This window comes from Falco biarmicus, chromosome 7 (assembly GCF_023638135.1).
Source record: "Falco biarmicus isolate bFalBia1 chromosome 7, bFalBia1.pri, whole genome shotgun sequence".
NCBI lineage: Eukaryota > Metazoa > Chordata > Aves > Falconiformes > Falconidae > Falco > Falco biarmicus.
This window is the reverse complement of record NC_079294.1, coordinates 58,704,029-58,776,117: the sequence shown is the minus strand read 5'-3', so window position 1 is coordinate 58,776,117 and position 72,089 is coordinate 58,704,029. Positions and strand designations below refer to the sequence as shown.

Sequence of the window (72,089 nt, the reverse complement as noted above, 5' to 3'; positions counted from 1 at the left end):
GGTATAGCTTGGCAAAGTCATACTTGTCTAATTACATTCACATGTGCTACACATACCAACAAAAATTTCATCAGCATAGACAAAGTCTTATTTATGCTGTTCAAATTTGCACTATTACTGCAAAAGAAAAAACACAGCAGACTCATAATCTGCCTAATTTAAGGAAGTCTTACCAGAAATGTGTGGTTGGAACTGCCATCTTCCCTACTTCTTGTCTCTGCAAATTACTTTGCAAAGGTCCTGTAAAAAGATCTACATTGTCAGACAACTGCTGCAGTGTCATGAGCCTTTTCTGCTTCTTAGAATACAAGTATGTGGCATCTACAAAATTTTACTGTCTGTGATATGCCATAGTGACACTTACTAAGTTAGTGTTCCCCAGAAGAATAATGATATTACAGAATAATAAACACTTAATTAAATTCATTTGTTTGAAGAAGTCTAAAATTATCCAAGAAATTGTACATAATCTTAATATAACAGTATGTGAGCGGTACTGTGGAAATCATGCACTCTATAATGATGTTTAGAGACTGCTCTTTTCTATTACTAGGACAATTTTCCAGAATTAATCTTGAAAGCACGTAACTCATATTCTATTCAATTAATGTGGTCTTTCATTTTGTATTGGCCGCATCCAATTTGTATTTGCATTTGTATTGCCCTTCACCCCTCTAAATTAAATACCATCCCAATAATTTCCATAAGCTTTTGATGTCATGAAAGTGAAATCAGTATTACTGGGTAAAACACAAAGAAAACACCTGAAACAAAGCAATAATAGTACTAAAAAGCTAGCATCACAATTTCTTTCTACAGTTAGAGTGATCACTCCTTATGGTAAGAGGGGCTAAGTCCTCCTGTCCTCACCTATGGCAGTATTCTCGCTGTGGTGAGCCTATCAGGTCTGTAGGTTCAAACACAGCAAGATTTAGCAGAGAGTAATTGTTTTCAAATAAGTAATTCTAATTAGCCTGCTCATCAGTAGTTCTACAACCTCACATGTGCAGGACATAAGGTCTACAGCTTACTTTTGGACAAACACTGTAGCTATTATTAAGAGTACAATCTATTTCCAGATTTCAGTTAGATAAAAGGTTACGTTTGTGCAGTTTATCATTAAAAAAGAAACAAAATTAAATCTAGTGTTACCTACCTATAGACAGACATCTTACTCTTTTCCTGCACAACACTTGGCATTTTTAATCAATGTGTACATAAATGAAAAGAAAAAAAGCAGATTATCATATTGTCCTTTGTAGTTCTCTTTCAAAATCTCCTGATGATAGTCCACAAGGAAATAATAAATTGCTTCTATCGTGGAAAGGTATGTATCTGGCTTTCCCTTCTGATGACGCCAAAAGCAAGTTTTCCTTGTCTTCAACTCGATTTGTAGCAACCCTGTCAAGAAAAAAAGATGACACAGATTATACAATGCGGATTGGTGGATGGGATGCCAAACAAGTCTTTAGTTATGTTTTCCGACTGTGCTGCTAGCCTGCTAGATGCCTGCATGCAAGTAATTTCTCTTCCTGTCCCTCCAATTTTCATCCATAAAATGGAGGCAATGACTTTATCCTCCTTTGTGGACCACTTTGAAAGTTGTGCTGTAAGTTCTAGGTTACAATCCTCATGTCTGCAATTAAAATTTACAGTTTATCCTTTCATTCCTACAGCCTCACAGCCCTCAGTAAACTGCAGGGTCTCTTCAGATGGGAAGAGTGAAAAAGCATGGCAGACCCAATACCTTTCAAGTGTAACACAGAATCCCTCACGCTGTTAGTTTTGCTGAACTGAGGAGTATTTGCTAAGAGCCAGACACTTTTCATTTATGCTTGTTGGGTAACTGAAATCTCACTGGGATTACTCAGGAGTAACTATGACAGAATCTGGTCATTAATTTTATTAGAAACGAAAAGCATTCCCACTTGAGATGAAAGAAATACATTTGGTATCTGTATGGCACATGAAAATCTTTTATCTACTGTAGTCTGTTACTTTTATCATTCAGATGAATTTTAAACACATATCTTGTTAAGGAACATTTTTATGTTCCTTAAGATGCACAAACTATTCAAAATTAAAACCACCTTAATGTGTAATCAGTTCGTAAACAGGGTGGACAGCTGGATTATAAAGAAATGCGTACACACCTGTCAATAATACCAGGATCAGGTTGTAAAATTACCTTTTCTAAATGTTAAAATTGAATATTGTGTGTCATGGGATGGTTTAGTACAAGTAATAGTATAAATAACAACATGGTTTAAGAGTTGCTTGGAAGTTATTAACAAAGACGTTTCAGTAAGGTCCAAATTCAGGAGTGCAAACTGGCCTATAGCCTAGCAGTTGTGATTCTATACTTCTTACCTTGAAAGTATGTTTAATTCTTTCTAGTGTAATTGCAAGATTTGTTTTGCAGTTAGTAATGCATGATACCTTGCATAGTAAAAGAAATCTCTTAATGCGTTTTTTAAAAAACCTGAATGATTCCATCACTGAGTTCAAATGTTGTTGGTATTTCAGAACCAAAAATTCAAATAACGTAGTCTAATTATTACCTCTGTTAATCATATACACATACATTCAAAATAGTAATAGGAAACTGCATTATGATTTTTCCCTCAAGATGTTTCAACTCTTGAATTTTCAGCCCTAACCAAAGTGAAAACTTTCATTAAATTCAGTGATGCTTCCACCTTAACAGCAGTGAACTAAATTTAGGGGATGATTCCTCCAATGTAAACTCCCACCTATTTGTGGTTTGAATACAAACAAAAGTTCAGTGAAGGCAAGACCCCTGATACTACTGAGCTTACCTCAAATGCTGGATCAGTTAATTTCAAACATAGAATTTTAGGAGGGTTTTTTTAAATAAAAAAATTAGAGGCTGTTAAGGGTTACAGTTTACTGAGCATGTTTCTGTCACCTGTACTGTATCTGTATCTATACAGCCAAAGGCAATGTTTTACTACAAGTACTGATTGTTCATATGAAAGCTTACAATACCAAGGAAATCAACATGTTTGTGGCTAAAAAGCATCCACATACTTTAAGCTCACTAGAAATAAATGTTTCTGTGAATCTGAAATCAAGTGAAAGGGAAATACAGCTATCTTTACATCTCCTTAGGTAATGTAACCAAGTTTCCCTTACAGAAGTTATTCTCCCGTATATGTGTCTTAGAGCAGACACCACCTTTCAGAGAGTTCTCCCACCCTTCCTTAAGCCTCCATTTTTTCCTGATATGCTACATCCTATTATCACAGCAGTCTCTGTGCTCCCTCCGCTATAACAATCGAATGCTCAGGCCTGTAGGATCCTATATTAATCATAGCTGGTCACTGATCTTACATCTAAGAGAGGTTCGAAGTTTTTACCAACATGATGTATGTAAGTGGTAAAGTTTACACACATGCTGATGCCTGTCATTTACTCTGAGCTTTCTACCACCTCTTCATCCCTACAGTTTGTATAGTGAACTGGAAGATCCACTACTTCAAGAAATACTAGTGCGGAAAATTTTAAGCAATGAGTAATTATGGTTTGCACTTATGGTAGCTAGTAAGAGTCTAAGCTCTTACTAAAGTGCCTATTGTTATTTCAATTATAATGTTAATTTCCTAAAGAGGCAGCAGCTTGAAAATTCTATTTCGGGCAGGAATTCTGCTCCTTTCCTAATCTTTTAGATTCTCAAGGTTTATAAGTAACTTAAGGATTTAGGCTGAGGAAGAAGGCATTTACTTTGGATTCACCTTACCTCTGCTATGGCCTTTGCATCACACCCTCGAGTGTGATTTTGAGACATGATGATGAAAATATGAGAGGATGACAAGAGATTTGTCAGAAAAATGAGGATGGGGGGAATTTGCCTCAGAGAATGTCAACTTACTGCTCTCAAATATCCTAGCTGAGCATAGGCAAAGGCTACCATTTTCTTGTGGGAAATTCTTGCAGAAATGAAAGTAAGCAGAGAAACTTTAAAAAACCAAAAGCAACACAAAAAAATCCAACTAAGGCAGATGTATGATTCAGCCTTGTAGGAGAGAATGTATAAGCTAATAAAATAAGACATTTGGCTAATACAAAGCGGATAGTGGATCAAACAGCAAAAAATACCAAAGCAATGTTTCTTTAGCAACCATGTTGATGTTGCCAATAAGCTTCATCACTCATATGACAGAGTAATCATTAACATTAGATGCAACTGTTTCCCTTCTGATCTAGTGATGACTTTTAATGAAGTAATTAATCCTTAACATTACCAACTTTCAAGTATTTCCTGTCTTTTAACACAATTGATTTAGTTTTGCTTTCTGAAGATGTATTACACCACTTTTCCAAGATATAGAAGTACTTTTTGTCCAAGTTTGCCAGGCTTTTTTTTTTTTTTTTAAGATTGATGTACACATTCACTTTCTCTTGTAGAACAATTAGCTAGATTTACTTGATACAAATGCAGGCTTATAAAATACAACACTTTTCTTTACATTTTCTTGGCTTCGTTAACGTTTCCATCCACTATTTATTGTAACTTAAATCTTTCTGAGTATGGCAGTTACTGTTTATTTGGAATTATGAACACTCAGTTTTGAACTTTAATATATGAGCAATAGTTTGTTGGATGATGACTTCATTTGCAGTTGAACTGAAAAAATGACAATAGTTCTCTACTTCTCATGTGTGTACAACATAAAAATTTCATCAGTTTATGCCTAAGGGAAGTCTGTCCCATTCATTTGGGAAGTCAAAACTGCAATCTGTAAAAGGACTATTAATGCAACTTTCATCTTTTATGACAGGCTCTAAGGAAAGCAATGCATGCACAGGTTGTGCACGTTTATTCCTGCGGCATGAAGGGTAAAATTCTCCCCTGGGTGTGGGTAAGAGAGGCTGACTTGTGTGACGCTAGTCACACCTTACAGCAATCCTGAAAGGTGCTCAAGGAAGACGGAGGACTGGAATACTCAGAATACTCAGCTGGAACAGAGCCGAACTTCTGGAAAGGAGGGAAGAGTCCACCAGACCAGCATTCACATGGGGTAACTGGAAACCATTCTTTAAGAGCTCCGAAGTAACACCAATCATGAATTTTTGACTGATGTACTGCATAAGATTCCACGGAAATCTTCAGTTCCTGTGGCTGCCTGTTACGTTCCTGAAATTCATCCTTTTAAAATAAGTTCCAAATACTTTAGAGTTAACTTGCAATGTGCTATTACTATAATCTTTACAGTAATACTTTAATTTATTTGATAGAGTATGTTTTGTGTTAATCTAAATACTTAGCAATGGGATTTTAATTAGCCAATGTATTATACGAACATATGGGATTCTTTAATAAACTGACTAGACAGCAGGGCAACATTTATCTTGCCTGTAAGAAGTCTGTGAAATTCCTTGTAGGGTCCAGTGCAAAGCAGTCACTAGTAGTTATATATATAATGTATAAATCTGATAGCCTGCCCCCCAGCTAAGTGCACCTTTTTCACTAAGGAAAGTATTTTCAAACTCTTATTTATCTCAAAACAAATGGAATGCGATTGCTAAATTGTTTTATCTTTCGTGGGTTTATTTAGAATACTTAAATGTAAACTTCTTATAACGAACCTAAGACAACAAACCTTTGCAGAATTACAAGGTTTTGCTTTCAGAGGTGGGAGGGTGTAGAAGGGAAGCACACAATCCCCTTTCTCTGGAAAGTAGGTCATCAAAATGACCGTGAAAAAAAAAGAGCTTTACTGGAAAAAGAAACCAAGCCATGACATACTTGTGCTGTTATCTGCTAGATCCCTCATTCACCTTCTAGTGGCCTGTCTACCACCAGCGTGTACAAAAATGCTCCCCTGGGTCTCCTGAAAAACTGCAAAGGAAATCTTTCTGGCTTCTCTCCGAGGTCATTCAAACTACCCTTCCATTGTCTTCACATGACAGCTTCCATTCTGTGAGACTGAGGAAATTTTTTCCAAAAAACAAGTGGGAGAAATAAATGTAAATGCTTTCTTTAGTATTAATTTAGAATATTATTAAGTATTCTTATTATATTGAAGAACAAATTATATGACATGAAAAGTAATGGAGTCTTTGGTTCAAGTTTTCTACAGCACTGAAGTAGCTGACAATGCTACTGTTGAATCTTTCATTTATTCTCAGATATAGGGTTAAGAATAAACATATATTATGCTCAGGTCTGTTATATAAACATATATATTTCCCCTAATAATTCCTGTAGCAATAACATCAACTTTTTTCTTTTTACCTTGAAGTCGTTCATCAGTTATTATTTTATTAGTTTGATTCCAGGTACTGTCAATAAATATTATTTTCTTCAGTTTAGTGCCTTCAGTCTTGTTGCTTGAAATGCATTCATTTAGATTTTTTTCTTCTGTAGGTTCTATTTTTGCTTGTTTAAGAAATGGCTCTCTGGAACAGTCATCGTCATTATCACAAACACCTTTCTTAGTGTACTTTTGGAGATGGAAAGCAATGTCTTTCACTGAAACTGAATTGGGGCCAGGAAATATAAGTGCTATCTAAATGAAGAAAAGAAAGAACTGTGAGTGTAAACAAAGTCTAATAAAACACCAGGAATCTCTTCATTAAAGGTATTTTCTATCCCCACCCATAAACATTTAAGTCAGGACAAGATGAAAAAGTATCTCTTAAAATAACGAATGAAGATACTTATTAGAGATCTTATTAATTAAATGTTGCCTCCATGCCTCTACTACCAACTCTAATGCTTCTGTGAAGAAGTTTTTTCAGTCAAGACAACAGCGTCAGTGCCTGAGAAAGTTCAAATTTTCACTTGTCATTGCAGTATATGGGACAGGAAGGCCATAAAGAATAGTTTCTAATTTCATTCACAAATATTGTATCAGAATAAATAATCTCTTCTGCATCTATTACATGTCTCATAAATATCTTACGTGAAAAAGACCAGTGATGGCCCTACTCAGAATTTTTTCAGTAGCTTAGTGCAGCATTCCCAATCTGTGACTCGGAAAGCCTGGACCATACAAAGTCACTGCAACCTCTTCTTGCTTTTGCCCACCTTCCCTGCGGCTCTTTCTGCTTTTTTTCAGCTTCCTGCCTCTTTGCCACCTATGCTTTCCTTCATGGCTCATTCCCTGAATAACGTCTCTATGACATATTTGTATTACCCTCTACTTCATGTGATCCAAGTGTTAACTATTACATCAAATGTGGAAATATTAGATTTCAGATTAATCACACCATTTAAATGTTTAGAGCTCAGTTTTTTCAGGCTGTGTGCTGACTAGCTATTGACAGACAATAGCTCCATTTTAGTAGGTTTCCTCTATAATAGCGAATGTTAAAAATGTTAAGGAATTTTAAATACTGCAGCTACTGACTATGAGGAGCACAACACCTAACTGCTGTTTAACTTGCTGTATCATGTATTTTGGTAAAATATTTCTTATAGTACACAATAAATCAAATTATCCATTCTCTAAGGGGGTGAACATAGGAAATTCATGTGGTTAGATAGTGCTACAGTTTTTCTAAGCTCTGGAGGACAGTCCAGAACCACTGTGTGTGTATTTGTAGGCCCAAGCTTTATGCGAGTGCAAGATGGAGTAAAGTGGATTAATAGAACAGCGCTTCCCTCCTGCTTCCTCCCAGCAGAGTTCGTTATGACTGCAGGAGGAAGTGCAGAAGATACATCTGCATCTCCCCATCTCCCCAGCACACAGCCCATCTAGCTATACAGAATTTCTTACTTCATGTCTTTTTTCTTCATATTCTGGAATGCAAGGGTATTTATAAATTGTAACATCATCAGGTGCCAGAAGCTTAGCATGCACAGCAGTGCTTTTGCCATCTGTTTCATTTGGGTGTTTAATAATGTCAATCTTCAAAGGTAACTACAGTAAGACAGAAAGAAAAAAAAAGAAATAAGCAATACTTATAATCTTATTTCCAGGTACAAAAATTTACGCAAAATCTGGGAGGAATCCCTATACCATGTAATTAAGAGATATTTGACAATTTTTAAAAATGTTTTTATTTTAATAGGTTTAGAACTAAACTAGAGACAAGTGACAAGAAGCACCTGTTACATTCTCTCAGTTCATGTAAATACCCAAGTATGCGATGAATGCAATTTGGAATGCTGCAGCAGCAGCGTGGTAAAACCTCTAGAAATAGCATCAATAAGGTAAATAAGATGTGATATTAATTTAAGCAATATAATGGTCCTAAATATGAATACTTATGTTCACCTTATTGCAAAAATGGCCATTTCAATGAAAATACACCTAAATCTCCTAGGTCTAATTTCCAAAGTACTTCTAGAGTATTTTCACGATGCTTTCAAACTACAGAGTGTCTCCAAATGCATCTTAGTTCTCAGGTAGGTGATTTTGCAAAATGTATCAGTCCTCTTTGATGGTTTCTCCAAGTATTTTAGCTGAAAGGCATTATACTTTTTCGTATTTGTATTTTGAGGGTGCTCATCTGAATTATACAAGCATGACATTTAGGAATGTCTTTTAGCTCACGTTTTATGTAAAAATCACTCTTGGTTATGGGAAAATCATATTTTTTGTTTGCAATATACTCTGTTCTGGCCAGAGTTCTTAGAAACTGAAGAATAAAGGTAACACCTTTTTTTCTGTAAAGAAACATTTAAGAACTAAGTGCACGACAAGCTGGCTGACTTCAGCTTATGTTCTCATCTGGTAGATACATAAATGTTTATGGGAGGACTGGAACACTGTCAATGTTTGTAAATGTAATCCCTCAAATAAGAACAATAATTTTATTTAAGTGTAGTTTATTCACACTTATACCTGCGTTAAAGATAAGCACCCATAAAGAATGAATAAGAAAAGAAATGGTCACAGACAGACTATCTGTCTCCAGAAACTAAAAGGTACAAGAATATTATTTAAAAATCTATAAGAAATATTAACCTTCACAGTTGGAATTTCTTTGGTAGGGACAGTTTCAACAGGAACAAAGCATGTGTAACAATAAAACATCCTTGAACTGCTGCATCGGGGGCATTTTGATCTCCCACTCTTTTTTGCCTTTTCCAGTACTTCTTGCGATGCTAACTGTAATTGTTGAAGTGGGTTATCTTGAAGCGATGATGGAGTCTGCAGTTCTAGACTTTCCAAACATTCAGTATTTCTTCTTTGTCCCTGACAGTTTTCTTCATTTAAAAGCGCAGATGAATTTAAAGACATGGTTAGCTGAAACAGACAATATGTTGTAACTGTTAAATAAAAAATCCAATATACTATGAATTAATTCACTGGAAACGATTCTGTATGATCCTGTTTAGCAAAAAATACTCATCAAGGAAGGCAATTCCTATAAGAGAAAGAATAATAAAATCATCTGATTCAGTTGTTATTGCACCAAGAACTCCAAAAGGATTTCAGGAGAGCATGAGATAAATGGCTAGAAAGAATGGAGATCTGTATCCTTAATGCACATATATAGCTATTCATCATTTTACTAAGTTATCCCACTCACTTAACTCATGCAGAATTATATTTATTGGTAGGATCAGTGTCTAAAAGATTGTGAAAACACTGGTAGACACTGTTTACCTGGATGAGCAGTCCCATTAGTCTTTTGAATGACCATTGACAATGAATTAAATGTCTACAGGACAGAAATCAGTAAGAGAAAAGTTAATTGTACAAATTTAGATCTCTATCCTGAAATGTATTTGTGTGGGGGCAAACCAGCCTACCTGAATGCAACCTCTGTTGACAGAACTTTGTGAAACAGAAGAAATCTTCCAGGAGCAAGGCCTGAGGCTGAAAAATTAAGTCTCAAGAGCTAAAGCACAGCATTGGTGTTCCATATACCAGAGAGCAAGTGCTGACCCAGCCTGGACTCATTCTGCAAGTTTGTATTTATTCAGTAACATTGATGGATTTTTTTCAGGCTTTCTTCAGGACAGATGTCTCACCCTCTAGCATAAAATTTTCACTGTGTAGTCTGAGTAATGTCAAAAAACTGACTGTACGCCCACACCCGATCCAGACAGAATTAATATTGCTGTGTGCAGAGATTCATAGTCACAGTTTTAGTGAAACCCTTCAGACTAGATCACTCGGGGTCCTCTCTAGTCTTCAAAAGAGCCCACAGCCAGGAGCCTGCAGTAGTTATAAACTGCCCTTTGCACTCTGTGCTGCATGACTTAAAACTAAAAAAGTAGTTCTCAGTATTTAATTTCAGCTAATTTAGGTTTACTTTTCATGTCAGGGATCACACTTGTGAAATGATGTAACAAAACAGTCATGCTTAACAAAAACAAACAAACAAGAATTCCTGAGATGTGATCCAAAATTAAGTGTTTAAATAAAGCCAAGTGTAATTTAATTGAAAAATAACGAAAACAAAACACTTGGCTAACTTTCCAACAAAAATTTAAAATTAATCCCAGAAAAACGAGTTGTTATTTTCTGGTAAAATTAAATACTCATGCATGCTGTGATACCCTCCCCCGCCAACAAGCTCCAACTTTTGAAAGGTCAGGGATGTCCATTCAAATGAACACAAAATCTAATACGCATACAAATTTCATAGTGCAATTGGCTTTTAAATATCTCAGCCATGAAGCAAATATACAGACTAACCCATACCATTATCAAGTTTCCTCATGAAGCGAAGAGGGCGAGAGGCCCTGTAATTTGACATGCATTCCCAGCCTGCAAACTGATTCTTTTCAGTGTGATGCCTTACGGCACTGCGGGGTTCAGCTGTGACACCCCCAAGCACGTTCATTATTGACACTGCCAAGAGACACGCTGCTCTAAGGGCACAGGAAAACCTTTGTGGTCTCAAAATAATTGTCGTTTGCCAAGTTACAGCACTATACGTACCGTATGATTTTTTAGAAAGACAGCAATAGAGTTTACACAACTTGTAAGAGCTGAATCTTGATTCAGTCATACGATTTTGAGACTGTAACAACTCCATCCACACGACCCTGATAACCGCTGCTGCCGGAGGCTGCCCCTACGCTCCGGCTGCGGTTCCAGGACAGCCTCCGCCTCTCTCAGGACTGGGGGTTTGTGCACGGTTCGTGCGGTGCCCAAGGCACGCTCACCCCCGGCGCTGCCGTGCGCCCACCCTGCCCCCCGGCCCGCCAGGCAGCCTGTCACCCAGGCGGCGCGGCCTCGGCCTGCGGAGTACCGGCCCCGGGGCGCAGCGGCCGCCCCGCACGGCGAGCGCGGCCCGGCAAGGTGCGGGGAGCTGCCGGGGCACAGGCCTTTGCGCCTGGGATGCTCCGCGGGAGCTGCCGAGGCGTGACCGGCCCCGGCCCCTATCACGGCAGGACACCGAGGCCTCCGAGGGCGGAGCGCGGCCCCCTCCCGCGGGCGGCCCTGCCGGCGGCCGGGGCCCACCCGCCACGGGGAGAGCTGTCGCACCGCCCCCAGGCCCCGCCGCCCCCGCCAGCACCCCACGGGCCGGGGGCTGCCGGCCGCGCGCGGCCCCCGCCGCTCCCTCCCCCAAACGCTGCGGCCTCCGTGCCCTGGCGGCGGGCGGGCAGCTCCGCACCGCGCCGTTCCTCACCCGCTCCCTCGGCTCCAGCCCCTCGGCGGGCCGCCACTCGCCGAACAGGGCCGCCCGCCTCTTCTGCGGCCCCCACAGGCCCCGGAACGAAAGTGTCGGGCTCGGCCGGCGCGGGAAGGCGGGGGCCGGAAGAGCGCGCGCGGCACGGTGCCCTGCGGCGGGAGCGCTCCGGGCGGCCCTGAGGGGCGGCGCGCGCGGGCGGCCGGGCGGGCGGGTGGCGGTTGCTGCCTGCAGCCCCGCGCGGGTGACTGACAGAGGGACTGACACCGACTGACTGACACCGACTGACATTGACTGACACAACTGGCTGACTGACTCTGACTGACTGACCGACTGACATTGACTGACTGACTCTGACCTCGACTGACTGACTGACACCGACTGACTGACACCGACTGACACCGACTGACTGACACTGACTAACACCGACTGACCAACACTGACTGACTGACTGATACTGACAGACTGACACTGACTGACTGACTCTGACCTCGACTGACTGACTGACACCGACTGACTGACACCGACTGACACCGACTGACTGACACTGACTGACACCGACTGACCAACACTGACTGACTGACTGATACTGACAGACTGACACTGACTGACTGACTCTTAACACCGACTGACTGACTGACTGACACCGACTGACACTGACTGACTGACACCGACTGACACCGACTGACTGACACCGACTGACCCACTGACTGACCCCAACTGACTGACTTGACACCGACTGACTGACACCGACTGACTGACCGACACTCACTGACTGACTGACCCTGACTGACTCACTGATACCAACTGACTGACTGACTGACCGACACTGACTGACTCACTGATACCGACTGACTGACTGACACCGACTGACTGATGGACACTGACAGTGCGGCCTGAGGGCCCTTGGCCGGCACAGTGGCCCCCACTTTGCCAGAGGACGAGGGCTCGAGGGCTCGGAGCAGCTGGAGGCAGGGTGGTTCCTGAGGGTTTGTCTCTGCCGTTGGATTTGGTGTTTATCTGAGGACCTCCCACCCCAAACCAGCTTTTCCATGTTTTGTGTCGCATAAGCCTGAGCAGAAACCCCATACCCTTTCCAGCAGGTTTCTGCCCCGGCCCCAGGTTTTCCCAGCCCGTGTGAAACACGCCCCGCACTTTACTCTCCTTGACGCCTTTCCACCATGGGCGGTGGTACTGCTCTGCAGGGTCTGTCTTCTTGGTGGAAGCACCTGGAAACCACTCTGGTAGAAGGCTGAAGGCTTTGTTTCACTCCCTTGTTAGCTCCAGGCAAGCTATATCACTTAGATTTTTATTACCTGTATTATTTTTTTCCTCACCTAGTAGCATATTTGCATATTTACAGTTGACACCAAGGTCTGGAAGAAGTGTTGCTGTATTCCTTTCTTGTTTTTGCATCTCTCTCGAAATAGGGCATGGGATCTTTTCTGTGGAATTCCTTGGCCTGGTTGAGGATGGTGCCCTACGGTAGCATTTACCCAATATTCAGTGTTCACTAACTGCATTTTTAGTTTGAAGTGACTAAACTAAAACAGTAATTTTGGTATAGAGAATATTTCTCTCAACTCAGCGAAATAAAGTCTGTGGTATATTAGTTGTAATAGCCTTAGGGGGAAAAGTTGACACTGTAGGCAGATCTTATGCCAAACTTTGATCTCAGTTACACCCCAAAACCATCACTAACTTCAGTGGTATTACATTCAGTGGCAGAGGAGTTCTACCAGCGTTCTGCTGTTATTTTGTTTTGTTTTGACTTGATCCATTTTTCATGCTAGCAGTGTATGTAATACATTGCAGTAGTAGGAAAAAATAGCTCCATTTCACCATCCATATTTTTTTGCCTCCTTACTCTGTGACAGTACGTCTTGATCTGCAGTAGCTAATTATGTCAAAATAACAAAATGCTTATTGGACACAACCACCTTCATAATAGTTTCAAAAGTTCTTTCTTGCCAAACTTAATTATAGTAGGCTTTACTAAGTGTACCATCTCTTACTTTGTTTGAATGATTTCTCTGGGTGCTTTATCCAGAACTTGTTTGGGAGCAAACGGAGCCTGCTCATTATTTAAAAGCACACTCTGAAATCTGAATTACTCCTTTGTATACTTTTGTTCTATACAGTTATTTGCACAAAAGATGTGTTATTAGTGATTTTTAGGAATGGTTGCTGTATAATTTTTATTTGGGGTTCTTAATTTCACAATTTACTAAAAAGATGTTGTTTTCAAACGGTATTTCTCTCACTTGGTTTCTGCTCAGATGTAACAGTGTAAATTTTGAGGTTTTAATTATACTATTATATGGAACTCAGAAGATACTGGTTGATTGATTTCAATAGAACTTTTGCTAATCCGCAACCCTCACATTTCTTCCAGCTTCTAAACAAAAACTGAATATGTAAGAAAAGAACAAATTTGCCAGGTGACCAGACAGCCACTTTTTCTTCAGTATGTATCTTAGGAGTACATAAATAGTATAAATATTTTATATGGAGGTACTGAGAAGAAAATGGAAGTTCTGCCTTTATGTTTAAATGTCCTTGCATCTCACACATTTTTAGTGTGTTTCTTGACATCTAAGAATGTGTAATGTTCTGTTTATTGGAAGAAATTACAATGAACATGCTCTATAAGTGCTGTAGTGATAACTTTGTCAGTTTTAGTTATCTAAACTTCAAATATTTGCTAATATATGTTATCTTGGGGGTTTTTAAGGCCTTCTGGTGAGAACAATTCTTACTGTATGTCATCAGAAAATGCAAAAGCCTCCTTCTACCTCGGAAGAATTCTTACGGTCTCAAGATTTGGTGAGTCTAACTGCTTATTATTTTAACTACCCATGTGTATGGTGAAGTGAACATGCAAGAGTCAGGTCCTGAGCAAAGCCATGTGAATGTAAATATTGAGAATTGAGTTTGAGCATAGATTGTATTTCCAAGACCCTCAGGCACTGGAAACTAAGAGGTTTGTAGAAATGGCAAACCTTTAACAGAGCAGCCTCTCAGTTGTTAACTTCCTTTTTTCTTAAAGCTAAACCATGGAGGAAAATTTTTGTCTGCTGTGCGGCAATTTTCTATTGTTGGAAGCATGCTCGAGTGATGACACTGAACCAAGAGTTGTTAAAAATATTTGATCAGTCCACAGCATATCTAATATAACAAAGTCTTGAATCCTGAGGCAAAAAGTTCTGATGAATACAAAAAGGAGAATAGCTAGTTTTGCTTTTTAATGAGCTTCCTTTTTTTTCTTGTACTGATAAGACTGCTAGGAAAATCTTTGAATATGCCTTTGTATTTTGTTAAAGAATTTAATATAATGTGGTCACCAGTGATTCGTGAAGATTACATTCTTTCTGGAGGAAACAGAGCATTCCTTTTGAGCTGCCTATGTTATTTGCAAGTATTGATTCACTTAAACCTTTTAAATACAGAGCTATGAGAAAAATTGCTCTTTTGCTTTGAACCAGAACTTTTTCTCTCACAGGAACAAAGAAACAAAAAGTGTTTAAAAGTGTTTTGATGGGCAGCCCATTTAATTATAAAATAAAACGTATATTTGTAAGAGAAGCAATCTGACATAAGAAAAGGAAACATTTTAATTTGGGATAATATCAAAATAAAATATTAATATATTTTAATTTTCTAACTGGTTTTACTCACATTTTCCATTTTTACCTTGAAATGAACATATGTGTATTAATCATTTGCATTTAATTTTTTTTTTTTTAAAGAAATAATTTGTCTTTCTGCCCTGCTATTGAGATAGAACATGCCATGGTTTTTCAGCTGTACTAGAGCATTTGAAACCACTGATTACTCTGTATTAACACTTACTAAATTATTTCAGGAAAGTAACCAATTTGATGATTAACTTCAAATGACTACTGTTGGTTTCAACAATTTGCTTAAATAATTAAGCATCTAGTTTAAATTCTTTGCTAGAGCAAGGAACAGAATTTCTTCCTGTGCTTCCAAGGCTGTTCTCAACAGATGGAAGGCGTTACTGTCCTTTCCAAGAACTTAAATTGCACATGATTTTATTTGTCTCTTTAGAAGCATAATAACCCTTTTTTTCTGGAGCTATCTCCTTCTCTAACTAAAAAGTTATAGTCTTTTTAATTACTCTGTGTACGCTACGATGGGCCTCCCTGGACTATTTCTGTTTTTCTGACTTTTTCAGATGATGTAATCATCTCTGAATGCAGTGCATGGATGGGAGAGGAGGAAATCACAGTCTATGTTAGCAGTGTTGCCAAAATTAGATTCTTAGAAGGTATATGTAAAATGCGTTTATACTGGTATTACAATTACAAATGAAGTTCACAGATTAGCTAATTTAATCTTTGCATTTATATAATTTTCAGAAATAACTATTTTTACTGTGTAGTGATTACAGAAGGAATGGTCAAGTTGTATCTCTCTCAATGAGCCTTATTCTTTGGTGGTTAAGTTGCAAAAAGATTATTCCTTCAGTGCTTTATGTAGATATCTGTGTGAACATGTTCCATTGAACATCAGTCCACTCTCTGATTTGGAGAAGAGAAGAAACACATGTATCACTGAACTAGGGAAACATGCTGAAAAAGTATTTTCATTACAACGTGGACCAGCATATCTAGAGGAACATCTTACTGCCCTCCAACAGAGTAACCCACATTGTCCCAGATAAGTATTTACAGCTTTTCCTCAGTTTGCAAGTGTGAAGTGTCACGTTTATAATTAAAAAAATTCTAATAGGCTCAAATCCCAGGGGTTCTGCCTGGGCTTTAGGAATATCTTGTTTCAGGCCCAAACAAAGTGAAGGCAAAAGTCTATGAAAACATGTTGTTCTCCAGAGATCTTGATGTTATGAAGGAACGATGAGACATAGAAAGACCAAAATGGTGATTTTTAAGTCTTCTGATTATTCCAGCAATGCAGTAGGACTAGATAGTGTCTTAAGGCTTGTGCACATACACATTTAGATGTAGAACTAGATATATGAAAAGTTTTTTAATCAATAAAATCATCAATATGGCCTCTATTTCTAGCTAAACCTTGCTGTTCCTTTTTAAGACATTGCTTCTGAGCAAACAGGTGCAAAGGAAGTTCTGACTCTGGCAAGTAAGATGGGGAAAGCAAAGGTATATTACATACTTTTAATTCTTTTTATGGATTAGGCAACAAAGACCAAATTTTCAAGTTATTTCCTTGGAGCCAGAATTATACCTATTGGATTGCACCTACCTCTGTATGTTTATTGGGGGTGGGGGGTGGAATGACACCCCAAACTTGAAAAAGTCCTTTTTTTCCTTTATATCTCCAAAGATATTTTGTAGTCACCTAAAGTCTGAATTTTAGACCGTTGCTCCTTATCTGAATTATATTCACAGTTCATAGTATGAATTGTCTTAGCTGAAAGCATTGTTTATATCATTGTATGAAAAAGCATTGATTATGAATTAAGTATTTAAACATTTTTCAGATTGCCAAATACTTTACTGAGGAGTCAAAGGGTAGAAATGTAGAGATGAAGTAGTTTATGCTACATGTAAAAAAGTACACAGCATTCTGTCTTATGAATATACTTTGAATTGGAAGCCAAAGAAATGCCCCTGATACCAAACCAAGAGAAAGAAAAGTTTTGAGAATCACTCATTCAGGAGTCAGTCAGTTTTTCTAAGACTACACAAATTTATATATATTGGGTAATGAAAAATTCCAAATACAGTGTAAATATGATTGGTTTTATTAATCTTGCATATTATGATCAAATCCTTGAAGCTTAGTGTCTGGGACTTTCCAATGTGCTAGATGAAAGACTTGAAGGAGAACAAATGTGCCTGTGGTAGTTTGGAATGTCTCAGTCCTGGTATTTCTTGGATGTTGGTTAGACTTCAGACATAAGCAGGCATGAGCAGGTTCTGTAATTGAAATATTAATGTGAATACTGACAAAACTGGACCCTAAATTATTAACAACCCATTGAGTTAATATGTGAAGTGATTCAAAATTTTTAAATAAGGTCATGTTGTATTTGTAATTTAGCTTATTAAAGGTCAATTAAAGTTTCTATTGAAGGAAATACTGAGATATGTAAAAATAACAAATCCTTTGTTAGATTTTTCTGAGACATCTTGGAAATTTGGCATGGGTTTAGTCATCTTCTGATAGAAAATAAATTTTTGAAAAAGAAGAAACTCACAAGAAACAAACCTTATATTTTTATATATAAAATAATAAACTTTATTATTGAAGTCATGTAATGTACTTTGACAGACTCTTAAGGGCAATAAAAGAAAGCAACTGCTAAGGAAGTATTTTTATAAAATGGGGGTACCAGCAAGTGAACAACTCTATTGTAGAATATTTTTTAAATTTTACTTTAAAAAAAAATTGGTTGTGTGATTAGATTAGTATTTTCTTGTTGGAGCAGCTGTTTAACACAAGGGGAACATAATAATTAACTTTAGTTGCTAAATGTTTTTTTTTTCTTTTTAGGTCTGTAACTACCCTCATTCAAGGTAAACAGCTTTCAGAATTATGAAGACATTTGGAAGCTCCACAACTTTGTGACTTACAAGAGTACAGCATTTCCAAGTACTTATTTTTTCTTCCAGTATCCTAAACAGAACCTGCTGATAAAGACTATTGAAAATATTTAGACTCATTTGTCTTTGCTTTCCATTTTCATACTCCTTTTAGTATCACCATTAGCATTTATTGAAGGTACAAAATTGAGAAATGCAGTAGTCATTTATTATTAAGAGCCATTATTGTTGAAGGACTCTTCTTGCTGCCCTGCCCTTATGTCCCAGTGTTGATCACTAATTAAAGTTCTGAAATCAATAATCTTAAACTAATATTAAGCATGAAAAAAATTTCAAAAGTAAGGTAAACCCAGAATTAGAATGTAGAATATGCAATTTTATTGCAGTCCCCTTTGGCATGTATGTTACACATCATCTTCAATTACATGGTACTTTTTTTTAAATGGATCATTGAGTATACGGATCTGACAGTGCTGAGGGAGTGATTTAAGATTATGCAGTGAGATGATTGTCTGTAACACCTACATCAGATTTGCTGCAGGAATTGTGGGCTTGATAAAGTAGGAGGTTGCAGCAAGTATGTAATACACTTGAATGCTATTATGGAAATGAATTTCAAATTAATTTCTTCTGGGGGTGATCATTCATTTTTCCCCACAGCTGGTAAGCATGAACCTCAAGGTTGTGAAACTGATCTTGTAGCAGCAGTGTCAGCAGCAGTATGTACATGCACAAGTACATACTCATGCCTCTCACTTGAGGGCATAAAAATTGAAAACATTCTTTATTTCTTTCATTTGAGTAAAAGCAGGGAAATGGAGCCCTTACAGTGTCCAGCTGCTTCTGTGTGCACCATTAATTAATGCTTGTTAACAGCTTTTTTTTGTCAGCCAAGGCAAGATTTATTTGATGATATGCTAATTCCCACAGTGTGCATGCCCCCATCTTCTACGTGAGTGATGTGGGGTAATAATTATAAGCAAAGATAAAGCTTTTGCACCTGCCCCTCGACTGAATTAGTCACAAAAGTTGTAAGTGAAAATTTTCAACACTAACATTTCTTATTCACTTCAGTGGAAGTTAGCTATGGCTTTAAATAGCTTTTTTAATTAGATGGTTTGAAATACTTTCATTACTTCACTAGCAGACATTTGTGAATTCAGTATTTTAAACAGGTGAAAAAACCAGGGCTGATTTAGAGCTATGTCTCTCCTGTGTTTGTGATTTGCTGCAGGTGGTGATCCCTGTCTGGTGGCCAGTTAGTTGACTGGTAGGTCAGGGTAGCTTTCTCCTTGGGAAAGTCCATTTGGGGCAGAGTCAGAATTCATGGCACTGTGAAGGGCCAAGATACAGTACATTTGATTTTTTTTTATAACTTCCACTTGAAGTGTATGTGTAAGCTTTCATCAATATTTATCTTTAAAATCTAAATGCTTAATGTAGTCAGATACAGATTATATAAGTATACATAATTAGAGTATAAATTAGACCATAATGAAAAAAGTAGTTTATTTTACAAACAAATTTGAATTCTCACTATAGAAAAGTTTTAAAAAGTTGGTAAGTAACTATCCAAAATTACTTCCTTTATGCTGTAGGATCAGTAGGATTGCATTGGTACAGAAATATATACAAACCAGGGGAACAAATTCCTAATAGTCATGTGATCATAGTTATCACCAACATAAAACAATAATTAATTTGTTGTTGGTGTCAGACACTCTGAAATCCTGACTTTTGATCCATTTTGCATATTAAGTTGTTGTTATTAATAAAATAAAAATTAAAAAAATTAAAAAATTATGCCTTTTTCAAATTAACATATTAAATAGTATTATGCAGACAGAATTTCACAGTCTATGTTAAAATATTTACTAACTGATAAGACTGAAGAATGTTTGTAAATGTTCTGAAACATGCAGTATGTGACATAATAAATTTTGACTGCTTCAGATTTATAAATGAAGGAAACCTTTTCCTTTCATTTCATTCAAATCCTGTCATTTGTCCAAGTCCAAATACTGTCAAGCTGATAAAAACAAGTTGTGTGTAGTGAAGGATAGATTTAAAATTCAGATTGTTGAGCAGCCTTGATAAACTCTGTGTCTAAACAGTGACCTGTTGATAGTACTTGCTGCAAAACACACCTGTGCACAAATGCAACATTTTTGAGAAAAAGTGTTTAAATAGCAACAGAAGCATGCTTGTTGAAGTTGACAGTGAAACATTGTTATACAGAAGTAATCACTATTCCTACAAAACATAAAATGTCACAACTTTTTCTGCATAAAACCTAATGGCTTGGCACTCAAAGACTGCCTGTAGACCTTACTGCTTGCACTAGATTAAAAGTCTTAGGTGATCTTACAATGTACAGCTATTCCCATTAGAGGTGTTTGTAATACGTCGCCAGAACCTGATGTAGCTTTCTGAAATGCCACGTCTCTGTTTAAAACAAACAGGCTTGGAGGACTGCTTTTAAGATTTTGTTTATTTGTGCTTAAATATGTGCAACTGTACCCAGATAAGCAAGATGCAAGGAATATGGAAATCCTATTGGTACTTCTGCAGGCAGTTCTGGCACAGTTCAGAATCCATGCTTGCCTCCTAATTTAAAAGGAAATAAGTTAACCCAGAGTCTTCATCTGCTTTGTTGTAGTGGTTACAGTATTTCTGCTCGTACATATTTTTAGTTATGTAATAAATTTAATGCAACAAGTGACTTGCTGTCTTACTGATTTTGTATACCTTAATTTTTGTGTTTTAAACTTTAGATATTTAGACGTTTTGCCTTAGGTTTACTGAAAATTTAGAAAAACAGTAAAAAGATGAGAGTTGCAAGTATCCAGCTAATACAGATCAGGCCCTGTATTTTGACAACATAATATTTATGTACCCAAAGAAGCTGCTTTTTTCTCAGTAAAACTAAGCATTTCCCCTGCAAGTTTTTTTCCCTTCAGTATTTCCACAAACTGAAGGGATTTCCTATTTGCCTGTGGATTGTGTTCCAAATTAAAATCCTTGTCCTATTTGCCGTTGTCTAGTTTTAAATCCCTGCATTCAGTCTAATTAATATTTTATTGTTGTTTTGACAGAAAAACGTTCTCAAAGTTTGGAGAAGTTTGTTTCTCTCTAAATCATCTATTGCAGTGTTTCAGGATTCTTTTTTATGGTGGTTTCTCCCAACATCTAATGTATAATTTTAAACAAATAAGCTGCACATTCTGCAAGTACAAAAATGCAAGTGTTTTACTGATTAAGCTCAAATTCTTCAAGTGTGGGCCCAAGACTAACTTTTCACGTAACTTAAAGAGCAGTAGTTGAACATATGAAGAACTAATTTAGTTAGCAGGTTTATACCTTTGGATTAAGTTGACTGTTTATTTTACTTTGCTTACTTTGTGTAATGGTGCTAGGATTTATAAAAGATATGACTCTGGAATATTTAGGTTAAGAACATAAATCAAAAGTGTATGGATTTTGTTACCGCAGGTGATCACTATGTTCTTTATTAAGAAGAGAAGGAAAATATTCATGTGGCAGGAGACTGATTATGTACACTGGCTTTGATTCAGTACAGCACTTAGATTTCATCTTAATTGTTGGCTGATAGACTTAACATATGCTTTAAATAATGTGTGTTCTTAAGTGCTCTTCTGAATCAGGAACTACTGCAATATACTAAAAAAAATAATCTGTTAATACATTTAGAAGAACAACATATTGGAGTAAGAGTTGGAACTAATTTAAGAATACGTGTTTCAGTGGTATTCCTTTGTCTTGTCAATGCCTCACATCATAGGACAGATAAACATGAGCATTAGTGATGTCATGCATCAGCATATTAGCACACAACTATATCTGAATTTATGCTGATAACTTTTTCCTGACTTTTTTTCCCCTTTGAATCCTAACCAAGAAGGTCAAGACCGCTTGTTTGACAGAATTGCAGATTTCGTGGGACTTTTTCTTCTTGTTTCCAGGGATGCTACAAATGCTTCTTTTCCAGGTAACAGTACAATTAGTATTTTCAGTGATATATGGGTAGATACTGTATTTCAGCTCATAAAAGTACTAACATGTCATAGAAACCAATTTACACGTATCCAGATTGGCAGCATTTGGCTCCAAAAGAGAGCTGGAAGTACATGCATCTAAGTGCCACAGACAGAACAATCAGAAATGGTGAGGAAAAGCTAGAAATTGTCATGGGCGGTCAGAAGTCAATTTTCTTGGGTCATATAATGTGTGAGTATTGAAATTTAATGATAATATTAACAGATGTGAGGTTTATTAATGTCTTGGTTTTCATTAAATACAATGATTATTAACCAATAACACTGTTCTGCATCCTAATTCTAATGCTAAGTGACTTGTTCAAAGTATGTAATTTGTTGAAATCAGTATCCTTCAGTTCAGGCTTATCTGGGAACTTTGACTTAAACATTGATCAAGCAAATTTTTAGAAGTGAATTCCCTATTGTTGATACAGTTGCCGGAGTTTCACACAAATAATAAAAGGTTGTACTATATTATTTTTTTTTAGCAGAATGGCTTTGTAATTGCTACAGTTAACTTGAATATTTTTACATTAACTAAAAAAATTGTAATATGAAATCTCTCTTTGTAGCCTTTTTAGATACAGTGTTATTCTTATTTTGGCACTTAGATCCTGATTGTTTGTCACAAGTAATTTATGTTGCTTTCTATGAAGCATTTTCTGAATGTATTAAACGTTGTGATGATGATGATTTTAAGAATGGATTGGTAGTGGAATTTTTCAGTGGTTATCAGGTACTGGTAGTTTTTTTCCTTCTTCCTGAGGCATATTTTGTCCAGACTACCAGGTCTGCATTTCAGTGAGAATCCATTGCTTTTTATCCTAGGAATTATATACATACATAGAAAATAGGAATACTATTGTCAAAGCTGGCTTTCTCTGCTCAGTAATAATAATAATGATACCTTAATTCTGATTGTTGGCATATAAATATGGATAAATTGTTTAAAACACTAGCCTGGAAAGGAGACAAAGAATCTGAGCTGACTGTCCATGGAATTGTATCTCTTTAAGGAAAAATAAAACTGAATCAGACATCTCAGAGTGGTTTTGGCAAAAGCTGAAGTATGTAACCTGCTTTAATTGTTAAACTATGCATTATAAATCTGTCCTGACAAACCTGTTTTGTATCCCATAGCTGATACAGTGGAAGCATACTGCTTTCTAATTATTTATATGTGTAGCAAGATTAGCTGGACTGGACCTCCCAATATTCAATAATGATAAAGTCTTACTGCAAATATGAGACATTTCTGACAACCTGCTTGTGTTTCTATCTTTCTGTCATGATACATGCTAGGTCCAGGTTTGGAACTCTTCCTGTGCAAGATGACTGAGGATGAAGCTAGATTGACATTTTTCAGTTGAATTTTTAAAAATATTTTTCCCCATTAAATTAGAGTTCTAATGTCACTTGGTGTTTAAAAGCTTATAGACCTCAGAGTTTGAGTGGATGGGAACTGGTAATGTCTTTAAAGCTGGTATCAGGATGATGCTGAAAAGAAAGTATTGTATTTTTAAAGTTCTGTATAGGTTCTAATCCAGTCCAGTCATTGCCTTATTGCAGTGACGCTGTTCTATAGTAGCTTTTTTAGCTGTAAAAGTACTTAACTGTTGCAGAATTAGCCAGAAAGGATATAGTCATACCCAGAGACATAACTTATAATTGAACTAATGAATGCAGATTTCATTTCACTTTCTTTGTGCTACTGTGGAGGAGAAGTATTCTGGAAGAATCTATGGTAAGCACAGAAATGCAATCAGGAAGGAAGCCTTAAAATTCAAGCCCTAGGCAAAACTACTAATTCCTGGAAAAGCTGCTGAACATAGTGAGGACTTTTTTTTGTTTAAAACAGACTAGGAGGTGTTCCCCAGTACCTATTTGTAGGTGGCCTTGAAGGTATCTCTCTATAAAAAATGGTCATTTTGTACAAATATTCTTACAGGATTCAGACTACCTGTCCTAGAATTTTCTACTGGAAGAACTATTATATTACCATTAAATATCTGCATGTTTTAACAGTAAAAGTTTATGATTTTTAGATTGTATATGTCATTTAATATCCATTCCAATACTTAGATTTAGAGTGGATTTCTATCCTCAGTGCTCATTTAAGATTTCATGACAATGTGGATTTCATTATCTTGTATGTTGAAGCCAATTGACAAATGCAATAGAAATATTTTTTTGAAGGAGATGTAAAATACGGAAATATTTTCTCAAAACCTTTCTCTATGTTGGTCACTGTTAGGCAGCATTTTCTTTCTAGTTACAGACAGAGAAAATTGTACGTAGAAAAAGATCACTCTGAAAAATTTAATTTAGAGAAGGTTTACATATTTCAAAGTTACATATGCACCAAACTCCAAACGGGCCTTTAACTTGGAAAAGCTCAGTAAACCCACAGTATACTCTGTACTGTGTAACCACTATAAATAGATCATGGATAGAATTAACTGAAATTTAGTCAAACCAGAAAAAAAAAATCCCAGGAAACTAGGAGACCACTGCTACGGCATAAATTCTGTATCGGCATGAAACTTACGGTGTGGGAGCTGTGCAAAATTCTACTGGAATGAATATTGAAAACCACTGAATAAAGTAAATTATGTATTGCTGCCAGAATAATTCACAACCTCAACAAAACATATGCAAATGTATTAAATTACCAGAATTGGAACAACCACAAAGTAAGGATATTCACCCATGTGCAAAACCAAGCAGAAGCAGAAGGGAGATAGCAAAAACTGTCTTGGTTGTCTTTAAGTATATGAATGTAATTATTTCAGCTAGCAGGCCTGGATCCCAAGCCTAAAGTTGACCAAGGCATAAAAATTTGCACATTGGAGACCGGAAATAAACTAATTTTAATCTTATCTGAGAATATTCATAGGATGATCTTCAAAATTAACATAAACATTTTTGTAAATTTTTTTTATTATTATTTTCAGGTCTAAACTCAAGGAAAAGTGCATGGAAGGAATGGACTTTTGAAAATTTTAAGGCTGTCGCAGTATAGTAAAGATGCTACTGCTGACAAACAAACTAGTGCATCTGCCAGTTCTACAGCAGCAAGTAAGTCTTGTAAATATTTTTAAACACATAATGCACATTACTTTATGCATTTTGGAATGAAACTTATAGTACATTGCAAAATCTAATTGTCAATAAATTATTATTAATATTTTCCGTTTGTTTTGCACAAAATCAAAAAGTCAAAATGTTATAGCCATTCAAAATGAATTGTGGATTTTTATCAATGCTAAATGTATATCCTCTCAATATACTGATACTTCCATTTGATTAAATCATATTACAAGGTATTTAAAGAGGCTGCTGATACTCCATCTAGTAGAATCTGGTGGGATTGATTTGTCAATTCTTCTCATTCTAACTACAGCTGTAGGTACCAATCTTCTCTTACTGCTTTTTATCTTCCTTCTGCCCCAGCCATAACCAACAACTTTTCCCATGTTTGCCTTTTTTCCCCCATCCTTTTTACCATGGGCTCATATGCTTTTTCTGAATTGAGATCATTCCCCAGTCACCAAGGTAGGAAAACCTTATTTTTGTTGCAAAATAATTGAGAGGAAGATATCTGGGAGAAAACTCAGAAATGTGCATCATGGGTGGCATATAAGGCAGTGAAGTCTGTGATTCTTTGATTTTCCATTTTCTAGTGTATGTAAAATAGGGATATTTGTTGCCAGTCTTAAAGTAGGCTGAAGAATGATTTTAGAAGTTTGTTAGTAATGGAATCTACCTGAATGGGAAAAGATATCTCTGCAAATTTTCAAGGGTGCTCACCCCTCTCTGTTAATAACAGTCTTCACGCTCCCCAGCCCCTACTATTTTCAGTGATATCACTGACATGTTTTCTCTACAGTTACGTTAAATGCTTAGGAAAAGGTTGTCCCTTGTATCTGTTAACGTTAAGGAGGAAGGTTTGGAACATGCTGTACTCAGGAAATCCTGAATTAGTGAAGTATTGCAGACATGTCAGAGGAAGGGAAGTGTTCTGGCATGTGCCATGATTCCCACAAAGCTTTCTCTTGTAATGTAGATGTGAGAGAACTGCGTGGGTTTTTCCCAGTGGAACAGGCTATCTAAGCAAAGAGGCGAGTTGCTGTTGAGGCCTAGCTGAAAGATTTGGTCTCTGCAAATGAATACAGCTTTGCATAATATTTGTATGGGTTGGCTATGCACATCTGTGGCTTATATAAAGTGAACTGTCTTACTGTCCTTAGGTATTGCCTGTTAGCTTTCCTGAATAATTATCCTGTCTTACTTCAGTATTTCAAGTAGAATTACAAAAATGAAATGTGGTTTCTTTAAAGTTGAAAGTCAGTGTTACTCTCATCAAGTTACAGTCTTGAAAGGAAATTCTTGTTTACAGAGTCCATTTTTTGCGTGTTGCTCAGTTTGCAGTACAGTTTTTAGAAACGGAAATGTATGTTTTTGAACGGAGGAACATTTGGGTTTAAAAAATAATATGCTTTTACAAAACCTAAAACCAGTGGAAACTTTGCATAATTTTTATAAATTCCAATGGTTTTGTTCTGGTATAATCATATTTCCTTTTGGATCTTGGTCATTGTAGTACATTACTAGTATATGAAAACAAGAGCATGAAACCGAGTAGAAAGTGATTATTTGTGAAGCAGGTTCAGTAAATCATGTCAGCTGTTGATTATAACAACACTTCTGACCTAAGGGAGTCTGTTTTAATGAGTGGTTTCTGCAGTCACTGAAGCTATTGTTATCTTGATGTTTCTTTCCAAGAGATAATGAATTGTTTTTTCCTATGACAATAGAATAAAAAGGAGAAGCCTTGCTATTTTAGTTCTTCCTGTTAGTACCTTATTCTATGATCTACCTCATTGCTTTAGGCTTGCAGGATGCTCACACTTCTGTTCAGTAATCACTTGTTCTCTTTCATGACCACTGAGAAGTTAGTTGTTTGTCCAGATATACCTTGGTGCGTAGTTTTCAGTGAAATCAATAGGAATAGGATGTATAGGCAAGTTAGCTGTCATATTGACATGTCCTGTCTTACACAAGAATTGAGTGTACATGGTTTCCAAATGTTCTCTTTCCTCTAAACATCTCTTCCAGTGCTCCTGTATTGTGCAATAGTATCATAGTAACTCATATAGACATAAACAGACTAAACTTGTTAGGTAGCTTGAACAGAGATAACAATCTAACTAGGACAGTGTGGTGTCCTGGGTAGCAATGGAAGTCACCATGAGTGTGGGTAGAAACGCTATGTCTCCTCTGCTGACCTGTGCCCTGTTGTGATTAGTCTGGTAATTTAGAGCTAGTGTGAGTATATGTTTAATATTTTACAGCATGTATCAGACTCAAACTTCTTTCTCTTACTTATGGAATAGGACATTGAAAGTGGCTTGCTTGAAGTTATGTAAGAAATCTGTAGCAGAACCAGGTTTCAAAGGCCAGTAGGTGAACCATAAAAACTCAACTGGCAGTAGCTGATGTCTTGATTCTTGTCCATCAAAACTGGTGCTGTCCAAGGTAACAGTAAATTGTGTTTATGCTTAGACAGCCAGTTGTAATTGTAAAGGGGATCAGTCCTGAATTCTGATTAAAATTATACTACCTAACATCATTATTATAAGAACATCTATAGTGGTAATAAAGATATTGCTAAAGTAGTTGGAAGAATAGGGGGGTGATTCTTCCCCTCTACTCAGCACTGGTGATGCCACAGCTGGAGTACTGGGTTCAGTTCTGGGCTCCATAGTTCAAGAGAGATATGGACATACCGGAGACAGTATATTGAAGGGCCACGATGATAATTAAGGGATTGGTCCATCTTTCCCATGAGGAAAGCCTGAGGGAGCTGGGGCTGTTTAGCCAGGAGAAGAGAAGAGTCAGAGAGGAATTTACTGATGTATATAAATACCCGAAGGGAGGGTGCAAAGAAGACTGAGCCAGGCTCTTTCCAGTGGTGCCCAGTGACTGGACAAGAGGCAATGGGCACCAGCTGAAAGACAGGTTCCATCTGAACATCAGGAAACACTTTTTTACTGTGAGGGTTACTGAGCACTGGCACAGGTTGTGCAGAGAGGTTGTGGAGTCTCTCTCCTCAGAGATATTAAGTTTGGACATGGTCTTGGGCAACTGGCTCCAGACAGCCCTGCTTGAGCGGGAGGCTTGGACCAGATGACCTCCACAGATCCCTTCCAACCTCAACCGTTCTGTGATGCTGTGAATAAAGCGAGATACAGTTTCTTTTAAATTAAGGTGGGACAATGTAACATCTTTGGCTGGGGTTCTTCCCTTCAGGGAGGGGGATATAGGCTAGAAGTAGTGCCTTTGCTGCTGTATAAACCCAGAAATATATAAATAAGACATTACATAAGGATTTGCATGAGTTGTTCAGTTAACGTCACACCATAGGTATGTCAATCTGTTGTTGGCACATGGTCAGAAAACAGGTGCAAACCAATGAAGACTGGTCTGTAGAATGAGCTGTTTTCAGTGTCTGCCTTGCAAAGCTAGAAAAAGACTGGTTTGTATTTTAGTCTTAATAAATTCTGAACATCCAGATGACACAAATGTTTCCTAATTTCACAGACTGTATTAGCTCCAGAAAGAGCTTAGTCTGCAGAGGACTGAGCTTAAAACTGACCAGCGTAACTGCTCAAACATAGGGAAGCTGTTGATATATGTAAAGTGAACTTGTTAATGAGTTTCTCAAAGCCGTCTGGGTACTAAGTAAGGCAGATACCTACTTTCCTCATGTAGGAAGCACACTAGACGTCTGCTTCCTATTAAAATCTCTTGAACTTTGGCAGCCTACTTAACCTGACACCTTCAAGTTCTCACTAGGTACCAATATCCACCTTTTAGGTACCTGGTATCCTTTAAGATCTGTACTTCATTGAAGAATTGTCAGTGTTCAGGTCATCAACTGTCTTTGCTAAAACACTATTTTATGTATGATCTTAAAAGTAAGGTTTCCTGTTTGGTATTGGACTTCAGTCTGAAAACACTGTAACATTTGTGTGGCAAGTTTATCCATCTTCATTCTAATTCCTCTGCCCTTCTGGTTAGCACTGAAGAAATAGAATTTATTCTCATGAGGAAGTAATTTCCTCTGATTTGAGTTCTTTTTTTCCCCCTCTGTGTTAAGAGTCAACCTTTTCAAGTGTCAGGCCTCTAAATAAAAGAGCTTTCTTAATGAAACAACCAATCCTAGTAAGCTAGGACCAGCTTTCCAAACAGAATTGAAGAAAATTTTTTTTACGTCTGGAATGCAAGCAGTTATGGAATTACAGTGTCTGGAATGCTCAAGATTTACAAGCTAGCTTTCCTCAGCCAGGTATTGTGACAGTATCTGCAGAGCTCAAGTTTTAGCACTTGGTAATTTTAATAGTATATGAATTTTTTTTTGCAAATTTTTATAAAATTTTGCAATTGTATTTGTGTAAGACTGACTTTAAATGTATGGTGTTAGAAAACTTTTTTAGAAATTTTGCTGTATGAATATCATTAAAGTTAATATAAATGTCACGTTGAAAACCTTGAATATGTTCCCATCAGAGTTTCTGCTTTAAGGACAGTCCTAGTCTTCAAAATTATTCTACTAACAGCACAGAGTAGTTAGCTTTTTTTCCTGCCAATAAATTTAACTTCTCCCATTTTAAGCAAACATGTGATTTAAGTAACTGTTACCTTTAAAAATCATCCAGTGATGTAAACAGTTGAAGTTACTTTTTGTTGTTATTAAATGTTAGTCTAAAAAAAGTGTATTAGTTCTATGTATGGATCTCAACACTGATGACAGCTGGTTCCCTAATGTGGGGAAAATCATCTAACCTGTCACTTGCATTTTATATATGGGTTAAATATGATGAAATTATTATGGTTTTTTAAAAGTTAGTATTGAGTTAGATTGCACAGGCTTATGAAATATTTAGACTACTCGGATACTGATGGTTGAGTACAGTGAAATACTGTTGTTCTCTTATTACTTTATTGATTTAACATTAACTTACATTTTGCTTCAGCTCATTCAAAAAGAATTTACATCTTTTCCTCAAAAAGTAATTTAAAACACAGACAAGTGTATTTTAATAATTACTTGATTAATCATTTAGTAATCTGATTATTACAGATGCTATACACAGTAGTGTTTCAAAGTACTTGAAACAGAACTAAAAGTGAGACCATACTGTACCATATAATGTCTTTTAAAGGTCATGGAAATTGTCCAGTTGTCAGTTTTTATTGTGTTATGGCATGTATTTACACCATTTTGCATACCTTTAGTGACATACAAGTTATAGATAAACTGTGAGGCAAATGTGTAATTATCCCCCTAACCTGGAGAATGTGTTTTGTGTAATTGTTTCAAGAGGTTGAACTGCACTCTAAATGGCTGTTTGGAGAAAAATAACTTTTGTATGGAATTGTAGACTCATTTGGGTTGGAAGAGTGCTGCAGGTCTCTTGTCCAATCCTCTGCTCAAAGTAGGGCCTACACGGATTTTAGACTAATTTGCATAGGGCTTTGTCCAGTCAGGTCTTGAAAACGGCTGAGAACGGAGATTCTGCAGTCTTTTATAAGATTCCCCAGATGAGATAACTCATTTCTGTGTCACAGAGTATTTATCAGCACTAATACAAAGGAAAAGTAAGTAAGTAAGTAGAACCTTGTTAATTAAATTTAAAGAGCCTGCGTAATGGAGCAGTTTCTGGGAAATGTGCATGGTTATTGAAGGTGGCTAAACAGAATGGCTATTTAAACCCAGGAACTTATATTTCAGTTCTAAACCACAGTCTATTTACACTTTGTAGTATCTGTGGTAAACAAAGAAAAAAGCTAGATGGAAGCCAATGCATCTGAAGGAAAACCAAAGAAATTACAATTGAGAGTGGCTTTTATAGCCCACTTTGGGTTTTCTTCAGCCTTCAGCATTATAAAGGTTAGTAATGAGCCATATCCAGAGAGGTATATCTCTTTCTTTTCATATGAACATATTTTCCTCCCACATGATATATTGCATGATTGTTATTAAGATCAGATTGTGGTGTAATTGATGTCAAAGGCTTTTGTGAGGATTTCTGACATCTATTTGAGTAATACCTGTTGAAATCTAATAGATTCTTTTTTTATATCCTTATCGGTTAATAGTTTGCTACTGTAGTTCATCACTGTAAATTTTTTTATTATTATTCTCCATTTTAGCACTAAACTGATTTTTTTAGAGACACCTGAAAAGAAATACATTTTATTTCAGAAGAGATTTTCTAAGTTGAAAATTGCTCAGCTGGGTTGATCTGATCTTGCTTTTCTGTTCACCTTTCCCATTATGTACTGGAATAGACCTTTAAGTCTGACTATTAAAATTCCAGAAGAAATGACAGAGAAAGCATAAAAGAAAGGCAAAATACTGATTTATCTCAAATACAGCTCCTCCACTAAGTCAACGTAAGGAAGGTATTGCAACATGTGGCTGTGCCACTGAAGGATTCTATCATTTGCACTCAGGTGTCTTTTTGTGAACCATTCACTCATCACAGGATGCATTTCAGATATGACAGCTGTAAAACATAAAGTAGCTGTGGCTTACCTGATAATGGTGGTAATATAGTGATCAGTTAGATAAAAGCACATAGCAGTAAGGGCTAATTGCCATTTGGGTTCAGGAATTGTTTGATTGTATTCCTATATTCTTAAATTACATAATCAAAAGATCTTTAGAAGAGGTTGTCTGTATCTGGATTTAATTTTAAGCTTTTTTTGCATATATATTCATATATTAATGTGCATATTCACAATTTAATTCAAACTTCAGTAAAGGTTTTAAGCCCAAACAGTCTTAATGGGATTTTGTTCTTTTAATTTTTATTTCAAATCTTCGACTAACCTAGTTTAGACCTAGAAACCTTTGCGAGTATGTTAATGTTGATCATGAGTGTGAACTTTGTTTCAGTGTCTGTATATTCACAGAAAGTCATGCAGACAGTTATCAGCAAAAACGTTTCTTTGATAGTACAGTCTATTGTGTTCAGTGAAGGAGTAATAGATAAGGTAGCAAAAGCTCAGTGAAGGGTTACTGGTATACCTGTATTTACAATTTTTTCTGCATAGACCCCTTTATATCTACACTTTGATGTTTGATAATAGCAAGTCAAAATAAAGGATTTCCAAATTGTATTTGTTAAACACGTATTTTTTTAAAAAAGGAATACTTATTAAAGAGACTTGTGGCCATTTTCTGTGAGTACTGTTAAAAAGAAGGTGTCATGTAGGAGGAAATGGTTGACTCTAGACATTTGTAATGAAAAGTAGAGCATTTAAGACCATTAGTAATTAACTTATCTCCATCTCAGCCATCTAGCAGCTGTGGTAGCTAATTCTCGGGGGCTCTTTGTTTAAGCACAATTATCCCAGTACTGAGAAAACTTGTAGGCAAACTGAACAGAATGAAATGATATCATGCATTAGTCGTGCAGGGCTTAGTTGAACACTTTGATAGATAGAAAATTAATATGTCTTTTCTTCATCAGGTCACATTGATTTTAGCTGAAGTTTCAAACTAGTCATATAGGCTTTTACATATTTCTGTATCTGTGAGTATAGGTTCTACCATCTAAGGATTAGTTCCAGTACCTGCTAGAACCGTTACCTTCTTTTACCTGGTGTAACTCTGTGCATGCTGGTAATGTAATTAGCAAGAGTATGTGGCAAAGATTTTTTACATTTTTGCATTGTTTCTTTTGAGATGTCCATTGTGGGATTTGCTGCAGGCTGTCATTTTTGTCTGCCATCCAATGTATGTTGGCAAAAGGGTTGTGTACTAGTCTTTGTGTCTGGTCACAGAAAAAAATTCATGCATCTCAGCCAGACCATTTTGTTATTCCTTTAGAATTAAAAGCATATGAAACAGATGCAGCTTAATAAGTATTTTTTTTTATAAATAACATTTAAATAACTTAGAACAATAAAGTTCAAATACAACTTAAAATAAAGTTTAATGCTGTAAGAACAGAAAAAGCATGTATAAGGATGGAGAAACAATATTGAAAGCTGTATGCCCTAACAGGAATTATACAAAAGATAGGATATGTTACATAAAAACCCTTAGTATGTCTGGATTTTGCTTCATCGTTATATAAAATGTTAATTTGTGAAAAGTGAGATGAAGTACATTATTTATTCCTATTCTTATTTTACATACACTATTTGAAACATCTTTTAGAGCAGCATTTGGTATTTGTTTCATTAATAGATAGGAACATTTTGTGTTAGAGTAAACTTAATTTTTCCAAACTAACTCTTTTATCTGAATACAACAATAAACATTTACAAGATTATACTTTTTTTCTGATCATATAGTTTACGTATAGGATATCAGTTTCTTGGGGGAAGTATTTAAAATACTGCTCAGCCTCCACATTTACTAATGACTTGATAATCTGACAACTCATTCCAGCAGCCTTAAAGTCTGACATATTTTACACAACATTATCATCTGCTTATTATTATTATAGCAGCCATATTTAAGAAGCAGATAGGATTTTTTAAATAAAATATTATCAGATAATCAAGTAATGACTTATTCTTCAGGGTAAATTAATTTAAGAAACTACCCAGTTACAATGACTAAGATAATGATTGTACAACTCTTTAGAATTTTTTACAACTTTTAGTTAGTAAATCTGGTTTTGTGTATATTTTCAAATTTTTTCATGTAGTCTCTTAAAAATAAACATAAATGCGCAAGTCCAGCTTGTTCAGTTTCTCAGTAGTATTCCAGCCTCTCTTGATATCTTGTCAAACAGTCGTCTTAAAAATAATCTTCCTGCTGGAACTAGTTCTTTATAGATCATTCGTGATTAGGATATTGCCAGAGGAAGAAAGTGGGATGCTCTATGTTCTTTCTTTGTTTTTTTACCTTTCATGGGGACCCCTTTGTGGTTTAATGTAACAAACATCTCCTTTCCTTTGTGTGTCCATTTTGCAGAAGCATATGTATTATAATGGTTTTCTTCAATCAGTTCTATGAAGTTGCAGTCCTCATTGCATACTTTCTGTTGAGAGTAAATAATAAAATAGACTAAATTAAGTACAAGTGTTTTTTCAAATACTTAGATGAGGGAAGATGAGAGAAGAATATGCATTATAAACCCCCCATATTATTAATCTCTGAAATAAATAAACCAGACTTCTGAAATGTGAGTATTGAATATTTGAGCTTTGTCTATTCCCCCTTAGTATTCCACATTTTTAGAAAGTACATAAGTTCTAATCACTGAATTTATTAAATGGACACGAAAGTCTAGTATGGCATGTATGGAATAAGTACAGGATACATTTTAGTTTGTTAGGAATCTATTTTATAAAAACTATACAGATGCTCCATCTAAAAACACATATCTTTAAGATTGTACATGATACACACAAGAGAAGTTTGCATCCATACCTTTCCATAGAGCCTTCCTGACTTGTTCATTGCCAGAAAATATTCACTTTCCACTCCTTTGATTGCCACTATTCCAACTGCCACTGTTCGGATTTCTAAAATACCTGCAAAGGCACAGAGTAAGGGTTGTAAAATGGTTGGGTTTTCTCCAGTCAACTTAAAAGGTTTAGTTGAATAAATATTCTGTAATACTTCTGAGTTTATGGAAAATCTGCAGCAATCGTTCTTAGAAAACAGAAAAAATATGTATTCATGTGAAGAAAGGGCTAGACTTCAACAGTCATCTCTATGTGATCAATGTCTGCACACCGCCACTTAAAAATTGTATGGTGGTAATTTTTAAGTATATACTGAAGCTGTGATGTTAATATAAGTATTTTTTCTATTTCAAAGAATCAGCATATCTTAGAATTTACCAGGCTCAGGGTTTCATTTGGAAGAATTATGTACATAGCCATCAAGATTCACAGAATTTGTGTAAAGCCTTTATTTTGAAGACTTGTGTAGCAGTATCATCTCCTTGAAAGAGTGTAAACCTTAGAACTTGTGAGTGATAGAAAACAGACCACAGTGTCTTAAATAAGATAAAGTATTTGCTTGACCCTGGTGTGCTTTTATGACTGATCGGAGCTGCAAAGATGTGTGTACTCGAAAATCATTAAAAGCTGCACTGAGAACTTATCTATTCAAAAACAGAAAACTTGTAGCATTGTTTTCTATAAAATTATTTTCTTCTTGCTGAATTGTATCTGCAATAGCTTTTAATACACTATGATACAGTTAAGTTACCTGCAACATAAAAAATATTCTTATGTTAAAAAAACCAACATACTGAACAAAGGCAAGAGGATGATGCAAGTTATTAAGGAACACCAGGTTGGTTTCAAGCTGAAGTAGTAGTATTGTTGTTTTAAGCAATAGGTTACAGTTATATTTCTGAGTTTGAGCTGTTTTCTTCCGTATTGAGTCACCTACATAACTGTGTACGGCAGCATCTGTATTGTGACTCGTTCTCCTAAACGGGGTCTTTCAAAGGCAGCCAACTCTAGGCAAATGTCAATAGCTAGGCAGAGGGGAGACAAGTGAAGGTGGGGGACAGAGGCTTGTGTTAGATTGTCACCGGGAAGATGACCTTCCTCTTGATGAACAAAACAGTTCCTGTTTTCCTCTTTCAAGTTCGTATTGACTCTTCACAGCCACCACACATCATAATATTTTTTCACTAATTAGGTTTATTTGAAAAAGGCATTACACATCTATGATATTTTTTCTTCCCTATACTTTTTTTATATCCTGATGTCCTTTACTTTCTCTACTGTTCTGTTTTTCTTTCCTCCTTGATGTTACTGGCTAGATTTACCAGTGAATCTGTTACCTCTTCTCATGGTGTGTGTCCTGCTGGGCATTAATCTCTGAACATATACTTCGTACTTCTCTGTAATGCTAAGCCAGTTTTAAGTAAAGCTTTTAGAATTCTTTGACAAGTTTCATGCTGCTACAGGCCTAGCAACTCTTCTTGCAAAGGGTAATTTCTAACCGAAACTTAGAAAAATTGTATTAACTTTCATTTAAATTTCACTTTAGAAAAACCACAGTGACGCTGAAAAACAGATGAACATCTGCATCTAGCCAAACAAAGAACATAGCAGTGGAAGGGATCTCTGGGTCATCAAGTCCAGTGCTCTGCTAGCCTGGGAATTGCATCAGATAATTCTCTTTTTATAAACTTTGCCAATACTAAATTGGAGTTGTTATTTCTTTGCCCCCAGTGTTTCCGCCGAAGGCTGTTCCAGAGTTTGATTTATTTTAATGGCTAGAGAGTCTGTAATAATTTGCAATCTGCATTTTTTCAGCGACAGCTTATATCCAATTGTTCTTTTGCCTGTGCTGGCCATTAACTTAAGCAGAAGGTTTTTTGTAAATCTGTGTTTGAGCTTTCTATTTATACAGAATTAAAAAAAGGAAAGGTTCAAAATTACTTTTTAAAACAATAGGAATTAAGATTTCCTTGAGTAAGCTGATGTTGGCTGAAGTTACAGTAGTAAGAAATACTACTACTTTTAAAAAGGAAATGCCAAAAGGTTTTGTCCAAGGCAATAGTACTATTAGAAATTTTGAATTATTTTTTAGCCTGTTTTTTTTCTGAGGTAGATGGTGACATTCATACTAACTTAATTATGTGGAAACTTTTCACTATCCATATAGAATTTGTATATAGGACAGAAATGGGGGATGCAAATATATTTTATAAGCCTCCTGTATAACAAATCTGAATGACAAAATTAAATGTTATCAAAGTTATATTCTACTTATAATTTACAAGGGCACTACATGTAATAGATTTATTGTATTCAGGTCTTTACATGGTTTTTCATCTTTGTTAAAATGCCATTGTGTATAAAAAGCAATTCATTTTAATTAAAGACAGACAATTTGAGATTAATAACTTGTTATGCATATTCAGTTCTGTTTGTATATTATAATGTGCTTTTTACAATTTTAAGCAGTTATGTACTCCCGAAATTAGGGCTAGCTCTCACATAAATAATATTTGACACCCTGACTCGAGGTGATGTGAAATTAAAAGAATATTGTAGGTCTTTGAATAACACTTTTCTAGAGATGCTCTGTCTGTGCCTTTCTCCTTAAAGTTTAGAGGGAAAACCACATGAACTCCCTCCCCAACAGCTATGAAAAATGTTGTAGTAATAGCAGTGTCAAAGAGAAAGAAAAAAGACCAACAGAAAGTTTGGTGGAAAGAGTGCTTGTGTATTCTTGATTCTTTGCTCAGAACATGTCTATCTCAGAATTAAATGGCCTGTCATAAACTGCATGTGCTTTTTTCTCTGTTACCAGTTCTAGATCATGCCTCATCTGTTCTGATGTGTCTTAATGTATTCCCAAAGCAGAAACAAAACATGAATTTTCCCCTTTTCAGCAAAGCATTTATGTGATTTAGGTCTCTGAGGCGGCATCTCACATGCACTTTTTTATTTGGTGTGCAAGTGATTCATCAGTGAGTTCCTCTCTCTGTTTTAAGGTGTACGACACAAGTTTCTTAAGAAGACAACATACTGTAAGCTTCTGTTTCTTCTGCAGGCTGTGCCTCATTAATACTTCTGTTCATTTCAGAAATGTAGTATTGCTGCAATTCATCAATTTTTTCTTTAAATTAAGTAAATTATATAGGAAATGGAAACACAATTTTAGCAAACTGGGAAAAGACTCCACTGTGTAGTTAACCGCGGTAGCTGATTTTAGCAGAGAATTTGATTTATGATCTTTCCGTATATAGTCTTTTGTATGCAACTCACTTCTTAATTACACAATACCGTGTACATACATGAATTTGAAATTTCTTTCTTTATGTACAGAAACTATGGAAAGAGACTGTTAAGGTTCAGAAGTTGTACATTGGAAGTTTATTAGTTTATCAGTGTCAGCATTGCAGTTGTATCACATGCTTAAATTCACTATCCAATATCAGAAGTCTCTCACAGAGCAGGAAGAATGATTTTTGAGTAATACTCAATACAGACAGATTTCAGTCCTTTATCTGTTTTACAAGGTGCTTCTGAACATAGAAGATTTCTGAGTTGAATAGCTTTTTCCTGCACATCTATTAGGTGCTGCATAATTCTCAAAGCACAAGTTCTTGGACAAACTAGTTAATGGAATCTTTAACACTTATAATGTCACTGTGAAAACATTTTAAGTACTTTACTGGGTTTTAATACTCCACTTGATATATAAGCACTCAGCACAAACTCTGAGGCTAAAGACACATGTAGATTATGGAAATCACTGTCTCTTCTAGTCATCATTTTATATCTTATATTTAAATAGAAAAATTAACTTTTATATTGCATCACAATTATAGCACAAAAGCAAGAAATTCCAAAAGGATATACCAAATAATAAAATAATAAATCCATAAAATACAGAAAGTAAGTTGTATTTTTCCCTCTTTGTTTCATTTCCTTTCAGTATCTCTATTAAGTCAAGATATCACACTATATTGCACTATATGCCATGCTATTCATATTGGTCTGTCTGTATTTTGTATGTGTTCCTGGTACTCAATCTCTGTAAAAGCAATTTCATAATGGTAAATAGACAGTAGGATGTGGTGTTGCAGTTGGGAACGTAATCCATCAGTAGGTGTCAAGAGGTAATAAAACTGTTCAACCAGAATTTTGGCCAACTGCAGGTATTTCCTGTTTCTTTTGTGCTTTCTGTAACGATCTGCTACTGGCAATTCTTGCCAACAGGATGCTGGGCTAAATTACATTTGGATCTGAGCTGATACGGTTTTCCTTATGCTCTTAGTGTATCTGGTATGGTATACAGTTGTGACTGTTCCATTCAGCCAAGTCTGTGAATGTGATCTTTTTAGTTTGTTGGTTTTTTTAAAAAAAACAACTCTTCTTTTTTCTCTTTTCTTTCATTTTGGAATTCTGCATCATTGCAATGTCTTTAATAATACTAGCCAGGAGCAACATTTGGTGTACTGGAAAGTAATGCAATAATCTCATTTTTCTACAAATGAAGGAAGGGCTTTGTGTCTGAGTAATTGATGATATGAAAACCAACAACAAAACAGTAATGTAGTCTAAAGATTAGCTTTATAAGGATGATAAGATGACTTAAGCAAAACTCATGAAAACTGGAAGAGTGTCTTTTCGGGTATACAATTTTTGACTGCCCTTAAGACATGAACTGAATTAAAATGTGCTAGTTTCATTGCTTCTCTACTGTGAACCTAAGTGTGGCTGAGTTTCAGTGTTCCTGCTAAGTTTTGTTAGCTGGTTCACTGGAAAGAGGTAAATCTCTATATCCATAGAAAAATGGTAATAGAAGTAAACCTACTATGTTGAATTGTGGTTTTAGGTCATTTTATACATAAAAGCAAAAATTCTGTCCTCATTAAAGTGAATAGTAAGATTTCAGCTAACTCAGTAAAGCCAAGCTTTTATCCCTAAGGTAGTTCCTTCAGTGAGGCAGGAGAGGCGTAGTAAGCTAATACCTTTCCAGAAAAAAACACACACAGAAATACAGACAAATGCTGAACAGGCACAGGTGTGAGATTTGTCTGTGCCAGTTTCTAAGTGTTACTTTAAGTAGCACCAGATACTTCAGAGAAATTATAAAGAACTAAAATCTACAGTCAGAAAGTCCTTGTGTAATATTAGCAGGTCCATTCTTATGTGCTTCCTTTTGAAGTAAAACGTTCTAATCCTTTCAATCTCTATTAATGAAAAGGCAAAAGTTACCCAGCTAGGATGGGATAGAGAAGATTGTTATATGTAGATTTTTTCATTTAAATACTCTTTCAATACTTTAATAACCAAAATAACTTTAAAGACATGCTTAAACTGATAAGATGCTGCCAATGAGAAGTTCAGGCAGCCAAACTTCAACGAGGTCTTAAACATCCTTTGTTTAAAAATGAAAATGTAAACTCTGTTTTTCAGTTACTTTATCTAATGCATCCACATAAAATTTCAGAAGAGGGACTTGAATATACCACAAAGTAACTGGGAACAAAATCAGATTAAAGCCAGAAAGAGAAAAAAAAAAAAACCCTGAAAATGGGCATACAAAATTGAAAACAACTGTAATTTCTATAAAATCAACATGAAATTCGAAACAATTTTATATGGTTGCATGGTCAGTGTATCAAATGTAGCTTAAAATTCCTGTAGTGAATGAAGTTTCCTACAGAGCTGAAATTCTGTCTGGTGTACGTAAAAGACAACTGAGAGGGGCTATAGTTTCTCTTTAGAAGATGACAACTATGTCTTTTTAACCACTTGGTGCAAATAACAGACAGTTGATATAAAGTCCAGTAGAAAAAATACAAAGAAGCAAAACAACCCTTTAACTTGACACAACAGTTCTAGTGGATGTAATATATTTCAGCTTTTGGAGACAATTTACATTATAAAAGAGGTAAGTTTCCTAGCATTCTGGTCTGAATGACGATCGCTCAGTACTTTACAAGTAGACACTTTTATGTCTGGACTTACTCCATGACTATGACCTGGAAAACAGGACAGTACCTCAGCTGGAAATTTACATAGAAAAAATTGTCATTTAGCCAACTTGAATAGTCTTTTGTGAGATAATTCTTTCCTCACAAGTGGTATTTGATAATTTTGTTTTTAATCACTGATGTTAAGTATCCTTTTTCTGATTTAATTAATATTTTCACATTAGTATTATCTGTTAAACTTTTCTTTTGCTTCTACAACACAATAATACCGTCATTTTGTTTTAAAATATCTTTGCTTTTATTGCTACACAATCTGTTTACAGTATAATCTATTTTAATATATTATTATTACATTATAATAAATTTTTAATATTAGTTTAATATAATGCAAACTAATTTCTAATTCTGCACAGCCATAGCTGAAAAGGCAGAGGGTTTTTTCTGTTTGCCTATAATATCTTCACATAACAATATCCTGTCTATAGCAAGGTAGTGAGAGTCTTGTGATTCAGCAAAATCAGGGCATTTTGTCTTTAATCATTTTGCAGCCAAGAGGCTGAAAGAGCAATTGTAATCCTTGCTCCTGAGAGGAAAGCAGTAAGTGCAGCTCATTACTGAAGATCCAGCAGGTGGTAACAACCTGTCCAGTATGTCTTTGGAAGAGAAGAGAGAGCTAAACCCCTGAGTTAGGTATTTTCACATGCTAGGGAACTGCCCTAATATGTCAGGTGATAGGGCTGCTAAGGAAGACTTCGTAAGAGATTTTCAAGTACACGTTGTGTTCAGTCCCTCATCAGCTGGCTCTTTCTCCAAACATTTCACATGTTGCCCATGTCCCCCCAATATCTGTCACGTAATGTTTCTGGTCACATAATGTTTCTGGTCACTGCTCCTTGATTTGTTAGTATCAGAGTTTCTGTAGACATCAATTCAAAGGCACATTTTGGCATCCATTACATTTTTCAGCAAGGCCAGCAGCAATTTCATCCCAGTATTTTTCGGTTCTTTCAGGTATGTTATGAGAAAATGTCTAAGGGTAACATAGAAATTGCTAAGAAGACTTCTGTAGTCTTCTAAATGCTGGAGAGAAGGGAAAAAGAAGAAAAGCAAAAGTGTGGGTTTTAAGGAAAGAAGAACAAAAGCAAATGTCCAGAAGCTAGCTGTTATTTTACATTCTTATTTCCTTTAAAAATAATAGCTAACAGACAATATAACTAGTACTGATTTTTAAAATATGCTAATGTTTATTATGTTTATTATGTAAAATATGCTAATTAAATAAAATACCAAATGTTGTATGATATTTACAGCACTTTAATTCCTGAGGTCTCTCTGTGCACTGAAATTGAAAAAAAAGAGCCTGTTGCTGATTTTTAGGGGTAGGGAGGCTGGCACTGACAGTTAAGCACTTGTAAGGAGTAGATTTGTGAAACACCCTTTCTTAGGCAGGATTGTCTTAAGGTAAAGTATGTGGAATCTCAAATAGGGAAAGAGAGGGCAGAAAAAATTTGGATGGAGAGTAAGTCAAAACAAAATGAAACTTCTAAATTTCACTAACTTGTGTTTCTAATTGATTAAATTTGGAGCACATATTTATGAATTCAGGTGATCTGTGGCCAAGAAAAATGTCCTTGTTGTTGTTTATAAGACAGTAGTTTAATGGTATTCCATATAATTGGGGTTTTGTTCTGGGATTTAACAAGTTAATGTTTGTGCGTCTTAAAGCAAGAAAATATAAATCACAAAGGTCAATCCTACGGTAATATTGGAGAACTCATGGTGTTATCAGTGCATGTGTGCATTTGGTGAGCCAGCACAGCAAATACATTCATGAGCTGTCTTATTACACTGGAAATGCTTATCCAGAGGAGTCTATCAGTATTTGCTTTGTGAAAGGAAATGAATACTTTCATTGGATAGTTTTGTAAGTCATTGGTTTCAGGAAACATTACCCATTTCTCTCTCTTTTAAAAAATAGCGTGTATATGGTGAACTATTTGTTTGTGCTTGTTATTTTGATTCTTAATAATATTTTTTTAATGGATGCATCTTAAAATTCATTTTTAGGCAGAGCAATTTGTGTGGTCCTTCTCTCTCAAATATAAAATCTAATGGTAAAAAATCTACTGCCAATAAAGGTATTAATTTAAGAGATACTGTAATATGATTTAATTCTTTTTTTACCCTTCCTTGTTATTGAATTACAGTAGACAGAAAGTAGAATTTGCATTTGTATTTTGTACTGTCCTTAGCCAGAGTGAAAGTGTTTCCCAGATGGTACATCATAGAACTTATGTTCATAAGCTTTGTAAGCAGAAATACATATACAAGTCTATGTTACAATCGTTTTCAAAGTAAAAATGAGATTGTCTCCACCCCAGGAATTTTCTGTCTATGTATATGATTTTAATAAATAATCAGTTACAGTAACAGAAAACAAACTGGTACCTACATTCGCTATCACTTTCTTTTTTTAACTGTCATATATTTGCTTTTCTTTGCGATACCCAGAATTTGGATTTACGGCATAATCGTGTATAAAATACGTTGTTCTTTACAGCGTGGGCCAATATGAAAAGCTAAAAAAGCTTTTATTTAGATGCTTTGTGCTGTATTCATGCGTGCATTTGCTGTGCATGTGTAGACTATCTGAAGCACTGTAGATAGAATATGACTGTAAAAGTGATCTGCACATAAACAATGGATCTGTCAAGGATTTTCAGTAGAACAGTTGAAGCTACTGCTTCAGTGAGGTGCCAGACATCTGGATGTCATGGACAAATATTCAAAGCACTCAAAACTCCTGGTTTTGTCCCATGTGTAATTTCCAAGCAGGAAAAACTGTAGCTGTCTGAGGAAACATGAATAATGATAGAGAAATATTCCTTGAGGGCTTAATATAGCATATCATTCAAGCATCCTCAAGTAGCGTCTGTGTGCAGAACATGTTTGATCAAGTATAAGTAGCCAATGTTTATTACTTTTCTGCAATTCATTGGGCACAAAAACTGCTGTATTAAAAAAAATCAAATAATTGCGAAATGGAAGTCTATCAAAGTATTTTTTGTACTTCAGTAGATTTTCCTTTATTGATCATTTGAAAGATTCCTTACTTGACATTAAATTATCCATAAGTTTCTAGACTTTTTGCCAATCTTACAAACTGATTAATACATGCATTGCTAGATAGAACAAATTTGCAATAAACAATTGAAATTTGAGCCATGTCAAGGTTTCTGAAAGAAACCAACTTGATAGAAGCTAACTTGGTAACTCTGTGAAGATAGTATAAAAAACGCAAGATGAGAACCAAACAGAAGAGAGATGATACAACAGGGGGGGAAAAGGACTGCTTACAAATGCTTTTATTTTCCTTACAAGATCTGTTCTTTGCATGTGTACTTGGACTTGCGGGTGTTTACCTTTATGACAGAGAAGGAGGGAGTAAGCTGAGTTCCACTCTTTTTAGCGTGCGTTTTTCAAAGTGTTTGCATGGATTTGCATGCATCATCAAATGTATATTCTGGCCTTGTGGATATGTATTACTGGTACCACAGCACGAAAAGAAGGGTCTGGTTTGAACTTCCAGATTGATGTTAAGGAACCTTCCTTTTTACTTACAAACTTGCGACATTTGATCTGCAGTGGGAAATACTAAAAACCATAATACCTTTTCTAGTTATTTTTCAACGTGAATAGATGTAAAGCAGTGCCAGGCAGTTTACAACACTCAGTAAAGCTTACCTCCACTAATTACCATAGTGAGGATTTCAATGACCATATTGCAATGGACTACTGCTGAAGAGAAATAGGTTAGAACTTCTGAGTATTTTTCCTTATTGTACAACTTGTTTGGCCTCAGTTCTATCCGTTCTTCATTGAAAATGGTAGTGCCATAAGAATTGGTCTAGGATATTCTGAATCTAAATTGCCTTCTCTCCTCTGTGTATGTCTCTTTGGATCATTAGCACTTTGGACCACTGTCTTTCCAATATTTCTCTTGATTTCATCTTCAAACCCAAAAGGGTGTGACATTTTTCACTGAAGTAGATTATAAAACTATGGAACTTCTCCCTTTCGAAGGTCTGACTTGTGAATAGCAGTAAATAGTAATGACTGAATAACATGAGGCCCCAGGCACTCATTCACTTGTGAATTTCTCGTCAAACTTACTTGAACCCTTCACTTTGCTGATCTCCACTGTGCATTTCATATAAATATTTTCTTGATCAGCCTTTTATACTACACGTAGTCATTTATCATTTTTGTAGGAAACTACATTTCCCTCCAATAAAAATTGCCTTGGAGCTAAACATATGGTTATAATGAAGAATGGTATTATTTTTTAGAATTAATAGTGTCATGTAAAATCCAAGTCTTAATCCTCAGTCTGAAGAAGTACTTTCTTATTACAGCATTAATAATTTACTGATATTAAAAATGGGGGAAATGAGTGGAATGATTGCTTACAAAATATAATTGTTTCCAAGAAGTAAGAAAATAAATGATTTAATAGTTTAGAGCTAAACTTGTACAACAAATACTTTCGCTACAGCTCAGATGAAGGATATTTCTAGTATTTAAATCTTTCGTGCCAATTTCACCAGAATAAATGATCTTTTCAAGCTTTGTAGACTTTTAGAATCTAGCTTCAAAATAGCAAAAGTAAATGTAAAATGCTGCTAATTAACCTTTTCACAGCAAAATGAGATACATCCGTTTAGTGGTGTAGAACTGCCCAAATTTAGAGTTTCAGTGCCTACAGCTATTTTGATTATCTAAGACTTTTTCTTCAGTTTTTCTGAGGAAAACAGGAGTGCATACTCACATACCTTTTTATTACCTGAATTGTGTTCTGAAGAACTTCAATTTCATGTGGTATTAGGGATTATCACCTGTATAAGCTGGCTGCAGGCGGTTGCAAAGATGGTACAAATACAACATGGCACTGTGTGCTGCTCTTGCTCAGTTAAAGAGGGCAAAACCACGTTGAAGACAGAACCTGCTCCTTTTTATGTGAAGTATTCCCTCACCTTCAAGGTCTGGTTGTTTTGTTCTGTGTATTATACTGTCTCCAGCCATTCCTGGGGCAGCTTTTCTGGTCCCTGAAACAGGCTTGACAGAAGGAATAGCAGAGCTGTATTCTGGGGACAAACTGAATCTAAGAACTGCCTTCCTGTTCTTTCAGGATAATTTAGAATTACACATTGTTGACAGACATTAGTAAAAGCTATTAAATGGTCATAGAATGATCATAATGACATGCTTGGTGCTGAAAACTGTATTATCAGTTTAAATATAAAGCAAAATGCGTTGTTAATATTGAAAACATTCCCAGATGTAGCTAATAACTGAATTCTCTAAGTAAAATTCAGAAAAGCAGATGCGTAAAAAAGGAGGTGGCTGCAGTATTCCAGAGCTTGAATGTATACGTAGGATTCTCTGGCACAGAAGCAAATAGTTTCAAATTGTTTGAAATTTTGGACAGTAAAATTTTGTTTCACAAAGTTAAGGGAGCATTTCAGTCATAAACACTGCAATTCCTATTGCAAGAGAAAGACATCCCACTCTAAGTAGTTACGTAAAATGTAGGGCAAGCGCTACCCGACTGAATATGTTGTAGTTAGATTTCCAAATCAGATCTGCTACTTGGTGCAGGAACAGGTAAAGCCAGACATCGGAATATATCAATTACAGTGTCTACAAGAACACAAGTGAGCAGTACATAATTCCTTTCAAGGTACAAAATGCAAGAAGCTGCTGAGAAAATCATACTAACCCCTTGCTGCACCACAGAGTGGGAATTGACAGAAACCATCTGGTTCACTCTTTCTGCCTTCAAAACACTACTGGACATATATTTATGTGATAGGGTCTCTCAAATTCTTCTGGTTTGCTGCCGACAAATAATTTAGGTTTAGTTGAACTTTCAAAATGTATATTAGACCAAATACTGAAATATAAACTAATAGAAGGAGAAAGTTAAAAAACCCTCAAAATAAAAAGCAATGTAATAATTTAATCCAATTCTGATAAATACATTTGGATTTTTATATCAGATGTTTCTCCTGTCTTGCTCAGTATATGGATCCAAATGTATGTCAGTTACCCAACCCCTGTTTATTGGGTGGGTTTTTTTTCAAATACCTTAATAATTCTGTGTCTTAATTTTGCCTAATGTCATTAATTTACTTCTACTTACACACTGATTTTTACCAGTCTAAAAATTTTGTCTGAGATGAAAGCCTGACTTTAGGGAAATCGATAGAATATTGGCTATGACACACAGGCAGCACTTTGAAACCTCTCTGTTTACTTAATCAGATATTTATAAATGTGTTGATGTCATCCAGTTAATCTTTAGTTGTCTTCTAGCTTTACAATTTCATATCAAAACTGAGAAAAACAGCAGCAGCAGCAGAGACAACTGTTCCTCTGATTCAGAATCAGTTGCTGTTCCCAGAGCAAATATACTATGGGAGCTGTAGCCAAATTTCTCTTTTAGTTTTGTATTTATTTGCGTGATTTTTAATCTGTCATTTTAAGTTCAGCTGAATTATCCGGGGAGGGAAGGGGAGGGAGGGGGGGAGGGGAGTAGATTCAGTTTTGACTTCAAATGCCAGGATGTAGAGGAAATCAGATGTTAACAATTTTGAATGTGATGATATAAATATTCATGCATACACTTGGTTTTGCCCATGTGCATAATATCAGGAAGTCAGTGAGAAAACTATTACAACTAGTGTCATGTAAATATTTTCTAGAGTCCACAGCCTTTCTGTGCTTTGCTTTTCTCAAGTGTTTTGTAATTTGTAATTCCAGTGTATTGTAATAGAATAGTGTGATGTTATCTTCTGGGGAGAAGTTATCGACCATAGCTAAAATCTAAAAAGTCATGGAGTAAAGATAACAGTATTGAACAGTTAACAGAACATAGGATTAGCCAAATTATATAAAAAGTTGCTTAAAACTGTTTTATTAACTTTAACACATTTTTATAATGTGTTATTGGTTTGTACACAACTGTTTCCCATTGCTTTCGTTCTAAAGCCCATGTGTGAATCAGTGCAGTTATGTTTATTTCAATTAAATTATCATTGTTTATATCAGCTAAAGATATATAAAGGGGATAGAGAAACGGGGAACCGCGACGTTAGAAAGCTGCCTTGGGTTGTTACCCACTCACTGTTCCTTTGTGTTCCATTTGTTCCACCGATAACCCCACCTACAGGCTAGTTTACAAGGAGGATTTTCATACGTTATCTCATCTTGCTCAACTCCACCTTCAGTTGCTGAAACATTCTTAAAAACCTAGCTCTGGGTGATTTAGATCAAGTCTCTTAAAAAGACCCTAAACATTTTGACAGAAATTGCCCTAAATCAATTATAATTAAGTTTAAAGACATTAGTAAAATCAGAATGCCTTAACAGTTGTCTCTCAATTAATCAGAAGAAAGTATTTAAAATGTGACAGAAACTACTTCACTGGCTTTACCAACTAAGGAAAGTTTCTTGTGGTCCTGGACTGCATAAGGGAGGACACAAGCCCTCCTGTGCCTGTAAACCGCAGTAGATAGTTTTCTTGGCTCTCAGAGCGCACAATTACTACTATATCACTATATGGTGACTGTTTATAATAAAGTTATCTGTGACCAGTCTGTTAAAGGATTTAATATCTTAAATTCAGATCCATCCTGGCAGCCATATTATTATAATGGCAGAATTCCAAATTTCCATCTCTGACAATAATCGAACAACCTGCTTGATAGGCTACAGTGCAGTGTACTGGCATAAGTGTAAAGAGATACTTTTCTCTTGATCTTGAGACAAATGGAAGATTTCATACCACTCAAGCATTTGATAACACTTTCAGACAGGGGCCTTTGGGAATGCTTCACTTTCCAATTTCTCTCTACAATTCACATAATTCTTCTGTTGCTTTTCTATGTATTGGTGTCATGAAGTTTTGATGAGCTCCATAGAAGTAACACATAAGCAAGCTGTAGCAGAATATATGGATCCCTTTAAAATCAGGAAAACAGCTGGCCTGTGAGTTGTAGATGTTTGAAAACATGTATTTCAGCTAGTGGGTTTAAACAAGGACCTCTTTCAAGAAGGGAAGAATGAAATGTTCTCTGTAAGGAAGCAGAGTAACATGGTAGAGATTTCTTCCATGGGTTCATAATGCTAGAGAACTCAGATAAGGTTAGTGGGGTTTTAGTATTAGACTATGGGCTGGGTAGTGGGAGCTATATGTGCAGATAAAGGGTTTGCAGCTCTTTACTGTCTTATTTTGTGAAGGATTTGCATTAAGCTTGTATAATTTTGTGATTGGTAGATTCAGTTTGCAGGCCTTTTTTGATTCTGCATTTTATTTATGATCATTTCTACCCCTTATGGTACTGTTCTCTCCTAGTGTATGTAATAAAAAAGTAAAAGAAAAGTTACTGTGTAACATTGAACTCAGCAGGAAATTTTAGAACTGCCTTGAAGACCATGAAGTTACAACAGCACAGAGCTTGGCTGTAGCCATTGTGGTATGTTCTAAAATATATACAAAAAACCTGGTCTTGGTAAAGAATTTGTTATGCTTTTTGCTCTGACTGAAATAATTACGGCTATTCCAAGAACTTAAACTGACAAAACCTCCTTTTCTTTCATTCTTTCTTTCTTTGCATAAAATATTTGTGACTTCATCTGTATGGTGACAAGGAGCTGGAGAAAAAGTACCAAAGCTGACTGAGAACATGATAGGTTTTACCACATAAAATGACACAAAGTGCTGCTTCTGTTCTCGGCTTGGTCTTTTTGTGCCACCTTAATTCCCCCATGACTATCAATGTATTCTTGATTCATATGTGAATGCAAATGTTATATGGTAGAAAAAAATTACAAAAATAGATTGTATTACTTCTATTAAATATATATTCAATGTAAGTAATGCAGTCAGTTTCTAGTCAGTATAGAAATGTGGATCCATGGTTTTAATATAGCTCAAAAAACCCTCAGAAATTCCATTTATAGCTGTCATACAGAAATATAAATTTGCATATATAATTGAAAAGTAATAGCTAAGTATTTTTCAAACTGAATATCTTAGATTGGGTGTATTCTGGTGTATTGCACTCTTAAGCCTGTATCTTGAGTAGAATAAATAGAGGTAGCAACCTTAGTCCTAGATAGATGTTGGTAAGATAACAGATAAGTCATCCTGACTTGAAAGTCAGGAAGAGATTAATGGTGGAACAGGAATTTAATTTTTCTTTATGCCCAGTCTGTATTACCATTGCTATGAAACCGTATCTTAAAGTAAAAGCACATGGATTTGCAGACACAATAGTTATTTTTTGGCATCTTTTAAAATTCACTGCTCAAGCCATTGATAGGCATCAGTAACGAAACTCTTAATGATTTCAGTAGGGCCAGGCTTTTACAAATGGCATATATTTGTCTCTTTCCTAATATGGGCCTTTCAGCTCTTGAGCAAACTTTTCCTAATGAATCACAGGGTTAGATAGCTTTTCCACTAGTCAGTAACTTAACTCCTCCACAGCTGTGCAATAGTTTTTACTTTCAACAGCAAGTATTTAGACTGTTAATGATCATTCTCTATAGTTCATCAGTAAGTTAATATTAATAGAACAGCCACATTTTGACTGTATGTTGAAAAGAGAGCTAATGTACTTCTCAGCAATTACATTCTCATGTTGATTACATCTCTGTGTTGCTGAGAATGTGTTTCAATCAAATACCATGCACACAGAGAAGGAAATAATTTTTTCATGTAGAAATCTTTGTTAATGAAATAAATATGGCACATTCTGACAGGCTGAAATCAGACTTCTTCGTACAATACCACCTGTGAGGTAAACTGCAGCACATGTGATTACAATAGATGATGTAGTTAGAACTTTTTAGGGATCCACTAACAGAGGCTGGTTTGGGATGCAGCTGCCAGATAGCTGTTAGGAGGAAAACAAAGAACAAACCATCGCACTGTGATGGGTCTGGAGCTGGAAAAGAGTGAACTTATGAAACAGGAGCTATAACTAACAATTCTACTTTACTAAGCCATGTTCAACTGAAAGTACCCATAACTACATTGTTGAAGTATGAATGAGAAGACAATATAATAAGTCATCCAAAATCTTCAACTAACAGTGCTGTTTACAGGCAGAAATGTACTGCATTTTCCTGCATCACCTATGAAGGGGTGATCACCTACATTCTAGTTTCAGAATTTCTTGTAATTAGTTGTTTGGGGAAATAAGCCTGATTAATGTGCAATTTATGCACATGTTGTTTGTACACGTCTTGTTTGTAATGTTTGTTAAATTTTATCATATATGAATAAGGGTATCCCAAACAAAATGGTATCACAAACAGGAAAAAGCCAACAGCTAATGTAAAGAGGGAGAAAAGGAAAAAATATTTTTGTAATGGCAGTCATACAGTTTAATTTAGCTCTAGTGGGAAAAAGAAAATTGTATCTTATGGATACAAGATGATCACTTGCAAGTGATTAAGAGAAAGTCAGGAAATGTGGGTTCTATTGTTTATTTTGTCTCACACAGTTGCATAACAGTAGCTACTTGCCCATTTTTGAAAATACCATCTGAAGTGGTTTAGAAATGTAAGTACCATATATATGTGCTATGGGGTTAAGGCTTGAGTATTGCTTTTTGAAATGTAACTTGAAATGTCCCTTAAGTACTTGTCAGCACTTTTAGAAAGATGTCTCTGGGATGTCTACAGATCCTATCTGAAAAAGACAATGTGCAGAATACCTACTTGTGTTGATGAAATATTTTGTTATATAGGAAGAAAAAGTGAGATTAGTATTTAGTCTTATTTTGGCAAAGATAGGTATTTATTACATGCCAAATGTTAAACAGTTCTGATTAATTTCTCCAATAATTTCTCACAGTAATTATGATAAAATGTCTTCTATCACTAGATAATTTCCTACTTAAATGATATAGCCATGTGAACTCATCATATTCACTTAAATAATCTGGTTGTATCAGAACTAGGCTGTTCACCACCTTAGTAAATTAGGAGATTTATGCATCATATGTTACAAATTGCATGAAAAATTCTGCTTTTGGTCTAGTTTGGTCTAATGCTAGTTTTATGGTTTTGGTATGGACCAGTTTTGCTTACAGTGTTCTTTTTGGATGAAAGTGCCATTTCAGAAATTCTCATTAAATCATTCAAAGCATGTTCTAGAACAATATGATCAAAATAAATAAATTAAAATTCAAAACACTGGAATACTTAGCTAAAAAAAAGAAAAATTAACAGAGCATGATTTCCTTGAAGGATGTGGTAACAGTTTCCTAGAAAGATGTGGTAATATTTTTTTTCTTTAATTTTGTTGCGTGACGGTTATGTTCAGTAATATAGACTGAATTTCCCAAGTCACACAAAGATGCAGTCAGAAATGAAGGCATATTAAGTAATTTTAGTTTGGTATTTAGAATCAAGTAGCCTGAGGACCAGTTTGCTAATTTGAACATTCTGATTTAAATTGGTGATAATAATTTAAAATAATATTTTTTTATTAGTAGCTGTATTATTTTCATTGCTCAACTCAAGAAGCATTTAAAGGGACAAGTAAGTGGCCTAGGACTCTTGCCGTTTACTTTATAATTTGAGCTGACTCTCCTAAGGCTACTCTCAAAATGCACATAATATTTGGTTTCCTTTGAACTAATTAACTACAAACTCCAATAGTAGTTCACCCAGATATATGGTTGTTACACTCTTAGTAAGGTAGGAAAACATGTCAGACTGTCTTTTACAGCCTCAATATGAAAAATTCTTTCCTGACTGCTGAAACAGATGCTCAGACAGAATGCTCAGTGCCCTAAAACATAGTACTGGTACTGTAGGGGTGGCAGGATGTAGAGAAGAGTAAGAGGCTCAAAACACCTGTGTAGTTAATTACATTAGTAAGGGGGAGGAAGGAGGGCACAGCCAGTGCCTTGTAGGCAGCCATCAGTGAGAAAGAGGGTTCTTTACAGGGAAGAGGTTCTCTGTGTTTCTTATGTTGTCTCTTGATGAGGTAGGTGGTATATTTGTTTCCTGAGTGGATGAATGGTCTTTTTGGAATCATAATTTGTTCAAAATGTATTAGAAAGTTTCTTTTTTCTGACTTGTTTAAAGTATTTTAGAGCGTTCTAAAGAAGAACTTGCCGTGGAAATTATGTACCTTTTGTATTTGGTTTTGGGTTTTAGCCTTTGCTGGAAATACTGACCAGAATTTCTACACTCAGTAGAAAATGTAAAAGGTTCAGTTAGAATGGTGTTTACTTTAATTGGAATAATGGCTTTTTGTCACCAATTAGCTTGAAAATAGCCTCCTGAAGTTGTATCCCATTTAGTTTTTAATTAGTAACAGCATTTGTAGGCAGAGTCCTGTTAAAGCATTTGTCATGCTTGCAGTCCATATGTTGTCTGAGATGTGCTTAGTGCATGGCAGAAACTTCTTTTTGTACTATGTTACACAAGGTATTGGTAAGATGGTGCTAAACTAATACAAGCAACGGTGCTGGGTGGGAATTCAACTGGGATGAATCTCACTTCGGGCATAGTTATTTGTTCCTGTCCTCATGTAAAGGTGGTATTACAGCTTCTTGCTGTAGCATTGGAAAGTGATATGGCTGTGATGACTTCAAGGCTTCTCAGGTGCAGTTTCCCCACATAAGCAAACATAAAGGACTGTTGCTGAGAGAGGTCTCGTACAGGCCTTCCCCACAGCATAAATCTGTCTCTTGTAGCAAGGTGGCCCTAACAAGCAACTCTCATTAACTGAATTATTATGTGCTGGATTTACATAGCTAGTTCCCTAAACCCTTGTAAAATCTCATCAATAAGCACTCAAGAACTGCTTGGATTTCTTGTGTCATCTTGAACATTATGTGCAGTCCCTAAGCTATATAGACTGTTCCAAAGGGAATAAATTAGCATGGTGGAGTTGAGATTGCTTTTGCTGGTGAAAGTTGCACTTCCCAATTGTACCTAGTACTGGCTGCACTCTCTAGGATTCAGCTATCCTTTCTATTGTACTTCAGAGTTTCTATCAAGGAGTACAACTCTTGTTTTCACAAGGTCACTGCTGCAGAAGCTACACAAGCACTGGATAAAATCAGTCCATTCCCCGGTCTGTGCCACCTTCTTCCCTTGACTTAGCTAGATCCACGTTTTCTCCCAAATCCATCTCCACAGTGGCTAGCTCGAGAGCCTGACCATTGCCACCCTTAGAGTTCACGTAGACTACTCAAAGGGCATGCATATCTCTCCTCGCAGTGCAGTGTTGTGCATGTGTTAGGCAGGAAGCCAGAAAGCTCTTGCAGTGAGGATTTCCACACACCTGACGAGCATGTAAAAATTCCCATTTGCCACTACCCTGCTTACAGCTGTGCATGCAGACAGCCTACAGAACCCTGGCACTGCGTCACCTGCGCAGCTCTGGGACTTCAGCACAGAATCACATGCAACCTTGTCGAAGTTTGATGTTGATTGTGATTCTGGTTTTTTCCCCCTAATATCTTCAGCTCTAGATAACATGTATGTTCATCTACAATAATTTCTGTCTTTGACAATCATAAAGTTCTCTAGTTTCTGGGGGTTTTGTGTTTGGTGGTTTTTCTTCTGTAAACAGTTACTTCTGATTGAAATATCAAATCCCACTTGACATTTAAAGGTCATGATAAAAATTGTATCAAATTAGCACAGGTTATTAATGAAAATGTTAGCAGGTAGGGGTTTTTTTCTGTCTTGAAATACATTACCTTCTACTTTGACAAACAGCAAAATTCCAAGACATCAAAATGGCCAAGGACATGTCTGATCAGCTTCTTTTTATAGTCTATAGCACCTCCCAGTGTCTATTAACACATTTCAAAAGAAGCAAGCCAGCTACCAAAAGTGGAAGTAAGGGAAGGCATGTATGCTAGTACTAACGCTAGGAAACTCCTTCAAAAAAACGCACAGGTAATGGGGGTATTCAGAAGGTGCTTTGATTGAAGTGATGGAGATGAGTGGTGTTTGTTACACCCTGTTGAAGTTACTATGGTGTTAAGTGCTATGAAATGGTCATGTTTTCTGTGTTTTCGTTTATAGTTTTGCATTGATGATCAATGTTCTGACTGTGCTTAATTTTGAAAGATAGCATACTGAAGGAAAATTTTAGTGTTTTTAATGGAATATCTAGACTTTTTAATTATTTATTTCTGGTTTTGAATTGTCAGGTTCTCCCTATAACTTTAAAAGAGAAAATGCTCAGTTGGAATAAATTGACAGAGCTTTGCTGATGTTACTGGGCTTTACCTGTCTGATTGTCTGATTCAGCCTGTTTAGAATATAGTAGTCTTCTGTTGATAAACTGTGCAGGTACTAGATTCATGTCATAAGCAGTGTGTAAACACTGTAAAAAATCCATTACAGTTTAATCCTTATTTTGTTCTTTGTTTCAGGAGCTAAATAATGGTCAAGAGAGCATATTGATTGCATTGGTATTTTTATTGCTTTTTTGGTGTGTTTTCATGAAGTTGTGGGCCACATCTGTGAATATCCACTTCCAACTTTTCAGCACCAATTGTTACAAAGAATTTTTTCCATTTATATAAGTGATGTCATGTGTTATGAAAGTTTTAAAGTGTGACAATTCAGTGCTATGATTGTTAACCTCTATTATGTTATTGCCATAGGAATTTTCACTGTTAAATTTTTCTTAATAATGTTTCTAAATTACATACACCAGAAGGCTAACTTGACCTTTCCGTCAGCTCATACCCAGAATTAAAAATTAAAAATAAAGTCAAAGGTCAAAGAAGACAATTGAAATACAGTTGCCAAATATAGTCATAGACAGTCAATTATGCAATGAAAGCAATGTGCCACCCAAGAAGAGTAACAGCCTTCATTTGCCTAAACTTACTCTGTTTTGATGAGGAAAGTGTTCCAAAATATACTACCATTTGAGATATCTTGTAGTGTGGAACAGTATAATGATATGGTTTAGGACGTCTTGGTCTTCCTGAGCTTTAAGGAAGACAGAGGGGAAAACCAACTCGGGGATCCTAAAAAGCTAAAAAAAATCATTTTCAGATACTCAAACAATACAGAAAACTGGAAGCTGCAAATGGAGATATCTGGATTTTGTTTTTGTTTTGCAAGACGGACTGTATAAGGAATTTTCTAAGAAATTCTGTTTGCCTGTATGGAAAATTGCCTCCTTAATATTCATCTGAACTCTGTGTTTTTCTAACTACCGACTTCAGTGACTTTAGTTAGTATTCTATTAGTCAGTATTCTATAATAAAAGTATTTAATATCTATAACTAACACACAATTCTTTTGTAGGTTTGGAAGTTTTTTCACTAATAATTTTTAAAGCTCTTACACATAGGCAAATAATTCCTTTTCACAGAGGCACAGAGAGTTTGAAGAATTTTCTTAAAGTCTGTAAGAAAATTGCTTAAAAGTTTGGATTAGCCTCAAGTCTCTTGAGTCTCAGGTCAGGGCCACTTCAGCACATTTTCTTCAGGATGGAGCAATAACACTTAATGATACGATACTGAAAATTTTTTGTGCATTCAGAAATTGTAAACAATGGGAGAAAAAAGCTGGGGGGGAGAAAGGGGCTGCAATTTATCTTGTTAAACGTATCCTGTAACTGCTTCTGCAGTTGGCTGCTAAACTTGATTGATGGTTCCATAAAAATGTAACATTTCTGATAAATGTCTACTATTGGGAGATGCAGAAAAATTGCCAAGTCACAGCTGAATTATGAAGGTGTATCAGGGTCAAATGAATTGGTTTAAGCACATGTGTATAGTTTCAGCTTAGATGTTTTTCACTGCTCACACCCCAGTTTTGAGGCGCACGCAGGCAGACATAGCCCTGTTGGTGTATGTTAGCTTGGGAAGCTGCTGCCTGTGCCTGAGCCCAGAGGTTTGATTCTCGCTTTGCAGAGCTTATGCAATCATTTTGTGTTCAGAGTAAGAAGAAAGTGAGTATAAATTGTTACCAATCTGACTTTACACACATTTCAGCTGGGAAATACCACGGTATAGACAAGGTGTTGAAGATTCAGGAGGTAAATTCTAAGGGATGTGGCACCCCTGCCATACTGTGTCAGTTGAGCACTGATTTGGATGTTGATATGTGAGATCTAAAGAACCTGGCTACAATGGTTCAAGACTTTACTCCCTCCTCCCTTGCCCTCACTTTCCCCAAAGGGTGCTCTTAGTGAAAAAGTCAGTAGAAGCTGTAAGATGGGCGTAACTCAGCTGCTTCTGTTATCTGCACCTTTGCAGTTGATGGTGAAAACCTGGGATTTGTGATAAGGTACAGGCATAGAGTCTCTTACGCTGGCTGAAATTTGAGGGGTGGTATCTACCAGCAGTGCTAGACAAACAGCTGGAAAGGGAGCAGGGAAATCTGTTCTATTTAGATCTGATTAATCACTGTAGGAGAGAAAGTCATCCTTGGCTCTGTAGGCTGTTTTGAGAGGATACACATGTATTGCCGTTTGAATTAGATCTTTCTGTTACAGTTGAAAAGATTAGCAGAGTGCTGATGTGAAGCAAAAGCACTTTCACATTAGTGAAGGTTAGTCTTCTCTTGATGCCAATGTATTAGTTGAACCAACAACCTCTTGAAAAATCAAGAATACAGTTGCAAAGACAGACTTTCTGTTTGGTTGAAAAACACACAACCATTAACTGAATCTGGTACATCAACACCTGACTTGAAAGATCTGATTTTCAGATACTGAATCTTCTTGCTCCTCTATATAATCTGTATTTAAGCAGCAGAAATAAAATTTATATAGTGGCACAGTATACATAGTCCAACATTTGTTTTACCCTAAGAAGCATATATGAAATGCTATTGGAAGTAATTCTGATTTCTAAGCAAGTTTGAGTATAACCACTAAGATGTACATAAAGTGTATTTTGTCATCAGGTAGGGTTTACCTTTGAACAAAACTGAGTGAAGAGTGCATTTACTATTGCTGAAAAGTATTGACTTGTTGGATTTTGATCAAAATAGAAGTAGTTCTCTAACAAAAATTTTAAGATTTTAGTGATTTTGTGCCAAGCTCTCCGTACATTTTTTTTTTTTTTTTTTTGCTTTATCCACTGAAAAGAAGAGGAAATAGGCATTTTCTGAATTTAGAGCACACATGGAATATGATAGGATCAGACATCTTAGGATTCAGGTTCCTGGAAGGCTTTTCTAGTAACTAACAGACCCTTTGAAGTCTTTAAAATGAGATTCCAAAGGCAACAGAGCGTGGAAAGTCCTAAAGCATCACCCAGTTGTAGTTGTAAATCCTCTTGGATAGAGTCAAAATAAACTGATTTTTGCTGCCTTTTTTTCTGAACGAAATCAAATAAAATCAGGCAAAATTCATAAAACACAAACTGAAATGAAAGGAGGAGCAAGCAGTAATAAGAAGAGATTTGTTTTCTATCAAAGATAAAGTGTTAACAAATTGCCATATTATTTCCAAGATTTGTTCAGTCACTTTTACTGTTAACAGTTATGAATTCAAAAAGTCTGTTTTGTGTGCCCACTTAGATTATTTTACATGAACAAGAAAGAAAATCTGTTTTTTTAGTAAAAAGCATGTAGTTTAGGCTTGGACAAGATATAAGAAGTGATTGTCAAAGAGAAAAATTTTCGTGATAATGACAGATTTTTCTGGGTGACCTCATCTCTTGGTTGCTTCCTAATTCTTGCTTTTGTTTTTCAGTATGTGACTCTCAGTTCTCCCTCTGCCTTTTAATTTTCAGAAAGAAAGTAAAGCAGGTCAGGTGCAAAGTGATTTCCTCTGCTTAGTGGAGATCACTGTCCTGATTTGCTCACTTTACTCTTGAGTTATCACCTTTATGTCCACCAGAAGGCTCTACTGCTTTCTGAAATGTGCACCAAATAATATTTTTCGGGTACCTAAAAAGGTCATCACTGTTGTAAACAGGATTCAACCATTTGCTTTCACTGAAACATATTTCTTGGACTAAGCAGTTAACTTATAATGCATTTTGAAACAAGTGAATGACTAATACAGATTAATTACAATTGGTGGTTGAGAATTTGGTTCAGTATTTAATTTTGTCATGGAATTTCAGTCCACATATATTTCACACAGTGGCTTTAGAATTGGTGTCTTAGGAAATTTACACACTTTAATTATTTTTGCTGTTACTTTCATAGGATATGTTTATATATTTTACTCTGTAACTTACTAGAGAAGTTTGAAATAAAGACCCTAATTCCTCACCATCTTTGCATTCTTACATTTATAATCTTGACTGATAAGAAAAGCATTGGGAATTCTGGCACTTGCCAAAGTTATGATGAAGTTATTCTACAGACATTTCTCAATGTAAAGATTGCTCTTCACGTTATTCATGCTTCACAATTTATGGGCTGAAAACAAGTAGTTGACTCTGCAAGACTGTCAGTGCAGCTTGCTTTATGAAGCTAAGTTATGATAGTAAAATAATGAATTATTTCTTGTTTTCATTTTAGTAGCACATGTTAGTGATTCAAAAGGGAGAAGGATTCCTTTTATTTATTAAGTGGAAAATTAGGATAAAATAAGAAGATACTTCTCAGAGCAACACTTTTTGTACCCATTGATTAATTTGGCTGCAACTGTACTGGGATTCCATCCTGAGAGACAGGTCTGATTTATTAACTTAGAACTGGAAACCATGAAACCAGAATATTTGAACACCCAGATCAATAAAACTTTGTAATGGGTGTGATTTTAAAGTTATGCTTTTCAGAGATCCTGGATAAAAATAGTCTGTTTAATTTCTAATGTTAAAAATTTTGCTTAGGAAAATTTTTATTAGTCCAGGTGGGTAGTGTTGTGGAGTTTTTTTGTTCTAGTATCTTTCCCATCATATCCTATTATTTTCTTCATGGGTATTTTAGTAAAGCGCTACAAACATTTTTCAAAAAGGCTTCTTACATATTCTGTTGAATAGAGAGTATGACAAAAAAGGTTTTTTGACAATACTGATTTTTTTTTTAGTTTCTCAGAAAATCCTGAAGTTATCAGTATTCACGTTTTTCCAGTTCTCTTTGTTTATATTTCCCTATTCAACTTGTCCAACAAAAGCATTTGGATATTATTTCCTAGTATACAATAGATAAATTACAGGAAGAGAGTTAAGATGGTGGGAGACTTCCCACATACTTGAGTTAATTTTAGTGGAGACAGTTCATCATAGTACACATCAGTTACCAGATAAACCATTCAAGTATTGATTGTTTTTTTTCTCCTGATACTCACTGCATTTTACCAGCAAAAGAATTTTAAAATGTTTTTCACTGCAATATAAATTTAAGGGTTTAATGACTTAAGGTCGCCTTTCTGTTATTTGTAATAGTTAGTTGCCATCACTAACTATTCATAAAGTTTTCAGAAAACAGCAAGAAAATGGATTGCCTTTAGCACAAAATGATCTGATATTCTTTAATGGTTTCACTCCAGAATGTTTCAGGGTGTCATTAATGTGCTTCAGCAGCATGGGATCCTGCAGAAAATTGAGAACCTTTACTTGAATTTGAAATAGTGGTAAATTACTAGCAAAGATTTTTTTTCTTAAGCATCATTAGAACTAAGAAAGGCAAATGTATATAATTTTTCAGCTCTGTATGCTGTCATAATTTCTTTAAAGTGTTTGTAAGTAATAACAGAAAAAAACTGGATACTGTGGATATTCACTTATCTGCAAAAATTTAAAGAAAATACTTCAACAGTCAGTAACAATTTTGTGCAGTGTTTTTTTTATGGGAGCAACATTTCACTTCAAAACTAGCCCTATGAATCTGTATTGTAGCAATGTCCTCCTGAAACTCAATGGGAGTCTCCTTGAATATGGACCAAATAATTTATTTGGCTGCTGGCCATGTGTTGTCTTTCAGAGGAATATGGTTATTCACTACGTAATAGTGTAGGAAGAAAGGAGACATATGGAACCAAATTTTAAAAGAAACAGTAACATCAGTCAATGAAATTTTAGCCACGCAAGTTGCCAAGCACTTAGTGTAGTAACGAAGTACAGAAATAAATTATGAAGCCCACTAACCAGGCGCTTAGTGTGCAAAAGTGCTGTTCTTATAGAAAATAATGTCAGCTTTTGTTGAAAGCTGAATCACACTAACAGTTTTTGAAGTTTGATTTATTGATTTCTTTTGCTGCTGCTGCTAATAAAAGCACAATAATACATACAACCTACATTAAAAGTGTATTTAATGGCATCCTTGGAAATATATTTGTCCTTTCAGTTGACTATAAACACTAGACCAGCATGTGTCTGGCCCCTTTTCCTTATGATTTTGTTCTGAAATATGCATTATAATCCTATGTATTTTCCTGTTGTGTCTTTAACAATGTCTTTTCAAGTAAATGTCATGTTTCTCTAAATAAACAATATATTAGTAATAACGTGAAAGTTGAAGTGGCAAAAATAGTGACTGTAAAATAGACTCCTCCAAGTGTAAATGGAAGATATATAGGTATTTGTGTGGAAAATACAAATCAGTACACAATTCTTTTGCCAGTTCAAAAATTGTATTAGGTACAGCTTTGCAAAATATTGTATGTCCATTCTCTCTAGATGAGTCATATTTTTGGAAGAAAGGGGAGAGAGTATTTTTTCAGCATCATGATCATTGTAATAATGAACTGCAGAAACTATAATAGATTTTGTTCCTGGCTTGGCAAACTATCTAAAAGATTTTGCAAGAGAGTTTACATAATTCTTTCCATTGAACTTTCTAATATTGCATATGTTTTAATTGTTAATTCAAACACACCAGACTTTTAGGTAGTTTGTGGACTATATAAATGTCGTTTAAAGTTTCATAAGTATTTTATGAGCAGAGTTTGTGGTTATACATTTCCATACTTACAACCTTAATTCACTTGTTAAAATAGGCTCTCTGTTTGCTAATAGTTACCAGCTGTAGCTAATACATTAGCAGATCTACAATGTAGTATTTAAAATGACGCATTTCAAAATCAGTAACAAATGTCCTGCTGTAGGATTAATTGGAAAACTTTTCTTATACAATGCTCAGTATATTCTACAAAATTCTTTTGAAATTACAATAAATCAAGGAACAGGAAACAATGATGTATAAATTTCAAAAAACTTAGGAATAGAAAAACCAAAAATATTACTTACTGTAGTTGTTGTTTGCTTCTCTTGTCCCTTTTACTTTGCCTCGCTTATCAATCCTCATATACCACTGAGTTCGACAGAAAAGTCTTCTCACTCTTACATCCCCCCCTTCCATATAATCATAGCTTCTGGTATGTCGCTCAGGGCTGGAACAGTTCACATTTGTAGCCATTTGCTCTGGAGTCATGTCATTGCAAGCTAAAGATATAGTGCCCATTAGAAAGATAATGTAAAAGTATGATCTGTAGAGCAAAATTGGCAGGATCCATGTCAGTATCCATTTGTGCATTATAGTGCAGTGTTCTGGGTGTTCATGAACAACATAATGAAAATTAAATCTCAAGTAGACTGTTGCTCTTAGGTCACTGACCTGCCTTCTGTCTTTACGAGTTACAGATTCATTTAAATGAGATTGTTCCCTCTTCTAGAATTCTGATCGTTATTCCTTAATAGTTAATGGCGAAATAGAAGAGCTTCTTAAATATCTCTTCAGTCAGAATATCCTTTAAAGACACAAGTTATAAAAACCTTTGTTGTCGTGACCTTCTGTACTACTTGAATTTGCTGCTTGCACTGAAAGTAAAAGATCTGTGAGAAAAGGTGCATGTGTAAGTGCTCAGTTCTTACAAACGTGCAAGGATACATTATGCTACTGAAAAGTACTACACATAAATGTATGACATGCTAAGCTCATTTTTTAAAAATACACAAATGTATATGCAATAGATCTCTCACACAACTTTTTACATAAACAGACTTTTAAACTGACTGTAAACATAGTTTTGTCCTCAGTTTTAAGTCCTCCAAAAAAACCCCTATTGATTCAGTTGAACTACTTCATCATGCATGGTAAAATTCTGCTGATTACTTCATAACTATGTATTCACTATTAGGACAATCTATCAGATTTCAAAACAGACCTCACAGTCTTAGTCTTGTATTTCTATTCCTACCCCTTTCAGTTTATTAACAGAAATCGCTCTCTTAATGCTTTTTAAAAGTCTAGTATATACAAACGAAGATAAAAGTTACTAGCTATTAGAAACTGTTGAATGCTCTTGTAAAGGACAGATAACTTACTTGTTCCTGTTGATAAGAGCTGGATATTCAAGTACTCCATTTCTGTTGTCTGCTTTTTGCAACATGAGACACTCTACTGTAGCTACAAACTTTCTCAGCTCAGAAAGGCTCCACTAGAATTATAATTGTTTCCATAAATCAACGCGCTGGAGAGATGGTGTGTATGTGCTTATGCGTGCGCGTGCATGTGTGTGTGTTGAGCCTGTTGTTCAGTCCTTTTCGATAAATACCTTTGCTGACCTCACTTGGAAGCAATTAGAATTTAACCAGTCAGCTGTCAGTTGAATGCACGAACAAAAATAAAAGGAGCCTTGCATTGTATCGTGTCCAATGGTCATCAGAGGGAGCTATGTACATAGTTTATACTTTAAATCTCCAAGAATCCACTTTCTAAAAACATATATTCTGCAGTGTGGGGGTAGAATTGCTTTGCATGCTAGCTAGTGTTTCTGTGCTTTGATTTAGGTCAGTATTTTTCTGTCCTTAAAAAATTCTTCTCTCTTTTGTACTCACACCCTTATCTCAGTTTGCTTTCAAATCTCTTCTGCAGTTTGGTGGATTCGTGGTCTGCTCAGTGCCTTTCTGATGGATATGTGAAACATGTGGGTCCATTATGTACTGTGGAGAAGGGTGCGCTGTGGCCATTATAGATCACGCAGTATATTTTTAGATCATGGACTTGAAAAGAAGAATTAACTGCGCTGAGATTTTTATTTCATCAGCCACTAGGTGAAAATGAGAATGTATTTTGGAAATTTCAAACCTTTATCAGCATGTAGGAAAAATTACTGCTAGAGCACAGCCTTCCTTAGCCTACATTGTTATTACTTCTTGAAACTCACAACACAAGGAAAAGTGGCAGCAATGCAAGAAACCCCCTTTATACTGCATACCAACCAACGGGTGACCAGCAGGCTTCAAATACCATCAAAATAATGTGTAGATATGCCTAGTGTTCTCCTTCTGTATGCTTATTTCCATCTTCGGCACCAGTCTGCTATCCAAAGTCCGTGTGCCATTTCACACTTAAATTCTGTTGAGATTCTGGTCAATGTATTTGTAAAAAATACTGAAGCTTAAGTTTTCTGTTGTGCCTTCTCCTGTTTGATTTCCACGTTGTTGATGTGAGTACACCTCAGACCCTTTAGTAAATAATGGTAACAAGGAAAGTTTGGAATTAATCCACATACTAAGAATAGTTTACTTACCTTTAGCTGTCTGCACTTGATAGTATAATGCAGTTTATCGTTCCTTGCTATTATCCCACCCCCACTCCTTCCTCTCTGTAGAAATGGGAAACAGTTACTTCTTAAAAATGAAGTAAACTGTGGAGGCAGTTAAGCTGGAACTGTAGAGGCAGCTAAAAATCATGGGGCGTACAGATGTGCCACCTTGTGGTGGGGGGGGCCTCAGCAAATTGCGGGTTTTCGCTGGAGTGATCCAAAATGAGCATGAAGGTGTATGGCACCAGGCAACCTTGTATTACTCAGGCTTTCCTATACGCAAAAACAGAATGAGGCATTTCCTTCCTTCACATCCTCCACTCCCTTCTCGGTGCTCACTGGAATTAATCCCATTTGTCACTTGCTTTGCATTCTATTTTTTTTTCTTTTTTTTAAACAGTTTTCACTCGAAGTCCGAAGTCAATCAACTTTTCATGTCATTATCTCCATTTCAGCATATTAGGCTGTTCTGCAGATTCTGTGGCTCAGCCTAATTTTCTTAGTTCAGCAAAAGGCTTAATATATGCACCTTTACCACAAGAAAAGTATGGTGCTTAGGGCTTTCACAGGCTGGATGCCTGAAGTAGGTACACAAAGAAGTGGCTGTCATCGAGTTAACCCTTGTAAACTGTGATTACAGCTATTTCCAGTTTGACTTGTATCTTGTCAGCCCATGACCACCACGCTGACAAGAAGCGGGGACTGAAGTGATTTATCCCAGTTGCGGTTTCTGCCAGTACATTTGCTGGATTTATCAGTATGTTCTCTGATCCATTCCACAGTCTGAATTCAGAATGATAGCAATGAAAAAAATTTGTGGCATTCAAAAGGCTTATCTGTTGCGTATTATAAAGAAAGCAATCGAGGATAAAAGGTAATCTGTCTTTTACTCGGCAAAGCAGGATGCAAGTGAAAATGTTTTTGTAAATATCCTGCATCTTTTATGTGCAATACCAACTTTCACTTTCGGATCCACACTGGTTTTAATTTTTCTTTTTCCTTACTAACTTATGGTTTCTGACAGTTGGTAACAGGAGGAAAAATACATACCTGAGGTTTTGTTTCCAGAAAGCTGGAGCTACTCGTGGTCCAGGCAGAGGCATGTATTTCTCTTGGCTCTGAAAAAATAAATCACTTGCTCTAAGTGTGGTTTGTAAGTGGTACTTAGTTCAGATCTTCATGAAGTTTTTTATTTAGAACAGATGAAAAGCAGTTTAAAGAAGGCACTAGCTCTAAGTTTAGTCACTGAACAATGCAGTTAATCTTTAATTACTGCTGATAACATTCATATCCTCATGTTTTCTAATTAAAGAAAAACTTCTTTCCACAATGCTTTAACTGCAGTTTTATTTGATCACGGTTTTATGTCTTGATATAGAAGTTCAATTGCATACTTTTTCGTGAAAGGATGCCATCGTGATCTGCATGTACAAGTCCGGATTCACTGCATAAATCCCTGATCCCTTGAATGGTCCAACCTACTTGAGTTTAAACCAAACATAACTAGTATCTCTCTCAAACTGAACTGGTTTAGTTTTATGGGAAATTTAGCTCGACTGGCACTTCTTCCTCTATCTTCTTACAAATGTGCATGCCCAGGGCTTTGGAAATCCAGTCACAAGCAAGTCCTTAAGGTTATATAGAAATTGTCCACCTAAAATGCCTAGCGATTCTTGCATTTCTTTAGCGAGGTTGTATTTAAAGGAATGTGTTAAGGTACCAAGCCCACACGAAACATGAAAACATGCAAAATGCACGTGCTGTAAACCATCCTTTTTAACATTTAAGCCTGCCCCCTTTACGTTAACCTGTGCATTGGTTCCTGCTTCCTAGCTGGCAGCAGTCCACAGTGCGCACGCTATAAAGAAAAAAGTGGAAATGAATTGCAAGCACTTTGCTTCCGATTATGAAGGTTGTACATGGGCCTCCATTTCAAATGGAAACAGCTTAATAAAGTCTATTCCCTTTTCCCTCATATAGGAAATTACTTTTTGTCTTTTTAGATTAAAACATAACTGTAGGGATCCATGCTTTCCTCATCTCCAGGCTGGCTGGTTGTAATATGTACAGCCTAGGTTTGGCATTGGGTCATGAATGCAACATTTTTTAAAAAAACTTCCAGCTTTACCCTCAGGGCAACACATACTTACTAAGAAACTGTCATTCTGGTGCTCCTTGTTCCCCCATCCATTTAAAACGTGCTTTAGAACACCTTCCAGAACTTTCAGAATTTAAGACCGTAGAAGATAAAAATCTCTGTATCAGACTGTAAAACTAAGATGTTGGGTTTTAATGCCCTGCAGCAATAGTTAAAATGGGATTGGAAAGTCCTATGGAAAAAAATTCTGCAGATATGAAGTGCTAAAAGTTCTTATGCTTAAATCCTTATCCTTAGTTCCCTGGTCTCAAAAATCCAGATTAGATCAAGGTTAACTTTTGCTACATGCAAAAGATACAAGAAAAGTCCTGCTGTTTGTGCAAATGTTTCGTCAACACTGATATCTGAAAAACACTGCAACATGCATACAAAATAAACTTGTTTAACAAAGCAGTAAAATCAAGAGAGATTGAGAATATGACATTTCAGTTTGGATTTATCTTTTCAGGTTTTAAACTTAAGTGTAATTTTAAGATTACAAAGGATAATTATGAATCCTTTGTCTGGCTATAAGAATGTCTTTTTGGTTTTCATAACTGGTATGTGTTATAAAAATCATGTTGAAAAGATGACAATAAATTTTTTCTAGCAATTTTCAAAACCGATCCCTTAAACATTATTCATTTCTTTGTTTCCTTGTATTCATCCACATCATATTGAGCTGATTTAAATCTACAGGAAAATTAGAATGGGATGCAATAGATACTAAAACCAAAACAAATTAACAAAAAACCCAACCCAAACTATCAAATAGTTGACAACTATACAACATCTTCCTTTTTTGTTTGTTAATTAGCTACAGGAAATGTATTTTTTATGTAGCTCATTTTAGGGAAATCAAAGGCTGGGATTACCTTAGCTCAGTCAGTAGTACAAGGTAAAGCCATCCAGGCTCTTTTCACTAGGACAATGGACTATCATGACACTGAGTTTTGAAGGAGATGGAACAACAAAATGTGATAGTAGTCTGATGTGTCCTTCCTTTCTGGATGGAGTTGGCACAGTATATGGTTATGATAGGTCTCCTTGTTATTCATAGCGTGATAACCCTCAGCTTCAGGGAGTCCTACTTGTGATGACATCTGGACACTCAGATTGTGCTTATCATAACCTAAGATGTTGTCACAGAATTGAATTGTAACAGTACATTTTCAGTGGAGATATGAAAAATACAGAACTGATATGAAAAAATACTGAAGTTTATCTTGCCAGGTATGAAGTTCAGAGGTTTCTTTCTCAGAAGTGAATCCATATGTTTGTATTAAGATTTTACCAAAGTACTTACCATGTAGTTCTTTCTTCTGCCTGATCTTAAATATATTCTTTTTTTAAATTAAAAAAAAAGTGTATGTCTCTTCATGTACACAGATGGTTGGATAAGAATAAACCTTAAGACCTAGAGTTGTGGAACATTGCAGAAGTATCTTCCTAAAAACTCGCATAAAACTATTGTTCTTATGACTTCACATGTAATACTTAAATTTTACCTTAGTAACAATAAATACTAAAACAAGCTATTCATGTTTAGCTTTTAACTCGGATTGTAGCTTTACATAGATATGAATATTGCATATAGATCAAGACTGGATTATGCAGGTTACTTCTGTGGTTTTTTTCTTAAGTGGTCAAACAGGCTAGCCATTTTTAACACCACATAGGTCCATATATAGTGTAACTATTACTATAATATATTTGATCATTAAACGTTTTATGGACCATATAAAAATAATTTATCAGTAATATCTACAGGAAGAATAAAGCTTTGTTGCCTTGATAGTATGTACTCATTATTACACTGTCTATCTGCTACTCTTAATCTTTGAAAACAATTTTAGTTCCTCCTAATTGGAGTCCACCAAAAGGCAGATTGGAGGACAGTTTTCAGCCTTTATTTTTTTTTTTTAATAGTTTTAAAACTGTGACTTCATTGACCTGCTAATACTACCTGTATACCTCATGAGAATGGAAAATTATCCTCATATTCAAATATTTTTTTTATATCTGTAGTTAATGGAAAAGAACTACACTGTGCAAATGATATGGTCCTCTTTGATTTGCACCACAAGTTACACTCCTTGATTAAACCACAATAAAGCTGAAATTGTTAGAGACTTCCAGTAACTACACATCTAGTTAAATGACAGTGCACTAAGCACTGCATTTTGTGATGTAAAGATGCTACCAGTTAAAGGCAGGAAGAAAAGACTGTTAAAAGGATCAGAAAGCATGTACAGCAAGTATAGTGGCACATGACTTAACATCTTACAGAGATCTATACCTGTACGTAATGAAAGGACTTGCGGTATCACTTAGCAGTAGGTAACCTTACATGCCTATGTGTTAAGGCAGTCTGTAACTCATCTGAGAGTGAGCTGGCTGTGCAAGAAGAGAGAACGACTGGTCAGAATCTGGGGGAAATGCTTTGGGTAGTAATTACGAGATTTGGGTTGGGCACTCCCAGGAATGTGCAGAGGAAAAGAGAGGCCAGCACTGAAGAGGCTAAGTTCAGACAGGAACTGGGGAAATGCGAGGAAGGGACAGGGACCGAAGTGTGGAGGTTCTGAGTCAGTAGACAAGGAAAATAAATCGGGAGCATTTCCAAAATCCTCAAGTGAAATGGAGCTTTAGAGAAGCAATTTCTTCAGCTGCCCATGGGCCTACATTGCAAATCTTTTGATGTGGCCCAAAATATTAGGTGCCTCTGTGTGCTTACAGCTACCCTCTACAGCTGTGAGTTTCTCCAATTAAATAGGCGTGATAGATCCAATACGTACTGCCCCTATTGCATGCTGTAGGTGTAAAGGTGTTCCTGTAATGGAATTTTAAAAACCTAGACTCACACATATACACACTCTACATTAAAACATCATTAGTGCTGTAAAGTAAAATATTCAAAAGGTACAAAATGCTAGTTATCCATCTTGTGCATGAAATCAGGGAGGGAACTTGTGAAGAAAAAAATTATGATAAAAAAAATAGTCTGTATCATAGTACATACTCATAGACACCACCAAATCAATGTGACCAAAGTAAGCTCTTGGCATCTCTTTATATACTTCAGCAAGTCCAGGATTTCACCTGATATTTAATGTAGATTTCTTCTTTACGATTCTATGTTATTTGCAAGTGTCCTGAGTCTTGAGACTTAACTAGACATTTTTTTCAGTGACTTGCTCTTTCCTATGCAATGTAGACAATAAAGCACTTTGGTACAGTCAGTACAAATGCAAAATAACAAAACATGAGACTGTCTATGGCAGAAATGCTACTGGATTACTACTGTATATTTAATACTTGATTTTAGGAAACAGCTGGAGTAAGACCTTTCCTAAACTTCGGCTAATTATATGGCCTATTACTACATGTGTTCTAAAAGCAAAATAATGTGGGGGAAAAGCATCCTGTTCCCCTGCAAAGCTGTGCTGTTTGCAGAGAGTTAAAAACTCACCAGTAGATTCAGAACAAGAGCAATTCTCTGTAATGATTGCGTTATTTATTACTCATTTGTCAGAGACAGGGACACCACTTAGTCACAAAAATGTAAGGCTTTCCAGCTGTTTACCATTTGAATGGTAGATAAGCATTTGCTGAACTGAGAGAATCTAATGAAAGCCTGTCTTTACTAGAGAATCTGTGTTAGTAATCGGTTTACAGAGTGAGCTCCACCACATTTCCTCACTTTTTCCATTCCCTCACTTACTGATAATGAAGTCCATGATATCCTACTTTAAATCTGTGTAAATTCAGGCCAGAATAGTCATTTGATAATCTAGTAAGGGTGTGAAGGGGGGATGCAAAGTGCTAGGGATCTGAGTGCAATTCACCGTATCAACTGGAGGGTGAGAACAAGCATGTCAGCATCATTCCTGAGGCATCTAGTGTGGGCAGGCATGGACCGGTGAGACAGTTTTTCTAATTATAAAAAGAAGAAAAGAAACTGTCAAAATATCTTTGCACTCGAAGTAGCAGGAAAAACTCAGACTGTCAAAACTGCAATTTCTTTAAGAACTCCTGCAAGAGAGTTAGGCAAGACTGGACGCTATTGATTTCAAACTGACTGTAATTTAAATATGCCTAGACTGAGGATTACCAGATAGCTTGTATTGCAAGTGAATAGCACCATCCTGCTCCTTTGTACATGTAGTTCTGTAGATTGAAGGAATGATCCTTTCTACCAGTGAACAGCTGTACTTCCAAGAGTTTAAATGTCTCCCACTGCAGCTGTTGCTGTGTTAGATGGTTGTTTGCCTGGCTTGTGGCATCAGCAAGGTTTGAATTTTGTCAGCAACTGATGAAGGTCAGGCTTTGAAACAGATCTTAATCAGAATTGGTGTTATTCTGATCTGCCTCTTTACTCCTGTCTTACCTTGCTTATCATAATTACCATGAAAATAATTTCTACCCTTTTAACATTAATTCCATTTGCTAGTTTTTTCCACTTACTTTTAATTCCATTTGCTAGTTTTTTCCACTTACTTTTGACAAAGGCTGCCCATTGCAACTAAAGTATTCTCCACCCAAACCTAAATATTACTGTTATGTGAGGCTGGAATGCAGAACATTTGGGATGTGATGGAGAGAAAGAGGGGGGGAGAAAAGCTAGGACGATGGGATCTGTGTATTTTTTTTTAATCCTATAACAGAGGAGAGGAAACTTGATTCCCTGATAGGGATTTGTCTAGGGTAGCAGTAATTTCTTGTTATCAGCTTTTTATGAAATTGGGTTGAGTGCATCTGCAGTATCTGTCTAGTTTGTATCTCTTGCATCTCTGTTGGCTCTGCCATACTTGACAGCATGTTACTGCAAGAGACCTTTTCTGTAGTAGAAAACTTTTTTTGAGCTAACTTTGTTAGCAGAATATATGAATACAACCCTTTTGCTTCAAGGACGTAAACAGTACAAATTACCTTGCCTTGTACATCATGGGTGGAAAACTGTGGTATGTGTGTGAAAAGAATTTTGAGGAATAGCTGATTCCAAGAATGCTAGTTATTTACTTAGGCAGTAGAAAGAATGTCATTTTGGAGACTATTGGCCACAGTAAGTCATATAGTAAGTCCATCAAACAATTCATGAATAACTAATACCCTGAAAATTGCTTTTCAGAGAATGGTTTGGGTTGAGAAGGGACCTTAAATACCATCTAGTTCCAACCCCCTGCCAGGGGCAGGGACCCCTCCCACCAGCCCAGGGTGCTCCCAGCCCCATCCAGCCTGGCCTTGGGCACTGCCAGGGATGGGGCATCCACAGCTGCTCTGGGCAGCCTGGGCCAGCGCCTCGCCACCCTCACAGGGAAGAAGGTTATCATATCTATTCATATCTAGAAGATTTTCATGTCTATTCCATAAGTACACCAGGTTGATTTTTCCTGATACTTTCTAAATGAAAAATAAAACAATAAACCCCCCCCCCAAAAAACAAGCAAAACCCCTACCTCAAACTCCTTTTTTCCCCCAGAAACAAAAGTTTTAGTAACAACTTTTTGCACAGTGAGTAGGTGGATCAGCTTCAGTGCTGAAGTTACCGTGCTAAGGTACAGAACACGGCAGTCAACCGAACAAGGTTTGGGTTTTTTTTGTGGTTTTTTTTGTTTTTGTTTTGTTTTTATCTAGTTGACTGTAAACCACAGAATAAGATGATATAAATACTTAAGAAAAGTTACTGAAAAGCTTTTTTAAAGAATTTTGACAAGCAGTTTTTTGCTAGTTAACCACATTTCAATAAAATTCCTCCCTGAAGATCATGCTGTTGTTTACTTGTTTGTTTCATAGCATTGTTAGATGTGA

The 72,089-nt window shown here is 36.0% G+C and overlaps 2 protein-coding genes across 3 annotated transcripts; both read right to left on the bottom strand.

Annotated features, from left to right (window-relative positions):
* Positions 1-5,551: 5,551 nt before the first annotated feature.
* DTWD1 (DTW domain containing 1) lies at positions 5,552-11,692 on the bottom strand. Its single transcript, XM_056346252.1, has 5 exons — positions 11,563-11,692; positions 8,940-9,221; positions 7,746-7,889; positions 6,260-6,533; positions 5,552-5,950 (listed from the first exon to the last, which is right to left on the bottom strand). Exons 2-5 carry the CDS (start codon positions 9,213-9,215, stop codon positions 5,907-5,909), a joined length of 738 nt encoding a protein of 245 aa, XP_056202227.1. The 5' UTR covers positions 9,216-9,221; positions 11,563-11,692; the 3' UTR covers positions 5,552-5,906.
* A 21,466-nt stretch (positions 11,693-33,158) lies between these two features.
* FGF7 (fibroblast growth factor 7) lies at positions 33,159-63,131 on the bottom strand. 2 transcript variants are annotated; one of them, XM_056346340.1, is made up of 4 exons: positions 62,922-63,131; positions 61,845-62,429; positions 34,629-34,732; positions 33,159-34,236 (listed from the first exon to the last, which is right to left on the bottom strand). In XM_056346340.1, the coding sequence occupies exons 2-4, from the start codon at positions 62,128-62,130 to the stop codon at positions 34,042-34,044; spliced, it is 585 nt and encodes a 194-aa protein (XP_056202315.1). In that variant the 5' UTR covers positions 62,131-62,429; positions 62,922-63,131; the 3' UTR covers positions 33,159-34,041. The 2 variants fall into 2 exon arrangements, with proteins under 2 accessions (XP_056202315.1, XP_056202316.1); XM_056346341.1 differs by having other exon boundaries at positions 61,845-62,039.
* Positions 63,132-72,089: the final 8,958 nt, after the last annotated feature.

Bases quoted from the DNA above. Each gene is read 5' to 3' on its own strand.
- DTWD1 (XM_056346252.1), bottom strand. From the start codon at position 9,215: ATGTCTTTAAATTCATCTGCGCTTTTAAATGAAGAAAACTGTCAGGGA. The intron at 7,890-8,939 runs GTTAATATTTCT...GTCTTACTGTAG, and splicing joins AAGAAATTCCAACTGTGAAG to TTACCTTTGAAGATTGACAT. The intron at 5,951-6,259 runs GTAAAAAGAAAA...AAATTTCCTCAG, and splicing joins AACTGATGAACGACTTCAAG to TCTCACAGAATGGAAGCTGT.
- FGF7 (XM_056346340.1), bottom strand. From the start codon at position 62,130: ATGCACAAATGGATACTGACATGGATCCTGCCAATTTTGCTCTACAGA. The intron at 34,733-61,844 runs GTAAGTAATATT...GTGCCTTTGCAG, and splicing joins AGAAGCAAACAACAACTACA to GTATTTTAGAAATCCGAACA. The intron at 34,237-34,628 runs GTATGGATGCAA...TACTCTCAACAG, and splicing joins CAGGAAGGCTCTATGGAAAG to AAAGTATGCAATGAGGACTG.